General features: G+C 41.6%; 1 protein-coding gene across 1 annotated transcript; it reads right to left on the bottom strand.

Moving 5' to 3' along the window:
* Positions 1-29,779: 29,779 nt before the first annotated feature.
* On the bottom strand, positions 29,780-59,219 carry LOC134378869 (zinc finger protein 345-like). Its single transcript, XM_063098209.1, has 4 exons — positions 59,162-59,219; positions 56,440-56,498; positions 34,535-34,661; positions 29,780-32,541 (listed from the first exon to the last, which is right to left on the bottom strand). Exons 1-4 carry the CDS (start codon positions 59,217-59,219, stop codon positions 30,275-30,277), a joined length of 2,511 nt encoding a protein of 836 aa, XP_062954279.1. The 3' UTR covers positions 29,780-30,274.
* Between the last annotated feature and the right edge of the window lie 12,870 nt (positions 59,220-72,089).

Below are 72,089 nucleotides of genomic sequence, written 5' to 3'. Positions count from 1 at the left end.
TGGTGGGGAGGCCAAAACAAGGGATGATTTCTGAGGTGAGAGCATGTGTTAGTGCTGTAGCATCCTCTGAAGTACAGGAAAAAGCCCCAATCCAACCTGAAAAGGTATCTACTAAGGTTAGAAGACAGCGCATCCCTATGCGGGGAGAGTAATATAAAGGCTGAAGAAGGTGTAGTAGGAGTTCATAGCCTATATGAACTGAATTATGGAAATCTAAAAGGACTTGCTCAGCTTGTGCAGTAGGGAGGACATATCGACTGGAGAGAGTATACCACTGTCCTTTCTCTTTGCCTCCAACCATTGAAGGTGTTGTATTTCTTGGGGTGTGTATTGGGATAAGGGCTTAGGGGCCATGAGAAGGACCTGAGCAGGAGAGGAAGAGTGGGGGCCTGGGGATTGAGCAGCCTGCTTTCTGGTTAGATCGGCCAGTTTGTTTCCCTGGGCTATGGGGTCATTGGAGTTGTGCAGCCTCAATAGCTTGTGTTAGATTTACTACGGCATAACCTGCCTAGGAGGTGGGCGTGGAGGTGGTGCTCCCATCTATGAACCGTGTAATGGGATGTGGGGAGATGTGTGGAAAGGGATTGAGAAAGAGGTCAAAAGCCTCCATGCAATTGTGTTCTAAGGGTCATGAGTGTTTTGGGATGACAGTAGCTGGATTTTAAGGGAGGGCGAGGTTTAAAGGAGGACTGGGAGTTTTCAATCAAAGTAAGGTGAATCAGCTGTAGGCGGGAAAGGGAGAGAATTGACTTGGCCTCATGGCTGAGAAAGTCTTGACTGTTGTTTAAAAGTTAGTTTAGAGCTTTTTTATGTTAAAAGGGTGGCTGCCACCAAGGCCCGTAAACAGGGGCCCATTCTCAAGATGTGGTGTCTAGTTATTTACAGAGGTATGCAACCGGGGAGAAAATATCTCCTGCCTTTTGTCCCAAAACCCCGACTGCCAATCTTTGGGTTTTGGTGACGTATAGGATAAAACATTGAGATAGGTTTGAAAGAAATACAGCTGAGACTGTGAGGAGAGCGGCTTTTAATTGCTAGAAGGGAGAATGAATGAGCTTTGTGGGATCTAAAGGAACAGCAGGATCCCCTTTGGCTGCCCCATAAAGTGGTTTTGCTAGCATGCCAAAGTTAGGAATCCATAGGCGAAGATTCCCTAGAAGCCCCAGGAAAGAAAGGATTTCACCCTTTGTGGTAGGAGTAGGGAGTTCAGAAATTAGACTCTTGAACTGAAGGAGAAGAAATTTGGGCCTTGCTGGGGGACACTCAATATCCCCTGGAGGCCAGGAAATTAAGGAGAGCAACAGTGTGGGCCTGGAATCCTCATAGGAGGGGCTACAAAGAAAAAGGTCATCCATATATTGTATTAAAGTGCTGGAGGTTGGGGGGGTAGAGTTCAGATAAGTCTTGAGCTAAGGCCTGGCTGGAAAAGTGGGCACTATCCCGAAACCCCTGAGGTAGTACTGCCCAAGTGGGTTGCGGGGAATGATGCGTGTCAGGATCAGTCCTGTACTAAATGGTATGAGCCATTAGGCTTTTTACTGGAAGGATGTGTGTATTAAAAGGCAAGTGGGTAGGCTGTGAGAGATGAGAAGAAAGGAGTTTGTGTACAATGGGTTTTAAGCCTATTAGGTGTTTGTTAGTGATGGGGTATTGTGGGACATTAGGGAACAAAGAGGGGTTCTGCAATTTAACAAGGACAGGGGAATGGTGCATAGCAATGGAGGGAGAAGTGTCCCATACTAGGGATTAACTTTGTCCGAGGGGAAGGGGAAGGTGGAAGTCTCAGGGGCCAGGTCTGGGTACAGCCTGTAACAGGAGTATTATAGCTGGAGTTAAAGTGTTTAGGGTAAGAGTAGCTTTGAATTTGAAAAGAGTGTCCCATCCCAGTAAGGGGGCTGGGCATTGAGGCATTATTAAGAATTTGTTTGTGAATTTGGCATGATATAGGGTGTAGGAAAGGGGTTGAGTGATCCATGGCTGGTACTCTGATCCTGTGACCCCTACTATTGTGATAGAAGATGGGGTTGTTGGTCCTGCATATTCAGGAAGGGTGGAGTAAATGGCCCCTGTATTGATGACAAAAGAGATCAGCTTATCTGCTACAAGGTTAGTTACCATGGGCTCATGTATGGTGATCTCTGTGGGGGCCTCAAGCCCTGGGCATCATCAGTCCTCCTCGGCAAAGCTGAGAAGTTCTGGTAGGGATGGCCATGAAGCCAAATGCTATAGGTTTGGGACCGGGCCACTCCCTCTCTTGTGAGTGGACCAGTCAATCCCCAAGTGACCTGGCCATTTGTAGTGAGAAGAGGTTACAACAGGCCCATGCCAAGTGGCCCAGTTGACTGCATTTGAAGCAGTTCCTGGGTGGCTTGCCCCTTGAGGCTGCCAGCTTTGGAGTATGTGAGCCATGGATGGCATTAGCCAGGAGCTGGTATTTGGCCTGATCTCTTTTCTAGTTTTTTGAATATCAGGGGCTGATTTGGTAATGAAATAAGAGTGTAAGAAGGCCATGCCTGCAGGGCAGTTTGGGTCTATAGGTGTGTATTCATGAAAAGCCTCAGAGAGGCGGCTTAGGAACTCGCTGGCATTTTCAGTGGATCTCTGTGTGATTTCTCTAAGCTTGTCATAATTGACTGACTTGTAAGTAGCCTTTTGGAGGCCATGAAGTAGGTGTGTGATCATGTTATCCTGGAGATCCTGATCCCTGTGGCTGATCTGGTAGTTCCAATTTGGGTCTGTGCAAGGAACAGCAATGGCTCCCACAGGCCACCTATTATTTTGAGCATGAACCTGAGCCACCATCCAGACCTGCTCCCTGTACATGGACTCAGACAATTCCTTCCATCCCTGCCACTTCATGGAAGGGTTATAAAAAGCCAGAGCTGAGGCGGGGTTGTTACCTGATGAAGGGGGAGAAGGAAAGGGGTTGAGTGGCTGAGGACAAACATCTGGAGGCCAGGTGTGGAGAAGAGAGAGAAATATGGAGGGCTGATGGATCAGAAAATTGATCTGAGTCTGGAAGGAGAGGTCGAGCATGAGCTAGGAGATTTTGACACATAGGACAGTTTTGACAGAGTGAAGAATGCATTCAGAGATAGGAAAAGGCCTTAACAAGGAATCTCTACAGCTTTTGCCATTTTGGTGAGTGTCTAAATTGAGTGCCATCTTGTGGCTACTGGGATTTTAGTGTCTCCCTGGAGGCCAAGAAATTGGCCAGGAGATGGCCCAGAGGCATGGAGCACAGAGTACAGTAGAAAATGAGACGTTTAGGTTCAATGTCTCCCTGGAGGCCAAGAAATTGGTGAGGAGATGGCCCTATAGAGGTTTGGACCGTGAGGATCCCATGTAGAGGGTGAGAAAGGGCAGTCAGTCCTGGTAGAAGAAGAGTGCCACCAAAGGGCATCCCCTTTGGTGCCCACCTTCTTTTTGAGAGAAAAAAAAGCCACCAATCAGCTAGAGGAGTGTCCTCCAATAGCTGGGGGGCACGAGAAGAGTTCCCTTGGCCAGGCACCTGGGCTTCATAGAGACCTGAGTCATTGAGTAGTTGGGGGAACCATTGAAGTAGGCAGGACAGACCCATAGAGGTAGGCTGGACAGACCCACTGACTCACCCTGAATTGAGGCTGGTGTTGGATTCATTGGTCTGAAACAGCAAAAGTAGAGTCCCGGAGGCATCCGGTTTTGGCAGGTCCAGGAAGGGTGGCCAAGGGCCAATCACCCAAAGAGAAAGGGGATCATCCACAACGTCGACCAAAACCCTTTTAGGGTTTTGGTAACATAATGAAAGAAAGTGAGCCGAGATGCTGGGAACCGTTCAAGCTTTATTAAAGAAGGAAATCTGCCAGGCTGTGCTCAAAATGGAGGACAGCCCAGGGCTGCCCTGAAAATGGGGGACAGCACCAGGCATGGGGGTGGTAGAGCTTATATAGTGCACCAAGGGCTGGCTGATATAATCAAGGAGAGTCATTATGCTAATGGGATTGGAGTGGAAAACTGCATCCTTGTGAAGTAAAAGGGGTTTCTGTTTAAGTCAGGAGGCTTCTCATAAAGGGAAGGAGGAGGGGAGGGGTGGAGGTGGGAGGTACCATTTTGTACTTGGGCTTGTCTAAAGTGGCACTGGTTATGTTGCAGATCTATTAGTAATTTTTTTTTTTCTTTTCTTATGCTTACTTTAGATTGTTTTCTCTACTATTTTTAGTGTCTTGTTGTGGAAACTTAGGTTATTGATTTGAGACCATTGTCCCTTTTTAATATACATTGTTCCTTTCTCTTATACTTGACTCAAGGAGGTCAAGATCAAGATGGTGGCTCAAGTGAGGGTGTGGTGGGGGTGGGGTCTGCAGACAGCATGAGCATGGGAGGTGTGCTGTGAGTTCGACTTCCAGCTCTGCCATGAAGGAGCTTGTTACTAACCCATATAATGTTCAGTTTACTCATCTGTACCATGAATATATTAATAGTAGTGAAATGCCCCCAAACTCCAAGAGAAATAATTGTGAGGTGTGTACAGACCGTTACTGTGAGGCAATTGTATTTGTGGGATTTCCTGGTGTCTTCCTCAATAAGTGAAGTTTCTGGTCCCCTCCTGCCTTGTGTAGTCTCCTAGCAACCCTGGTTTGAATTTCCAGAAGTTTAGATAAGACCTAGTTTTCAGGTACAGTGTGTTCTGTCAGGGAGATTGGGATACTGGATGATGGTCCTATTTTGGCAGATGGGACGCAAAGTACTTCTCATGCAGTGTGAGAAAGGAGGCTCCACAGGAGGAATTGTACCTGAGGGGACACCCCTTTGACCTGAACCCTCACATTAGCCCTTCAGAGTAGAAACAGAAGAGTCACAGAAAGAAGGTGTTATATTTGGATGTCCCAGGCAATTATTGAGCCTAAGTCCCAGAGTGAACAAGATTTGAGTGATACTACTTTCTTCAGAAGCTATCAATGACTGGGTGATATTGATAAGTTTGAACCAGCTTTCAGCAGAGAGATGTGAGTTGGGTGAGGGATAGGCAAGAGCCTAGGACATCATTACTTATTGGAGGGGTCTCCAGGGTGTTTTGGAGCAGAGCGATAACCTGCTGTAATTGAGAGGATATGTCTACATTGCTCCCTAACATTCTCCCATTATTTCATTCTACCCTCATTATTTCCAGAATTAGAGCTCTCTCAAACCTAGTCTGTCACCTCATTTTGTTTCCAGACATATGCTGATACTTCCTCTATTCCGATAATTCTTCTTGGTAGTTCAGGGAGGGTTGACAGAGCCTTTCTGCCATGTTAAAAAAAAATTGGATGTGAGGAGAAGAGTAAGTTGCCCAGGGTCATATAATTTCTTGTTATCGGGCATTCTGAGTTTTTGACTACTGTTATCTGCTTTTTCACAATTAAGTGAAAACTCATATTGATTTTTGAGATCAATTTTATAAGCTGTATTCAATTTAGAACATACGTTTTAGAAAACTTTGCCTTGAACATGCCTATCTTTTTTTGCCTAATAATTTCTGTGGATTTAGTGAGTCCATGGGGCATTATAACTTTTTTTCAATTTATGTCAGTTATCTATTCTTAAAAATTATAAATTCTCCAGGAAGTTAGTAGAAGCCTAATTCCACTACTTAAGAAGGGAGAATTAGATTGAATCACACAGTTACTTCTAATTAGTTTCTTAAATATAAAGAAAACCATGCCCACATATAAGTAAAAGACTAATGATGTACAAATTCAAACAGTCTTATGATCTCAAGAGAGATTTTTTTATGGTTCCCATGGCATCTCCTATTACCAGCAACCTGGCTGACATCCATCTGGTTGACATTTATTGTGCTTATAACAGCTGATATGTGTGATTGTGAAGTTCTGTTGATTGTATTTGGCATGTAATCATATTTCTTTCCTTCTCAGCAATGTGCTAAAAACATACTAAGTCCTGGGGGATTGGAGGTGTTAGAATTTGATGTATAGCAAATAAACAAAAACTTACTGGCTTAAGAAACAGTCATGCATAATTCTATGAGTCAGTATTTCAGGCAGGGCTCAGCTGGGCAGTACCTATGCTAGTGGCAACTGGAATCACAGATGAGGCTATAGGGGTCTGGTGCCTTGACTGAGGCTGGTTCCTTGAAGAGGACACCACCCACCAGTGTAGCAGTTCATGCTGGCTCTTGGCTGTGCCCCACTTATCCAACAGGCAAGCCCTGGGCTTCTTCACAACAGGACAGTATTTAAGAAGGCAAACTCCTTTGGGCAAATATTATTCAAAATGATGTTTGTATCCCACTTACTGATGTCCTATTGGCCAAAATAATGAAATGGCAAAGCCCAGTGTCATTGTGGGAGGGAACTATGTGAAGGCATAAATGCAGGGAGGCCTGTCACTGGCAATCAGTTGTGGAAAAGTATACTACGATAAATACACACAATGGACATTTCCCCTATACCATGATACCATGATGGGCCAAAAATGTTAAGTTACAAGATGCATACTTTTCATGAAGTTTAAGTCTATAAAGGCAGGAGGTGCTCCAGTGGAAACACTATTATGGACTTCCATGTGGTGTGTCTTTATTAATAGAAAAGTAGTTAATAGCTCTCAAGTATTTTTCTGTAACATCAATTTTAATAAGGGCATAATGTTTCTCTTTTTGGTGTACTGTAATTTATTTAAACAACCATCCTTTAAAGTTTAAATTATTTTTTCTGTAACATTAATTGTTACTAAATTGCCAGTAAATAAATGTTTTCATTAACCTAAGGGTAAATTGTGGGTTTTATCTCTACCAATGAAGAGGAAAAAAGGAACAGCACGTTCAGTGTGGGTGCTCCTTCAGGGATTTCTTTCCTGCCCACTCTCATGTCAGGGGCTGTTGCCCCACAGAGGCTTGTATTGTTTTATTTTGTTTCCTAGCTATTTTGTAGAGAGCTTTGTCCAGTAGAATCTAGGGCTAAGCCCTAGATTCATTCCTCTCATGACTGCTTCCATTCACCTTCTCTTCCAACTATGATTCCAGACTCCTCTACCTGTTTCCAAGAGCAAAGAAAATAAATCCATCTCTGGCAATTTGTTTACTTAGGTATTCGTCTGCTTCTTTTACATAATATTTTAGGAGCTTTATGAGTGTTCAGTAATTAAATTGAAAAAGTAAAAATAAATAAATTTTAATATTAGTGAAATATACATAAACAAGAGAAAGTTGGCATGTTGATATAGGTGGGTTACAGGACTTTAGAGCCATCTAAGTTGAGTACAAATTGGTCTCTGGTCTTTCTGATACCATGGCAAAGACACATTGTTACATGATTCCAATTGACTCTACGATGACAACATGCTAAATTCTCATGAGATGTAAAGTCTGATGCAGTCTTTATTGATCACATGCATGGTGTAGAGAACATTGTTTCACTACCAACCTGGAAATAAACATTCCTTGTTCAGCAGTGGTAACAGTTATCCAGTGCAAATTCACATATCAGATAATAAGGTTCTTCTGGAATTGCTTAAGTGCTGTGGTCACAGGCAGCATTTGAAAGTCCCCACTTGATGCATGGGAAAGCCTGGAATATACAGAGGATAGAACCCACTGCAGGCCCTTAATAACTACATATTTCATTCAGCTGGTCGGGATCTGTGGGTTGTACCACCAACAGTCCAAAGTTATATTTTATGGTAAACATTTTTGTTGGTCATTTGCATTTTAATCCACTCGATGTAGCTTTAGTTCAGCTCTTCAAAAGTTTACCAGTAACTTAAATTATCATCCAATTCAAAGACCTTATTTTGTCTTTGCCTTACTCGAATCTTCTGCGGTATTTGAAACTGCTATTCATGATTTTTCCATGGAAATTGTTCTCTCTTAGTTTATACTGGCTTTGCTGATGGTTTCTTTGCTTTATCTTCTTAATCCTTCCACTTTCTTTTTGTCCTTAATGCATCTCATCCACGTGTTCCATCCTGCTCCCATTCATCTCACTCTGCAGTTCTCCTTGACTGATTCAGCTTTCTGAGGTTTGACACTCCTAAATGTGTCTGTCCAGTTTGAAGCTCCTTCCCAGCCTTTAGACTGTACGTTGAAGTCACTGTTTAATGCTTCTTTGTAGGTATCCAAAAAGCACCTTGAGCTCAACAAATTGAAAACAAAAACTGCATTCTTTATTATTCTCTTGGAATGGAGATACTTCAAAAATTTCATGGAAAGATTACTATTACCTTTTATTTCTATTTTTATTTTTCATTTTTTTTTTTTTTTTGGCAGCTGCCAGTACAGGGATCTGCACTCTTGACCTATGCATTATAACACCACACTGTAACCAACTGGGCTATCTGGCCAGCCCTACTCCTTATTTCTATGAACATTTTGAACTACACTCATACATGATATTTTTATGAAGTAATCTTGACCCAAACCACCAAAAAGGGATTTTTCCCAAACTCCTCCCTCTCTCTCAGTGCCATCACAACTTGTCCCAGGTCCTGCTACTTTTGTTTTTGTGTTTTTAAATTTTTATTGCAATGCCTACATGCAGTGCCTGTAAAGGGGGAGAAACTGTTGTTGCTCAAAAATAGTAACTTTCTGATTTACCTTGGAAATGTCACTTTTGGCAAGAGCTGAAGAATATGTTCAGTGATGAAGATCCACCTTTCTTGTACTTCGTGCTACTAGTCAGCAGGTGTGGAAACACACTTAGGAGTCAGTAGGATACATGTGAGCAAGGGTCAAGAGAAAGTCACACAAAGAATAACAGGGAGCACAGCATTTCATAATTTGTATCTTTTTCTTATATATTTTATGTCCATGATTCTATCTTAAAAACACTTTTTATTATGATATACATTACATAAAGTTTGGCACTTTAATCTTTTTTAAAGTTACAGATCAGTAGAATTAAATATATTCAAATTAATTTGCAACCATAACGAGCGTACATCTGCAAAATGTTTTCATGTTCCCCAAATACAATTTCTGCTTGCAAAACACTCAATCCCTATCTTCCTCTACCACAGGCCTGGGCAAGCACTATTCTACTGCCTATGTCTATGAATTTTTCTTCTTTAGAAACCTCATGTAAGTGCAATCATACCAAATTTGTTTCCTCATGACTGGCTTATTTCATGTAGCTTAATGTCTTCAAGCTTCATCTGTGTAGTAGTACTTTCCAGTTTTTTTCTTCCCTTTTTAAAGCTCAATAGCATTATTATACACATACACCACCTGTTGTCTATCCATTCATACACCAGTGGATGTTGGGTTGCTTCCTCCTTTTGGCCATTGTGGATAATGCTGCTGTGAACATGCAGGCGATAATGTCTGGTCTAGTCTCAGCTTTCACTTCTTTTTGGGATATACCTAGGAGTGGAACTGATGGGCCACATGATAATTCTATGTTCAGAAATCTCCATAACGTCTTCCACATTTTACATTTCCATCAATGTTGCCATTTCTACACATCCTTCCCAACACCTGCTTTTTTATTTTTGTGCAGGCCATTGTAATGGATGTAAAGCAATAGTTTATTGTGGTTTTGATATGCATTTTTCTAATGACTAAGTTGTGTTGATCATCTTCTCATGTGTGTATCAGCAATTTATATGTCTTCTTATGTGTATTTTTAAATTTTCTTGTTTTGTTTTTTAGTTGTAGAATTTTAAAATATATATTCTGAATATCAATATCTTATGACATATGTTTTGCAAATATTTCCCCCATTATATGGGTTGTGATTTAACTCCATTAATTGTGTCATTTGATGCAGAAAAGGTTTTAATTTTATATAGTTTGACTTATTTTTGTTGTTCTTGTTTCTTGTGTAATATTGATTAAATTATTGCCAACTCCAAAGTTACGCAGTTTCTCTCCTATGCTTTTTCTTAAGTGAACCTCTAAATTTACAATTATAATTTGATATAACATAAAATATGATTGTTATTCATTCATTTAGACATTAATATTCAATCTATATTTTGACAATCCATGTTTCCAATTAAGGTAATATGTTTGGTCTCTAGTGAGATTAGTGCTTCTAATATGCCAGATTCTGTTTGCTAAGCAAGTTGCTAAGACCAACCCACATTTAAGGGAAATTAGTTTTTACCCCATTGGCAGGAGTGGGAAAGAATTTGTGGCTGCCTTTATTCTATCACAAATGTCATTGTTACAATACATTTTGATCAACATATATTCTCATTTCCTTTTACATTTCTTGTTTTATTCACAACTTTTTAACAACTGTATTTAATTTTTGAATATTTGAGGCTTGTTTGGATTTCTTTTCTTTTTGATTTCTAATTTTATTTCATTTCAGAAAACATGTGTTGTGAGATTTCTGTCTTGAGACTTGTTTATGTTCTGTCTGGTTGAGTGTTTACATAGTGATTTATAAATGTGAGCCAGGTCAAGACAGTGTCATTATGTCTATATTCTTACTGATGTTTCATCTTGTGGTCCCATCTATTAATAAGAAAGGAGTATTAATTGTCCAACCGTAGTTGTAGATTTTTGGGGTTTCTTGATCAGTTCTGTGGCTTTAAAAAAAAAGTCTTTTGAGGCTTTGTTTTTAGGCACATACATATTTGTACTCATTATAATATCCTAGTGTAAGATCCATTTATTATTATGAAAGGTCTCTATCTGGTGTAATACATTTGAAGTTTATTCTGTCTTTATAGTAAGGTCTCAACTTCAGCTTCTTGTTCAAGGAGTTTGTATAGTATACTTTTTGTTTTCTGTCCTTTTACTTTCAGTCAGTGTCTTAGTATTTAAAGTGTGTCTCTATGGTTAGCGTATTGTTGAATCTGTTTTTGTCTGTTTTTCTGTTTAATCAAATCTCACAATCTCTGCCTTTATTTAAATATTTACTCAATTTACAGTAAACTATTTATATCATATAATTTAGAACACCAAGAAATGCCCATAAGCAGAAACTTTAGTGAATTCTACCAAACATTTGGAGATTCACTTTCAATTCTTCCTAAACAGTAAAGACACTTCCCAACTCATTTTATGAGGCCAGGATTATCACAATAAGAAAAACCATGCAAAAGATAGCAAAAGAATAGAAAAATTGTGATCAATATGTTTTATGAATGTAGATGCAAAAATCTTCAACAAGGTACAAACAAGCAGAATCCAGCAACATATAAGAATAACTGTACTCTATGACTAAGTTGGATTTATGCCAGAAACACAAGTTTGATTAATAGCCAAAAATTATTCAATATTATATACCATATGTAGTGGACTGAATTATGTCCCCCCAAAACTCAATGAAGTTTGAATTGTATCCCCCAAGTTTTATGTATTAAAACTTAGCCCCCACTGTGACATTTAAGAGGGTGGGAAATCCTATTGTGGTAATTGAAGGTGGGGCCTTGAAGAGGTGATTGGATTGTAGGATTGTGCAGTAATGAATGGGTTAAAATGGTGGTCAGGGTATGGTTCTGAGGCCTTTAAAAGAAGAGGAAAGTCTGTCTGTCTGTCTCTCTCTCTCTGCTCCCACCATCTTGCAATGTGAGACCCCTGGGTCACTGTCACCACCACCAGATGGACCTTGGATTTCCCAGCCTCAGAAACCATAAGCAATAAATTTTCATTTTCTTTATAAATCACCCAGTCTCAGGTATTCTGTTGTAGCAATACAAAATGGACTAATACACCATATTGATACAATAATTTTTTAAAAACGTAACCATCTAAATAGATGCAGGAAAAAAATTTGTGAGAACTTAACTTTCTTTTGTGATGAAGAAATTGAATAATGTAGGATAAAGCGAACCATTCTCAAGCTGATAAAAGGCATATAAAATCTTCACAGCTAACGTTAGCCTTAATGGTAAAAGTCTGCATCCTTATTTTCTAAATTTAGGAAAAAGATAAGTGTATCCATTTACGCCACATCTATTTATTACTGTACTGAAGGTGCTAGCCAGAACCAGTTAACTGTTGCTGAAAAAAAGAAAAAAAACTGCAGAACTATATAAAAGACATCTTGTTTGGGAAGAAAGTGATTTAATTATTTTTATTCACAAATGACATGATGTTGTGTTTAGAAAAGCCAAAGAATTCACTGAAAACTCTTAGAATAAGTGAGTTTAGAAAAATAACAGGATACAAGAACAATATGCAAAAATTAATTGTATTTCTTTACACAAAAAGTGAACAATAGGAAAATAAAACTAATGACAATTCTAGTTACAATAGTATCAAAATTAAAATACTTAGGAATAACTTGAAGAAAAATGTGTAAATGTGAGCACTTCAATACATGACTAGTGTGCAAACACCTAGATATCATCATGTCTGAGCCTCCCGTCCTTGGCTCTGAGGACATTACCTTCACAAAAGGAGGAAAAGGATTGCATTTTTGGCTGTTACATTATTAGACATTGGCTCAGGGAAAGGTGCTCATCTCAATAGGAAAAAATATATACACAGAAACTGTATGTTTTTTCTTTGGTCTCACAGCACAATCATCAACACAGAAGAACAATATCTGTGACCAAATGTGTGGGGGTTTCTCCCCACTAGCAAGCAAGCCAGCAATTCTGCAGCAGACACCAGCTGAGTGTCCTCTACTTCAATTCCAACAGAATCTATCTGGAGATGCATTAGATCCAACAGGATGAGGGCTCAATCCCCAAGACATCCCCTCATTTCAGGTGCCATCTGCAAGTCCAGGCCTCTGAAACTTCTGACCAAACAGGTAAAAATTAGGGTTTCACAACACCCTCCTTGGGCTCAATTAGTTTGCTTGAATGTCTTCAAGAACTCAGGGAAACATATACTTACACTAACTGGTTTATTATAAATTATATCACAAAGGACAGAGACAGAGATGCATAGGAGGAAGTATGGGTGATGGGGCATGGAGTTTCCATGACTTCCCCAGGTGGCCACCATCCAGGAACCTCCATGTTTTTAACTATCTGGAATCTCTTCTAACCCTGTGCTCTTGGGTTGTTATAGAAGTTTCATTATGTAGGCATGATTGAAGCATGGACAACCATGTAGAAATGTGATTGGACCAAAAGGGTGTGATCTAACACTAACAGACTGGGTGGGGAAACCCAATAAGATGTTTGTTCAGGTTCTTCCTGACCTCTCTGTACAGCATTCCTTCCTCTCTGGCGTGGGGCAGAACCCCTCCTGAAATGGGGGTCTTATCACCTACAATCAGCTAAGGTGGGTCAGGGGGCTTCCTGTCCCCGGTAGAAAAGGATCAGGTGAAAAAAAGGCAGGAAAATGTAAGAGCAGCATGAGCCAGGAACTGCAGATGAAAAATGAAATATAAATATCATAATTTCTTACCATCCAAGTGTGTATTACTGTCTCCATTTTTATGGACAGAAGACTGAGGCTCACAAAGAGGAAAAGATAATCCATAGCTTAGAGGATAGACTTATCAGTCATTGATTCACTCTCACTTAATACCTGCCAATCATCATGTATTTAATAAAGCCCAGATATCACATTAATAGATCTTTAAGTTAGAGCCCAGGATCCAGGGGTCTGAGGAAGCGAGGCTTTAGATGATAAAGTCTGAGTCAAAATAGCTCTGTGGAGATCAAGGTTGAGTTCCCTAGATTTGTAGGATAAACACTGAGGGGCAATTGTAGGATCAGACAGAACACAGGAATGAAAACACAGCAGAACATCTATCTACATTAGAAAAATAGAAAACTAGGGATTGGTGTTAAGCAAGAGTCAGCCCTCTCACACCCCCTACTCACTCACTCTGAAACATCACACCTTTTTTAATTTTAATCTTCATTTTACACACATCTAGATCAACCTGGATAACTCAAACAGGATCTGTTTGAGGAGGAAGAGCAGTAGCAGCAGGAGCTCTGAGAAACCCTTATGTGAGAGTCTTTGCCTAGTTTCTGGCATAACCAGGGAAGGAAACACAAAGCTCAGGTTTACCCCACCCCCCACAAAAATAATAATAATTAAATAAGTAAAGATTTAATAGATGGATAAATGGACAGGTGGGTGGACTTGGAAGTCTGGGCAAATAATTTTTAGAAAGTGGAGTGTAAACTAGAACAAGAAGTATGCAGTGCACTTTCCCTGTGGCCCTGGCATTTTATTCTAATATGTAGTATCCACTAGAGCAGAGTTTTCAACTGAGTAATGTTATCCATTGAAGACACACAATTTAGTTTCGTGGGTGAGGTGAGAACATTTTTATAGTAGATTAGAAGACAGTTATATTAATTAGTTGATTGTTAACAAAGGAAGAGAAAAAAAGAGACTTTATTTTTATTTTTTTGCTTTAGAATAGATTGTAAAAACAATACATGTGGGTTCTCCAACCACAATACCTTTAACCAAACATTTAAGAAAATTAAGCTAATGTTTAATGTCATTAACTGCTTTACCCACACTCAAATTTCCCCCATTCAACCCACAATGTGTCAGGTTGTCAAACCAGGATAAAGAAGCAGAATTTCACATGCTGTCATGTGAGTAGAGACCAGTATTGACCAGCAGGTCCTGTCTACAGGCAGCAGGATTCACTGCCTGGGAAATGAACAAAACTTCCTCCTTTGTTTTGTAAGGGACTGGAGCTGAGGCCTGTGGAAATGTGTTCTCTTCCTTCAGTGACATCACCAGCAGAAGACCATGAGAAAAGATTTTTCATATTTCTTCTGTGCATGTGCTGCTTCATCCATTCTCACCATCTTCTGCTGGGACATTTCAGACCCTGCAGCTCTCTGACACTGCTCTGTAGGCTGTGGAGTTGGGTTCTGTGTCTCTGAAGGTAAATGTGAGAATGAAAGAGGAGCCCACGTGGACCTCAGGGGAAGCATGGGATCTGTGTCCCACCACTTGGTGAAGTAGAAACCTTGGTGGATCTTGTTTGGGCCAGACCTGATGTGCTGTTGTGAGCTGAGGGTCCAGGCCAGGACAGCTGGCCAACACTAGCATTGTGGTCTGCAGATCTGGGTCTGTGAAAGGGGTCACTCGAGCTGTGCTTTCAGTGATTGCTTTATCAGAAGAAGGTGCACTGCCACAACACCATGTGGTTTTGTCTAGTTGTACAAAAGCTGGTTCCTGAAGCTGAGCAAATAAATGGGGGAAAGTTTTTTCAGAGAGCGTGCATGTGGGAGGCCTGTAGTGTGAGTTCACGTAACAGCTCTGACACTGAAGCGTGCGGGCAATGTTACTAGCCTAAATAACATTCAGTTTACCATCTGTAAGTTGTTGAGCATATTAGCAGTACTAGAGAAATGCCCCTGGATACCCAGAGAAGTAATTGTGAAGTGTGTTTACACCAAGAGTTACTATGTTACTATGTGCAGTTGTATTTGTGGGGTTTCTTGGTGTCCATTCAGCAAGTGAAATTTCTGTTCCCCTCTGGTACTGTGCAGCCTGCCTAGATTTCCTGGTTTGAGTTTACAGAAGATTGCACAGGACCTAGTTTCCCAGGACAGTGACTTCTAGGAGAGAAATTTGGATAATAGATGATGGTCTGGTTTTCTTTGGAGTAAAGGAGGTTTACAAAGTTTTAAGGAAGGCACCTTATGAATACACATTTCACATGAAAGAACACTCCTAAGGCCTGAACACTCTCACTAACACTTCAGAGCAGAGGCAAAAGAGCCCCAGAAAGTGCAAGACCCTAGCTTTCCATGTCCCAAGCAATTATTGATCCTACTGCCTACAGTGAACAAGAGTTGAGTGATACTACATTTTCTGGAAATTATCAGTGACTTGGTGATATTGGAAGGTTTGAAACAATTTCCCGAAGTGAGAGATGAGTCTGACGGATAATGATAGACAAGGCCCAGAAAATGCTACTTATTGGTGAGGTCTTGAAGATGTGGATTGGGGTACATTGATACCCTGTCACATCTGAGACAATCTCTCTACAGTGCTCTCTGAACACACTTCTATTTTTATTTATGTTTAATTTTCACACATCTAGTTTTAAAATTTCCCCTCAATGATTGTTTTTAGAGCTTGAGATATCTTAAACCTAGTCTATCACCCAATTTGACATCTAGAGATATGCTGGTGATCCATCCAACCTGAGGTCTTTCTGCTTTTGATTAGTGTTAAGTTTTGCTACAGTTAACTCAAAACAAATGTTTATTTTTGCAATCATTTCTGTGACACTGAAGTCAACTTACATACATTGCCTTAAAATGCCTTATTTTAAACATCCATATCTATTTTTAATCCCAGCACTTTCTGGAGATTATGTGAATATAAATGGTTGATAACAAGTGTTTTTCCCTAATGTCAGTTATCTGTTCCAAAAAATCATAAATTGTGCATGAAAATAATAATAATCCTATTTTACATTATTTGAAATGGGAAAATCAGACCGCATCACATTTCTGCTCAAAACCCACAAAAAGTAAATAAAACACAGTACATTGCTCGCATTTAAGTATTGGAATTATGATGTAAAAAACTTAAGACATGTTCTTTTAATATTCAGGAAATTGCTTTTGTTTTATGCACATAGCTTCAACCACATTGAAGTTTTTTCAGTTGACTTTTTTGTGGTTTTCAAAACTTCTACATGTGGTTATAAATTTCTACTTAGTGTATTTGGCATGTAATTGAAAAGGGTCTCTTGCACTCTTCAAATGGGTAAAAATGTTGACTTTCATATTCTTAGATATATCAGCCTTTCCTGTGTAAGAAATCAACAAAAATGTATTGGCTTAAAAGGAATCATTTAATTTAATCTTCTTTCTATGGATCAGAATTTTGGCAGAGTTCCATTGGGAAATTCCTCTGCTGGTGTTGTCTGTATTGCAGATGAGGTTGTAGGCACCTTGTGCCTTGTTGAGGCTGGTTGGTTCAAGATGGCTTTGCTACATGTCCTGTGTGTGCTGACTCTGGGCTCTTCCTCTCTTCTCCAACAGAATAGCCCCAGGCTTCATTCAAATATGAATGCTTATAAGACTGCAGGCCCTAGTAGCAGGTACTTCATTTTTTTCCCCTTAATTTTATTTTGTCGATATACAATGTGGTTGAATATTGTGGCCCATTACCAAAGTCCCCCCTCCCCCCTCTCCCCCCTCCCACCCAACAATGTCCTTTCTTTTTGCTTGTCGTATCAACTTCAAGGAATTGTAGTTGTTGTGTCTTCTTCCCCCCCCCCCCGGTTTGTGTGTGTGTGTGTGTGTGTGTGTGTGTGTGAATTTATTTATTTATTTTTAGCTCCCACCAATAAGTGAGAACATGTGGTATTTCTATTTCTGTGCCTGATTCATTTCACTTAATATAATTCTCTCAAATTCCATCCATGTTGTTGCAAATGGCAGTATTTCATTCGTTTTTATAGCTGAGTAGTATTCCATTGTGTAGATATACCACATTTTCCGTATGCACTCATCTGATGATGGAAATTTGGGCTGGTTCCAACTCTTGGCTATTGTAAAGAGTGCTGCAATGAACATTGGGGAACAGGTATACCTTCGACTTGATGATTTCCACTCCTCTGGGTACATTCCCAGCAGTGGGATAGCTGGGTCATGTGGCAGATCTATCTGCAATTGTTTGAGGAGTCTCCGTACCATTTTCCATAGAGGCTGCACCATTTTGCAGTCCCACCAACAATGTATGAGAGTTCCTTTTTCTCCGCAACCTCGCCAGCATTTATCGTTCATAGTCTTTTGGATTTTAGCCATCTTAACTGGGGTGAGATGGTATCTCAGTGTGGTTTTGATTTGCATTTCCTGGATGCTGAGTGATGTTGAGCATTTTTTCATATGTCTGTTGGCCATTTGTATATCTTCCTTAGAGAAATGCCTACTTAGCTCTTTTGCCCATTTTTTAATTGGGTTGCTTGTTTTTTTCTTGTAAAGTTGTTTGAGTTCCTTGTATATTCTGGATATTAATCCTTTGTCAGATGTATATTTTGCAAATATTTTCTCCCACACTCTTGGTTGTCTTTTAACTCTGTTAATTGTTTCTTTGGCTGTGCAGAAGCTCTTTAGTTTGATATAATCCCATTTGTTTATTTTTCCTTCGGTTGGCCATGCTTTTGGGGTCATATTCATGAAGTCTGTGTCCAGTCTTATTTCCTGTAGTGTCTCTCCTATGTTTTCTTTAAGAAGTTTTATTGTTTCAGGGTGTTTGTTTAATTCTTTAATCCATTTTGAGTTGACTTTAGTGTATGGTGAGAGGTATGAGTCAAGTTTCATTCTCCTGCGTATTGATATCCAGTTCTCCCAGAACCATTTGCTAAAGAGGAAGTCTCTTCTCCAGTGTGTAGGCTTGGTGCCTTTGTCAAAGATCAGATGGCAGTAAGTGTGTGGGTTGATTTCTGGATTCTCTATTGTATTCCACTGATCGGTGTGTCTGTTTTTATGCCAGTACCATACTGTTTTGGTTATTATAGCTTTGTAGTATAGTTTAAAGTCAGGTAGTGTTATGCCTCCAGCTTTATTTTTTTTTTGCTCAGCGTTGCTTTGGCTATGCATGGTCTTTTGTTATTCCATATAAATGTCTGGATAGTTTTTCCATTTCTGAGAAAAATGGCATTGGAATTTTGATGGGGATTGAATTGAATTTGTATATCACTTTAGGTAGTATGGACATTTTCACTATGTTGATTCTTCCAATCCAAGAGCATGGCATATCTTTCTATCTTCTTGTATCCTCTCTAATTTCTCTCAGCACTGGTTTCTAGTTCTCATTATAGAGATTTTTCACATCCTTGGTTAACTCAATTCCTAAGTATTTTATTTTTTTGGTGGCTATTGTAAATGGGCAGGCTTTCTTGATGTCTCCTTCTGCATGTTCACTATTGGAGAATATAAATGCTACTGATTTTTGTGTGTTGATTTTGTATCCTACTACTGTGCTGAAATCATTAATCAACTCCAAGAGAATTTTTGTACAGGGTTTAGGCTGTTCAATATATAGGTTCATGTCATCTGCAAACAGGGACAGTTTGACTTCATCTTTTCCAATCTGGATGCCCTTTATTTCCTTCTCTTCTCTGATTGCTCTGGCTAGTACTTCCAACACTATGTTGAATAGGAGTGGTGAGAGTGGGCATCCTCGTCTAGTTCCTGTTCTTAAAGGAAAAGCTTTCAGCTTTTCCCCATTCAGGACGATATTGGCAGTGGGTTTATCATATATGGCTTTAATTATGTTGAGATACTTTCCATCTATACCTAACTTATAGAGGGTCTTTGTCATGAATGAATGCTGAATTTTATCAAATGCTTTTTCAGCATCTATAGAGATGATCATATGGTCCTTGTGTTTGATTTTATTAATGTGGTGTATCACATTTATTGATTTTTGTATGTTGAACCAACCTTGCATCCCTGGGATGAATCCCACTTGATCGTGGTGAATAATTTTACTTATGTGTTGCTGTATTCTGTTTGCTAGGATTTTTGCATCTATATTCATCAAGGATATTGGCCTGTAGTTTTCTTTATTGGTTATATCCTTACCTGGTTTTGGTATCAGGATGATGTTTGCTTCATAGAATGAGTTTGGGAGATTTGCGTGTGTTTCAATCTTTTGGAATAGTTTGTAAAGAATTGGTGTCAATTCCTCTTTGAATGTTTGATAAAATTCTGCTGTGAATCCATCTGGTCCTGGGCTTTTCTTTGTTGGGAGCCTTCTGATAACAACTTCAATCTCCTTTATTGTTATTGGTCTGTTCAGATTTTCTACATCTTCATGGCTCAGTTTTGGGAGCTTGTGTGTGTCCAGAAATTTATCCATTTTCTCCAGATTTTCAAACTTGTTGGCGTATAGTTGTTTATAGTAGTCTAGAATGATTCCTTGTATTTCAGATGAATCAGTTGTAATATCGCCTTTTTCATTTCTAATTTTTGTTATTTGAATCTTCTCTCTTCTTTTTTTTTTGTTAGCCACGCTAATGGTTTGTCAATATTATTTATCTTTTCAAAAAACCAACTTTTTGATTCATTGATCTTTTGTATTGTTTTTTGGGTTTCAATTTCATTCAGTTCTGCTCTGATCTTAATGATTTCTTTCCGTCTGCTAACTTTAGGTTTGAATTATTCATGTTTTTCTAGATCTTTAAGGTGAAGTGTTAGGTTGTTCACATGCCATCCTTCCATTCTTCTGAGGTGAGCATTTAGTGCAATAAATTTCCCCCTTAATACTGCTTTTGCAGTATCCCACAGGTTTTGGTATGATGTATCATTATTTTCATTAGTTTCAATAAAGTTTTTGATTTCCTGCTTGATTTCTTCTTGGACCCATATGTCATTAAGTAGAATGCTGTTTAATTTCCATGTGTTTGTATAGTTTCCAGAATTTCATTTGTTATTGATTTCTAGTTTTAATCCACTGTGGTCTGAGAAAATACATGAGATAATTCCAATTTTTTTGAATTTGTTGAGACTTGATTTGTGACCTAATATGTGATCTATCCTGGAGAATGATCCATGTGCTGATGAGAAGAATGAATATTGTGAGGTTGTTGGGTGGAATGTTCTGTAGATATCTGCCAAGTCCAATTGGTCTAGAGTATTGTTTAGATCTTGTGTTTCTCTGCTGAGTCTTTGCCTAGATGATCTATCCAATATTGACTGTGGGGTGTTCAGGTCCCCTGCTATTATAGTATTAGTGTCTATTTCCTTCTTTAGGTCTAATAGAGTTTGTTTTATAAATCTGGCTGCTCCAACATTGGGTGTGTACAGATTTATGATTGTTATGTCTTCTTGATGCATCAGTCCTTTTATCATTATGTAGTGTCCCTCATTGTCTCTTTTTATGGTTTTTAGTTTAAAGTCTATTTTGTCAGATATAAGAATAGCTACTCCAGCTCGTTTTTCTTTTCTTTTTGCATGGTATATCTTTTTCCATCCTTTCATTCTTTGTCTATGTGAGTCTTTATGGGTGAGGTGGGTCTCTTGAAGGCAGCATATAGTTAGGTCCTCCTTTTTAATCCAGTCAGCCAGTCTGTATCTTTTGATTGGGGAATTTAAGCCTTTTACATTGAGTTGTTATTGAAAAGTGTTGATCTATTCCTTGCATTTTATTGATTGTTGTTTGGTTGTCTTAGGTGTCTTTTGTTCCTTGCTTTCTGATTTACTGTTTGTTTTCTGTGTTTGTTGGTTCCTTAGGTTGTAGATAGCATTTTTGTTTGTTTGTTTTCTCTTCATGAATGCCATTTTTATTATACTAGTGTATTTAGATTTCTCTTGGGTTTTTATGGCAGTGGTAGTTATTTTTCAGGAACCAAACCCAGTACTCCCTTGAGGATTTCTTGTAAGAGTGGTCATGAACTCCTGCAGTTTTTGTTTGTCTGAGAAATATACTATTTGCCCTTCATTTCAGAAGCATAGCCTTGCAGGGCAGAATATTCTTGGCTGACCGTCTCTGTCTTTTAATATTTTGAATATATCATCCCATTCCTTTCTGGCTTTTAGGGTATGTGATGAAAAGTCTGATGTTAGCCTGATTGGGGTTCCCTTATAGGTGATTTGACGCTTATCTCTTGCAGCTTTTAAGATTCTCTCTTTGTCTCTGAGTTTTGCCAATTTCACTATCACATGTCTTGGAGAAGACCTTTTTGGGTTGAATACGTTTGGAGATCATTGAGCTTCCTGGATCTGAAGATCTGTGATTTTTCCTATACCTGGGAAGTTTTGTGCCACTATTTTGTTGAATATGTTTTCAATGCAATCTCCGTTTTCCTCCCCTTCTGGAATACCCATGACTCAGATATTTGAGTGCTTAAGGTTGTCTGATATCTCTCTCAGATTTTCTTCAATGTCTTTGATTCTTTTTTCTTTTTTTAAATCTGCTTGTATTATTTCAAACAGCCCATCTTCAAGTTCAGAGGTTCTCTCTTCAACTTCGACAAGCCTGTTGGTTAAACTCTCCGTTGTATTTTTTATTTCGCTGAATAACTTCTTCAGTTTGGCAAGTTCTGCTACATTTTTTTTCAGGACATTGATTTCCTTGTACATTTCCTCTTTCAGGTCCTGTATACTTTTCCTCATTTCATCATGATGTCTAGCTGAGTTTTCTTGCATCTCATTCAGTTTCCTTAGAATTATCACTCGAAATTCCTTGTCAGTCATTTCAAGGGCTTCTTGTTCTATAGGATGTAGAGCTTGAGATTTATTATCTTTTGGTGCTGTACTTTCTTGATTTTTCGTATTTCTGGTATCTTTTCTTTGATGTTTATTCATTGTGGCAGGGTGTTTCACAGTCCACAGATCAGATGAAATGAGCAGAGTATCTTCTGTTCCACTGAGCAGTCTGAACACAGCAGGCATACCGGCTCTCTTAGGGCGAGTTGGTCGGAGCAGTTGGCTGGTAAATGTCCTTCAGTCAGGCCAGGTCCTGAGGAGGAGTTGGGTGGGAGGGTATGCAAATGCAGTCCCTGGGGTCCTGGAGCTTTGGCTTGAGGAGATATTATTGGGGCGCCTGGGTCTGGAGGGACCTAATGTTCGGGTTAGGAGGGGCCGCCGCTGCCACCGCCGCTGCTGCCGCCACTGGGTGAGGAGGCGGTACCTCTTCTGCTGCTGCCGCCACCGCTGCCGCTGCCCGGTCCAGTTCCAGGCGCTCTCCTGCAGCGCTGCCCTTGCGTACCTCGTGCCACCCTGGTTCCTAGGGAGTAGGTACTTCTTAAACGTATGTTTGCATCACATTTACTGATGTCATCTTGCCCAAAGCAAGTCCAATGGCAAAGCCCATGTAGTCAGAGGCGACTACATGAGAGTGTGGATACCTCAAGGTTTGTCATTTGGAACCATTACTGGAACAGTATACCAAAAGAAATGTAATTATCTATTTTTTTGTGTAGACTTGTGTGAAAAATGTTGAATTGCAACATGCATATGTTCCAGAATATTTACATATATAAAAGCTAGAAGTGGTATAGTGGAAACACTCATTTGGCGTCCTGCATTGTATCACAGTATTAATAGGAAAATAGATCATATAGCCCAAATTTTCTAATTGGTTGCCTTTGATCTTCCCCTTCCCCAACTTCTCTAGCTAGAAATTTTAGAACTATGATGAATAAAAGTGGGGAGGGTAAACATCTTGATTTTGTTTCCGATCTTCCAGGAAAAGTTCTTAACTTTTCATCATTGGGGATGGTGTTAGCTATGTGGTTGTCATATGTGGCATGTAACGTGTTAAGGTACTTTCCTTCCATTAACCTAGAAAAAATACAGTAGAGAATAATAATCTCCAAATATGTTGAGTTTATTCATACATATAAAATTGGATTAAAATCTGGAATGCACACCATGACAAGCCACAAAGGCATTCTGTGAGGGAAGGGTGAGAGAATGTTTTATTGGCATTAAGGGAAAAGTTCACGTAAGCTGCTTGGAAACAGAGTTTGTTGGTTTTGGAATCTCAGAGTCAGACTTGTCAATTCATTGGTTGAGATGCTGTTACTGGGCAGTTTCTTTTTGGAGCATCTAGTCTGAATAACCGCAATGGTAATGTTTAATGAACAACTTTGTTACAGAAATGTGTGTATGTACAAAGCTGGGGATGCATGAAAGATGTGAAGGGATTTCTAAGAGGTTTTTAGAAGGTCCTTGGAAAAATTCTTACCTCAGACAAGCAAGCATGAGCCCCCCTCTTTTGTGCCTTTTCTGGCTCTATTTTTTATGTCTTACAGAAATTAGTTTCACCAACTTTTACATTTTCTCTTTTCATCAAGAGCTTTATTTGAAATCATCACTGATAAATAAGTCTAATGTTAGATTTTATGGGTCTCTTGATGGTGGGATGAATGTGTTCCAGTCAGTAGATCTGGTCTCAAATTGGGGGGTAATGGACTGCTGAAAGTCAGTGTCAGGAGCCTTTTAATTACATTTGAGAAATGAAGATGCCTGAAACAGCACTTTTTGGGCCTGGGTTGTCTGCATTTTAAGTTTGATTTATCTGTTTTTTAGTTATTGGTTATCATCTCAGAGCACTGGGCAAACATTATTTTGTAAGGATTGGCATTTCTATACAGATTTAATAGAAAATGAGTACACAGTTTAAAAAAGAAATGCAAATTAAAAATACCAGAAACATGAACATTCCTGGTTGTGTAAGGGTTTTAAGCCATTAACTTAGACTAAAAGGCATTCGATTAAATAAATCAAATGACAGTGGAGAACTAGGTGTTTCTTGCAGTAGCCTTATGGCTTGTGACCTTATTTTATGCAACTGAATCTCAATTGCCCCAGAGGAGTTTACTCAGGCACAGCATGCAGTGTTATCAATAACACAGACAACATCTTCCTGAGTGAATAATCAAGAACAATTCTACTATCTAAGACTACCCTGGATAGAGATGTTAATGTGCTGTTGCTCAGCAACAGTCTTTACAGTGGATTCTGCAAAAATTCATAAGGTAGCAGCTAGATTATCATTCCTTCATTGGCGACTATACTATATGTGGTTCAAGAGATCTGCCAAAGGAAGTAAATCTAGAATCCCATAATTCACCAGGCAAAACACACTTGACCCTTTGATGTAGTGAGTGGGGACTAGTCCAGTGAATATTCCAGTGATCAGCTTTAGACTTAATATGTATTGATAACAGAACAGTCAAACATCTCAATCCACATTGGCCTCCTACTGTCCAGCTGAGTAAACATTTACAGGCCAAAACTGAGGTATCCCACCCACAGGAGGAAATGTGCCTGATATGAGTGCAGACAATTCTTCCATGTGTGAATTTAATATGAAATTAAACCAGGAGTTAGTTATATTACAACCTATTGCTAATGATGACTCCTTTTGAGATTGGTTTCAATAACAGACAAAATAAATATTAAAACAAAAATGTTACTGGGGATAAAGAGGGACATTTTATAATGACAAAAGTGTCAGTCATGAGAACATGACAATTATAGATACACATGCATCAAACACAGAAGCACAACATTAAATGAAAATAATTAGAAAAGAAGTTAAGAGAGAATTAGACTATTCTATACAAATATTGGGAGACGGCCAGGGCAACATTCACTAATGGCTAGAACTAGGCAAAGTGCTGACAATGGTATAGGAGTCCTAGACAACATTATAATGCAGCTTGACTTTACAGATATGTATATGTACAACACACCACCCAACAACAGAACACACATTCTGTTCAAGGCCACATGGAAGGATCCCAGAAAACACCATTTGCTAGGCCATAAAATAACCTAAATAAATGTGAGGATTGAAATCACAAAAAGAATGTTCTCTGACTACAATAGATTTAAATTGAAAATGATAAGCTGAATGATATTTCAGTAGTTCACAATTATGTGGAAATTAAACCACAAACTCCAAACAGCCAGTAAGTCATAAAGTCACACAAAAAAATTAGAAACATTTTGAGACTGAAAGCAAAAACATGATATACACGTGTCTGATCTGTGCATTCTCATGGAAGTATTTCTACTCAACCCACTGACCGGCTGTGTGTTAGCTTCAAACATTAGAAAAAATTACACTCACTTAAGAGAGAGTTCTGTAATAATGGCCATGCAAGTTTAACTACAATAGGAGAGTATAGATAACGTAAGAAGCACAGCACTTTAGGCAATAAATTTAACAAAATATAAAGAAGTGACATTTAATGTCAAAAGTTCTGAGGTAAACGTTCCAGTCAAGATGGCAGAATAGATGGTCCCCAGCATCACTTTGTCTGATAAATCAACCAACGTATAACCATTAAAAAGCAATGACAGCCAAGCTGTCACTGCTAGAACTCAAGAGGAGGAGAGACCTATGGAGTTCATGAAGGCAGAAGCCATGATGAGAAAAAGAAAGGATCACTCCCACCATTTTGAGCCCCAGCCACTTTAAGGCTAGAGCTTGTGAACACATGGAGCAAGAGATGTCAAACACCACAGCTGTGCCCTTTGCATGAAGTTGTTTGAAAGTGGCAGGGGAGAAGAGGGACTTAGTGGCTTTCAGGGTTTCCATGACCCATGTAGGAGTGAGGAGCCACAGGCAACAGAAAAAAGTAACCACTGAGAGGCTGGTAAGGCAAGACAAGGGATCGATGCATGGCCTGTCCTATCTGAAGTGTTTGAAGTGTGGGTGGTTGGGGAGATGGCCCACCAGGGGAACATTGGTGCACAGCATAGACAGCTCATCTGCTCTCCAATCAGCATAGGATCACTCAGTGTAGACTGGTCAGGAATACAGAATTGCTGGGGTTGAAGTTTGTTGAAAAGACTCAGGCCCAGACCAGAATTTCCACATGACCCAGGTGTACCAGACTTCACAAGACCAGGAAGTACATACAAGGTCAACCATTAAAACATGATCTGCACAGAAAGCCTTCCCCAGGGAATCAGCAGCAAAGCAGCAATTTAGCTAAATCACAGAGCTCAAGTGCTGGTCCCCACAGGAAGTTCCTCCATTTTAGAAGCAAAGGACAACAAATTAATTCCAGTACAGAGTTTAAGTGGGGGGGGAAAGCAAATAACCCAAAACAGAAGTGAAAGAAAAAACAAAATACCCACAGATCAAAGTCTGATCCTAACTAGTAAAGGTCTAATACCACCAAAGAACACCTATAAAATCTAGGACTAGAAGCACCTGGGCTCCCAAGCCAGGGAGGTGGGAAGGCCAAGGGCCTCAGTCATGCCCACCCAACAACCACAACCAGCCCAGTGATGACCACTGAGCCTCCACAGGAAGCACCCTGGGCTCCTGAGCCAGGGCATTGAGGGGCCATGGGTCTCAGCCACACATCCCCAACATCTGCATCCAACCAAGCCACCACAGGAAGTGCCCTGGGCTCCTGAGATGGAGCTGTGGGGGACCAAGGGTCTCAGTCACCCCCCCCAACATCCATAATGAACCCAGTGATGACCACCAAGTTGCTGCAGGAAGCACCCTGGCTCCTGAGCCAGCCAGGGCTATGGGGGAGCCAAGAGCTTCAGCCATGCTTCCCCCAAATCCACAACCAGCTCAGTGATGACCACTGAGCAAGTGATGGTAGTGCCCTGGGATCCCAAGCTGGGATGGTGGAGGGCTGAGGGCCTTGGCCACACCCACTAACACCTGCAACTAGCCCAGTGATTACCACTGTGCCACCACAGTAAGTGCCCCGGTCTCCTAAGCTAGGGCACTGGGGAGCCAAGGGCCTCAGCCATGTCCCCTGGACATCGAAACCAGCCCAGTGACAAGTGAGATGCTGTAGGAAGCACTCCAAGCTCCTGAGCTGGGGCATTTGGGGGCTATGGGCTTGAGCCACACCCTCTGACATCTGCATCCGGCCCAGTGACAAACCAGCCACTGCTATAAGTAGCCTGGCCTCCCGTGAAGGAATGAGGGAGGTCCCGGGCTTCGATTATGTTCCACCTCATTCCCCCTCTTCCCACCCTATTTCCCCTCCCCCTTCTCACCAACTGCTCCACAACATCTTAGAATGAGGCATGGAGCCAGGGGAAGCTGAACACAGCCACAATTAGGCAAGCAGCTGCCACTGCATGGGCCCTACCAGGGTCCAGAGGCATGGATCTAGGGAAAGCTGAACCAAGTCGAACTAGGAAAGCCACTATCACCACCCTGGGCTACACTGGGGTACTAAGGCATGGAGTCAGGGGAAGCTGAACCCAGCCACAACCAGGTACAGAGCATACCCAAAACACCATTTCCATGCAGGTAGCCCACATAGCCAACACAACTGCCATGGCTACTGCAAAAGTATCTAGGCTCTATAGCAGCAGTCACAGCCACTGCACAGATGGTACACCAGATTCTCAAGTGCATTGACACAAGGAGAGGCACCAGTGGAAACACACGAACAAAAAAACACACTCTCTCCATAAAGCACACTCCAGAGTAAAAGCAGCATCTGATTTATGATAATAGGTGTTTTAGTGTTTTGTGTTGCTATAACAGAATTACCTGAGACTGGGTCATTTATAAAGAAGAGAGGTTTATTTGACTTATGATTCTGGAACAGCTGCATCTGGCATAGGCCTCAGGCTGCTTCTACTCATGGCAGAAAGTGGCAGGCAGCCAGCGGGTACAAGCAGATCAAATGGTAAGAGGAAGCAAGAGAGAGGAAGCAAGAGGGAGAGAGAAGGTGCCAGGGTCTTTTTAAGCAATGAGCTCTCACGGGCACTAATAGAGTGAGAACTCATTAATACCCCCTTCTCCAGGGAGAGCATTAATCCATTCATAAGGGATCCACCCCCAAGACTCAATCAGTTTCCAACACTACCACATTGGAGATCAAATTTCCACATGAGTTTTGGAGGGGACAACACACCCAAACTCCATCAATAGGGAAAGTCTTGATCACATCTGTCTCAGTACTGGATAGATCATCTAGGCAACAAACCAACAGACAATTGGTTAATCTATCAGATGGAGAGAACAAATCTATGGTGATTAGAAGGGAGAAGGGAAGGGGAAGGGTAGAGATTGGATAAGGGGCATAAAGAATAAGTATGATTTGTAACAATGAACAGGCTAATAAAAAAATTCTGATGTAAGTCACACTATTATCCTATGTGTAAGTATCTCCTATCTGTAGCTGTGCTGGCTTCTATCAAGATAAATTTTTAACAAATAATATTTATATGCATAAGTGTAGTATACTTGGGGCTGTTTTGGGCACTGTAGGCTGTGCAGCAGCATCTCTGACTTCTTTCCACTAGACCTTTTATTTAACTTCCAGTTATGACAACAAAAATGTCTTCAGACATAGCCAAATGTCCCCTGGCAGGCAATATCACCACTCATGTTTAACTGTTTTTAGTCAAAACTTTTAAAATACTTTTGATCCTATATTTATCAATTCTACTTGAAAATTTGCATTCACATTACATAAGTTGATCATTTTCATTTCAAATTATCTGATATATAAAAATGAAAGCTATGTTGAAAAGCTTTGACACATGAAAGACATTGATGAAGATAAACATTGTCACTGTTCAATGAGAAGTCCCTGCCTGGTAAGGTGTTCCATATTTATTGCACTGTTTCTCCCCATAATTGAATTTTCCCTTAAGTAGTCTTGGGTGTAAAAGGTGACAATATAGGTTTCTCTTCTGTGTGAATATTCTCATACTCAGGAACTGGTAACTTCTCTCAGAAAGTTCATAAAGTCAGTTAGCACAGTGGGCTACTTGGAACACAAAGAGATCACAAATGGAATGGGAAACCATAGTAAGCATTTCTTACATAAAGTATAAATAGAGGATTTGGGGATAGAGTTGGAAAGAACTATATTTTCTTCAATTCAGTCTGCCTTAAATTATGGTGAATTTCTCCCACCTACAGCCCCTGACTCTACCCTATGAGTCATCTGCCCTTGAGCCCCAGAGAATGAGAAGTCAGGGACAAATGCATGAACATTTTTTTTTTATTGCCTGGCCTGGAAGTAATGTTTATCACCTGTATCCATATTCCCCTGAAAAGAGCTAAATGACATGGTTCCATATACAATAATTAAAGGCTGAGATTACAGGCATGTGTACAAAAGAAAAAAGGTGTTTTTAGAAAATACTTACCCAGTCTAAACCATACAGAAGTTCCTCCCTATGTAAATTATCTCATGCCTGCTGCAGTGTGAGTTCTTTTTACTATACCTTTTTTTTTTTTTTTCCCCTCAAGTGGCTGGTCATGGTGTTACCACCACCATGCTCTGCACAACAATACACTAACTATAATCAGCACTGTAACTGTTGAAAAAAGATTTTTTCACAATTACTGACCCCCTTCTATATCTGAGGGTTGCACACCTGCTGATTCAACCACTTATAAAAATCAAAAGAAAAAATAAAACTATAATACAAGTAAAAAAACAACACAGTATAACAACTATTTACAAGGAATTCCTTCTATATTCAGTAATATAAACATTTGACTCAAGATGTAAAGGACACAGAAAAAACTTCATAGGTAATATCAAAACAGTACACCATTTATAGAAGGGGTGTCATTATTTGTAAGTGTTTTCATCAACAGGGGCTCCTGGAACCAACCTCCAATACCAAAGGACAGCTGTGCATTTATAGGCTTCTTCTTGGTGTGAGTTCTCTGATGAAACATAACGTGTGATTTACGGCAAAACCTTCTCCCACAGTTATTACATTAATTGGTATTTTCCAATGTGTGAATTCGTTCATGTCTGTTATGGTGCATTCCAGTAAACTGTTTTCCCACATTCCTTACATTCACATGGTTTCTCACCTATATGAATTCTTTGATGGCTGCTGATGTGAGACTTTTAATTAAAAGCTTTTCCACATGCTTGCATTCATATGGTTTCTCACCTGTGTGAGTTCTCTTATGCCTTCTGAGGTCTACCTTTTGGTTAAAAGCTTTTCTAAATTCTTTACATTAATATGGTTTCTCACCTGTGTGAGCTCTCTGATGAATGTTGAAGTATAACTTTTTCCTAAAAGCTTTTCCACATTCTTTACATTCATACAGTTTCTCACCTGTGTGAGTTATCTCATGCTTGTTGAGGTCTCCTGTGTGGTTAAAAGCTTTTCCACATTCTTTGCATTCATATGGGTTCTCACCTGTGTGACTTCTCTCATGCCTGCTGAATTCTGCCTTTTCGCTAAAAGCTTTTCCACATTCTTTACATTCATAGGGTTTCTCACCTGTGTGAATTTTCTGATGCCTGCTGAGGTTTGACTTTCGGTTAAAAGTTTTTCCACATTCTCTACATTCATATAGTTTCTCACCTGTGTGACTTCTCTGATGAATGCTGAGGTCTACCTTGTAGTTAAAAACTTTTCCACATTCTTTACACCTATATAGTTTCTCACCTGTGTGAGTTTTCTGATGACTGCTGAGGTGTGACTTTCGGTTAAAAGCTTGTCCACATTCTTTGCATTCATATGGTTTCTCACCTGTGTGATTTCTCTGATGAATGTTGAGGTCTGACTTTCGGTTAAAAGTTTTTCCACATTCTCTACATTCATATGGTTTCTCACCTGTGTGATTTCTCTGATGAATGCTGAGATATGACTTTACCCTAAAAGCTTTTCCACATTCTTTACATTCATATGGTTTCTCACCTGTATGTGTTCTCTCATGCTTGTTGAGGTCCCCCTTGTAGTTATAAGCTTTTCCACATTCTTTACATTCATATGGTTTCACACCTGTATGTGTTCTCTCATGCCTCCTGAGGTCTCCCTTGTAGTTAAAAGCTTTTCCACAGCCTTTACATTCATATGGTTTCTCACCTGTGTGAATTCTCTGATGAATGCTGATGTATGACTTCTGGCTAAAAGCTTTTCCACAGTCTTTACATTCATATGGTTTCTCACCTGTGTGACTTCTCTGATGAATGCTGAAGTATGACTTGTAGCTAAAAGCTTTTCCACATTCTTTGCATTCATATGGTTTCTCACCTGTATGTGTTCTCTCATGCCTGCCGAGGTCTCTCTTGTAGTTAAAAGCTTTTCCACATTCTTTACATTCATATAGTTTCTCACCTGTATGTGTTCTCTCATGCCTGCTGAAGTCTTCTGTGTGGTTAAAAGCTTTTCTACATTCTTTGCATTCATATGGTTTCTCACCCATGTGAGTTCTCTGATGAATGCTGAAATTTGACTTTTGGCTCAAAGCTTTTCCACAGTCTTTACATTCATATGGTTTCTCATCTGTGTGAGTCCTCTGATGAATGCTGAATTTTGACTTTTGGGTAAAAGTTTTTCCACACTGTCTACATTCATCTGGTTTCTCACATGTGTGAATTCTCTGGTATACAGTGAGGGCAGACTCATGGTAGAAAAATTTTGTACATTCATTACATCCATCTGGTATTTCATCCCTGTGAATTCTCTCAGAATGGCTGAGGAGTGAATTCTCACAGCTTTTTCCACATTTAATACTTCCATAGTACATTTCTCCTGTGTGAGTTCTCTGATGCATTGTAAGGTCTGACTTCTGACAAAAAATTTTCTCACATTCATTACAACCATAAAGCTTCTGTGTAGGTGTTTTCAGGTGTGAGGTAAGGTATAATTTCTTAAAAGATTTCTCACATTCAGTATATTTATAGTGTTTCTCTCCTGTGTGCATAATCTGATGTGTAGGGAGCTCAGACATTTTATAGAACATTTTCCCACATATACCACATTGAAAAGTTTTCCTTGCTACCTGATTTATTTTTTGGGCAATGACAGCTGACTTACCACAGCCTTTCCCATATTCATTATACTTATAGGTGGTCTCATCCATATGTATCTCTTTATGTGTAAACATCATTGGCTCTGTGTTTGAGGATTTCCCTTTTCCACTGTATTCTAAAGGCTGTTTCCTAGTTTGAATATTGGGATGCTGACTAAGATGCTCATGATGTCTGGGCAATTTTTCAGCTACATGATGATCATCAGGTTTCTCTACAGCAGGCATCTCATCAGGCTCTCTAGGAAGAAGTGCATTCTGACATGTGTAAAACTCCTCATGTCCCTTTCCTGAATAGTTTCCATTATTTATAATCAGATTTAAAACTTGACATGAATTCAAATAAAATGATTTTCCTAACACAACTCTCTCCTCAGCTGATGTGTTGCTGTTGGTGATTACAATTTGCTGCAAGCATCTACCATGATGGTTCCTCTCCACAAGGTCATCATCTATCTGGACATCTGAAATGAGAAAAAAAATAATTAATAATGAACTACACATAAGCACATCTCTGACTGCTCAAGTAAAGGTACAGAAGTGCCACCCAATCCTAGTAACAAAAGATTTTATTTAAAAATCAATAATGGAGGTTGGTTTCATGAGTTTATGAAGTTTTTTCTTACTGACAATGTAATACTATACTAATATATTTTCTAATGTTATATCATGTTTTTCTTTCCTTCTTTGTTCATTTTTAAATTTTAATTTATGAGTATTTGTTAAGAATTTTAATTTTCTGCCTACTTGTAGTTTTCAACTAAGCACCTTTCATTTCTTTACACCATTTTCTGTTTCATCTTTACAACAATGGGTGTCTCCTGCTGCTATTTTCTCACTATTTCACTTTGAAGATGCCTAGGTTTTCCTTCATCAGCTACTTTCAGATACAGAAGTAAGCCAATTTTTTATCACATATGAAGGAACATGGCTGAAGATAAGTATTCTGTATTTATGTTTATATGCTTTACACTCCTCCTTTAGAAAATGGGTATAGGAATGTGGAAGTTTTTCAAAGAACAAGATATACCTTTCTCTAAGGTAAAGATAGCTTCCTCCAAGTTTTTCATTTAACCTGACTTCCTGTTTCTCATAAACCATTACAAATAAAGGAAATGTCAGTTCTCCACTCTAGACACCCACTTCTGTTCTAAAATATTTGTTTCTGCATCCAAGGCTGTTCCCACCATCTTTGAAATATGTTCTTTTGACTCCTTCTCAAATCAACTTGTATTTTATTTCCAATTTCTAGCACATGGACCACCACTTGATAATTCATTTCTTGTGAAAGCTTTTGTTTTGTGCAGTGAAGTTTTAGTGGTCTTCTATTCTCATAAAGAGTCTCCAGCACATTTCTCATTTTGTTTTTTTTGTTCTGAATGATTTCCACAAATAGAAACAGAAAAGTGCTAAATTTGAACTCCACTCCCAATCAACAATCTTGTTCCCTCAACATGGAAGCCTTAGTTCACATGGCCTTGGCACCCAGATCTCTTAGTTTCCTTCAAAGTCAAGGACCACCACTTTCCATTCTCCCATGCAGGGTTCTCCTCAGCTTCATAATTTTTGATGTGGTGGTACAAGGCTCACTGCTGTACCTCTTTTCCTATTTTCCAAACTGCTATGTGATACCCTGCACTACTTTGGGATTCTGTGAAGAGTCCCCACCAGAACAACAGTCCTCACCAGGTGCAACCCCTTAAACTTGGAATGCTGAGCCTGCAGAACAGACTTGTAAGAAAGATTTTTTTTCTTTATAAATTACCCAGTTGCAGGTTTTCTGTCAGAAACAACAGAAAACAAGCACAGAAAGTACGAAAAAATGTACATGAGAATTGAAGATACAAGCACAACTGAAAATGTTAAGAAAACAAATGGGAAAAATAAATGTCAAAGAAGAGAAATGTAGGAATTAGATTTTGGGTACATACAAAACAGATTCAGCCAAATAAAATATTGGGATGTACATGGGACACCCCACCTTGGAGATTATGTAATATAGGATTGCAGATGAGCCATCCTCAAGTCTGGGACTTGCAGGGGAAGTTGCTAGAAACAGCTGAACACTGCCAACATCTAATGAGCTTTACTTTTCTTGGGTTCTGCACTGTACGTGCTGACAAATCTTGCAGGATATGGTTGGGGCATTCTTCTATTGTCCATGCCTCTGCTCCTTCTTCTAACTTGACAATCACCTCAGCTTTGTTAATGCAGTGTTCTGTTAATGGGAAGTAATGTAGGACTTTGTAAAACTGCTAAGTCTGATCCTTGGAAGAATGGCAAGAGCTCAGCTTCAGACATTGTGCAAATAAAGAGGCCAATTTGAACCTCATGAGAAAGAGAGCATATTTCCAAGAAATGTAATCTTACCAAAAAAGCATGAAACCTTATAAATGGTTCCTATGTTTATGAAAAAAGAAACTTTTTCTCCTGAAAGTTACTGGGGAGTTTACTCACTCAGTGACACCAGGTTGCTGTAGGTCTCCAGCATCACATCCCTATACAAAGTCCTCTGAGCATCATTCAGGTCCTGCCACTCCTCCCAGGTGAAGTCCACAGCCACATCCTCAAATGATACCAACTCCTGTAATGACACACTATTCTCAACTCAAGTCAACATTCCTGGGTCACAAAACAAATCTGGGAATCCACACCTCTGTGTGTGCATGTGTCATATGTGTCTTATATAAGATGTCACTTTTTTGTACTCCATAGAATGGGAGGAAGAAAAATCAAAGGACACATACCCTGGTACTATATTAAGTTATTAATTACTAAAAATAATATTACAAAACTTAGTTTATACCTTAAGAAATATCCTTGTTGCTAGTAATAAAAGAGTGAATAAAATTTTTTCCTCAGGTGAGTATAAACAGGCATGAAGACATAAGTACAAATACATACCTGAAATACCATGTTAGATGAACAAATTTAAACACAAGTTCAATATAGATGGGCATAAAAAGAAATAGAAAATAGTTTTATTTTGTATTCAGTTTGCACTTCACTGAAATGCCAAAGATGTTAAACTCTTCCATGTGAACTCCATGGTCTCATGAATATGAAGCAACAGCAAAAGTCTAGTCACAAGAACACAAAGAACACACCCCACATTAATAGAACTACACACAGCACCATGTCTGTCATCTCTCCCAGGGTTATGGAGATGAAAAGGATTACTCAAAGCCCATTTCTCTAGATCAATGAGAGGCCCAAAGGGATTAATCCCAGGAGGAATTCCCTCAAGAGAGAAGGATTCCAGGAATAATCCCAAATCAGGTTTTCTCTATTTTTATTGTCCAAGCAAGAAAGTTACAGAAAAGAACACAGGTGGTTAATCAGTCATAGTGCAAGCAATTTACTATCTAAGGAGTCAAAAAAACTAAGCTATGTGAAGTACAAAAAGAAACAATGAGATAATCGTCATGGCAACACTTAGTTCCCTAAGAAACTTAAACAGCCAAAGGCAAGTTGTAGAACATCCCACAACCATCAACCTTGAAGCTTTTAGTGCACACACTTTCCCATCATTAGGTTTAGCTGCACCAAGGACAATGGCCTATATAGAGAGCAATCACTTTTGCTGTTACAATTTTCTTATCTACAACAGAGATTCTAGTCCTGAGAAAGTCTGTTGATTCCCAAGCTTAGCACTTCTATGTGTAATTCTAAAAGGTTAGACTATTCCTTAAACTACAGGGCTTTGGCCCTGCTAAAACTCAGGGCTGTGGCCCTACTAATACTACCTATGCTAAGGGCTCTGGCCCAACTAAAACTAAGGACTGTGGTTCTATAAAGCCAAAGGTTAAGTAAGGCCCTGTGAAATACATGTGCTTTATTAATGTGAGTATCCTCCACACATCTGAGTGAATGATCTTGGGTAGCATAACAGAAAAACAATATTGAAGCAAGTGATTATAGAATGATTCTTCACTTAAAATGGGACCTATTTCAAACAGTAAAACATTTTATGTAGTTATCGTGTTTTAACTACTTATGAATTAAAAGTACATAAAAAAGGCATTCCAAAATTTCCTTCCTATGTGCCAAAGGATTGCTTGTGTCCACACCAGGGTTTAAATTGCAACTTTCTAAACCACAGGGAGTAAAAAGTGTGGTCCTTTAAGTACATAACTTTATTTGTATTTTAATAGTCATCCACTACAAAGAGAATGGAAAAGGCTTTTAGGAAAAGTCAGAGGGAAAAAGAAAACAGGGTGACAGAAGACCAACTACATTACAACATATAGAAATAAGCACACACAACAGACTTAACACTATGAAAAAGAAATGGAATGAAAAAGAAGAAATACAATGTGTGCAGAAATTAAAAAGAGTTTTACTCTCAGGCTACCTACATAAGCACAGTGCGAGGAAAATAGAGTAGTCAGTCCCTCACGCCTCAGGTCTGGCTGGGTGTGGTGCAGCACATTCTTTGTATACAAGTTGTGTGGGAGTAGAGCTAGTGCACATGTGCACCCATGTATTTTTAGCTTGTTGCTATTCTTCTGTGCTCTTAAGAGTGTGTGAAGCAGAGGCTCTGAATGGCTGGTCGGCAGAGCTTCCATCTAGAAATAAAGCCTATTATTTTTTCATCCAAGGCTCCAGGACCTTTTCCTGTTACCTAGCTCACAGATCTGCACGTGAAGGTTTTGCAAATGGGCCCAAGGGGTCTGTGAGACCTAGCCATAGCTCTACAATTGGTGTAGTCTGGCAGGATTCTGAGAGGGTATGGGAACCAAAAGCCCTTGGGAGAAGAAGGAAATGTGGCTACTTTTGAATATGTTGTGCCCTATGGCCTCTCTCCTGTTGACCAGGATCTGGTTGCTGTTCACTATATTGCAAGTCAGCATAGACCAGGGACTACAGTGGAGAACCCCAAGAGGGGGAGGAAATGTGGCTATCCTTGAGCATGTGGTACCCAGTGGCCACTTTTCTGCTGACCGGAGCCTAGCTACTGCTCACTATGTTGCACACTGATGGAGATTTGAAGCAGAAAGCAGAGCTGTTGGAAGTGCAGATAAATGTCCCAGAGGATGATGTGCAGTGGCTGGCCACTCCTGCTTCTCACACCAGAAAGGATGACAAACCCAGTGGTTAGTTGGGGGAGACTGTGTCTCCAGGCATGACCTATTGTGCATCAGAAAGTCAAACACAAGCAGGCTATGGGACCGGATGAACAACCAGTGGGCAATTAACAGGTGACCCAACTCACTACCTATGTCCAGTATACCCAGGTTGAATTAGTTGACTTGGGGAGACAGCTCTGGCAGAAACGGGAAGCCCCTGGCTGCTTGATGGCTATGGTTATGGAACCTAAGGGTGGATAGTGTGATGTGCTCTGGTAAGGAGATGGAAAAATTGGCCTCCATTACCATACACCTGTCCCTGAGGCAGCGGCTACAGAATAGCCACAGATATGCACAAAGGCCAGGTAATCACTCAATGGAATGGGTGAATGCAGCTGCCCGAACCATGTGGGCAAATGCTGGAAAACTGCCCAAGATTGTTAGTAAATGGCAAACATATGCTGAGTTAGTACAAATAATTTGGGAGCTGGGGATGTGGCAGTCCATGTTTGATCTGAACACCTGTAGCCCAGATGATGAAAATTTTACAGGCAGCATGAGAGAAATAGTGCTGCAAAATGCCCCATCAATGTCCTTTGGGTCGCTGACGGCCATACTGGCCCCCTACATTGGTTGTCCTATACATGCAGTAATGACCAGCTTGGGTGAAGTAGAGGATAGGAGACAAGCAAAAGGGGTCCAAAAGGTGGCTAAGACCAAACCCCCAAGAAATGCTCAGGATTTTATCCCAAAGGAACCAAGCAAGACTAGCTATAAGCAGATGTGGCTTGACATGCTTGCAGCAGGAGTTGAGAGCAAGAAAACTGACCAGCAGCTAAATGCGGTACTGTTTGCCTTGTGGCAGCAACTGCACCCTGAACAGCATTTCACCAAATATCCAGAAACAGGGAGCAAGGTATGCTTAGTGGATTTAAAGAATTTTTGATTGCTCCCGAGGAGGTGGATGAAATGCTCCATTTTGATTAGGGAGCAGGCCAAGGTACTCATCTTTTGGGGCCAGGCGAGGACCAGAGGCCTCAGGTTGAATTGGCAATACACTGGTTGAGGACAAATGTGCAGTATGTTTTGGCATTGGTGGATACAGGTGCAGAATGTAGCCTGATATATGGCAATCCAGATAAGTTTCCCAAGGCCACAGGTCATGTAGATAGCTATGGAAGACATACTACTGAAGTTAAAGCTGTGTCACTGCCATTGGGCATAGGACGATTACCCCCTCGTGTGTATAATGTATATATCCCCAGCAGCTGAAATACATCTTGGGTATGGATGTACTTTATGGTTTGCACCTGCAAACAACAGTTGGAGAGTTTCAGCTGTGAATATGGACAGTAAAGCCTGTGTTACAAGGATATGCTAAACATGACCCACAGGTGTTACCCAAGCCAACATGTGTAGTTAATGTAAAGCAGTATCACCTACTGGGAGGACATGCAGAGAAAGGTGCCATTATATTGGAGTTAGAGAAAGATGGCATGATTTATCCAGCTCATAGCACATTTTATGCTCCGAGACTGCATTAAAACCTGTGAAAAAACCTGATGGTACCTGGAGAATGACTGTAGACTACTGAGAACTAAGCAAAGTAGCACCTCCTTTGCATGCAGCTATGTCTTCAGCTCACAACTTGATGGATCTGCTGACTAACTCAGCTGGGAACTTATTATGTATTGGACCTTGCAAATGCTTTTTTTTCTATTCCAATCTCAGCTGATAGCCAAAATCAGTTCGCCTTCATCTGGGAAGGAAGGCAGTGGACCTTTCAAGTACTGCCCCAAGGTTATCTGCATAGCCCAACCATCTGTCATGGTTTAGTGGCTGGGGACCTGGCCAAGTGGGCTAGGCCCAGCATGATCACAATGTTTCCCTAAATTTATGACGTTACTAACCTCTGATTCTCTTACAGATTTAACCCAGGCAGCTCCAATGCTACTAAGTCATTTGGAATAATGTGGGTGGGCCATGAACACAGCCAAAGTACAAGGACCTGGGCTGTTAGTCAAATTCTTGGGAGTGGTCTGGTCAGGTAAGACAAGAGTCATCCCAGAAGCTATTATAGATAAGATACAGGCATACCCATGACCCACAACTGGAGCTCAGTTACAGACATATTTGGGACTTCTGGGGTATTAGAGAACTTTTGTACCCCACATGGCCCAAATGACAAACCCACTGTATGCATTAATGAAGAAAGGAGCCCTCTGGGATTGGACTGAGGAAGTAGAACAGGCTTACCAAGCTACAAAAAGGTCAATACAGCAAGTACAGGCTTTACAAGTGGCTGATCCCATTAAGGCTTTTGAATTAGATGTACATATAACCCAAGAAGTGTTAGAATGGGGTTTGTGGCTAAGATAAGACCGATTATGAACACCTGTGGGATTCTGGTCTCAGCTCAATAAGGGCGCTGAAGTGCATTACTCCCTAAAAGAAAAATAGCGGCTGTGTATTCTGCCTTGATAGCCACACTGAAGCTATCACAGGAACTGCCAAAGTCCTAGTGAGGATGAGATATCCCATAATAGGTTGGCTGCGCACATAGGCAACCAACCCTAAAATGGGCATAGCTCAGACTCCCACTCTGTCTAAATGAAGAGCATATATAGAACAAGAAGCACTGTGTCAATGAGTCCTCTGTCCAAAGATTTGCAAACTGTGCTTGGCCCAGTAGAGGTTGTGGAAGAAACTTTCACACAATCCTTACCCATGGAGGTGGAGGCTACACCTTTCCATGAAGGACAAGGACCTATCAAAGAGCAAGCTTGGCATACAGATGGTTCTAGCATGGGGCCCTCAGCATCATGGACTGCTGCTGCTGTCCAGCCCTACCAGATACCATGTGGTATGAAAACAACAAAGAGCAAAGCAGTCAATGGGCTGAATTGATAGCAGTATGGATGGTGATAAAAAATGATCCTGGGCCATTAACCATCTGTACTGACAGCTGGGTTGTGTTCAAAGGTTTAACACTTTGAATCTCTACTTGGAATATTAATGGTGGATGGTAGGCCACTGATCCCCATGGGGACAAGCAATGTGGCAAGAATTATGGGAACTGAGACATGAGAAAGAAGTCTTTTCCATATCACAGGACACTTCCCACTATCCAGTCCAGGAAATGATGAAGCCGATGCCTTGACTAAGGTAAGATGGCTGGAGAGTCCAAGCTACTGACGTAGCCCGGCGGTTACATCAACGAATGCACCATGCTGGCAGCAAAACCATGTGGATGGCAGCTCAAAGATGGGCCCTGCCTATAAAATGTGAAGATGTAGTGAATGCCTGTCATGTTTGTCCAGTATATGCTGAAGAGAGTCCACACCTCCAGTGGGTGCCCCATACAGATGGTAAATAACTCGAGGAATGGTGCCCTTGACTACATGGCAAGTGGACTTTGTTGGACCACTGCCAAGGTCAGAGAATTTCAGATACATCTTTACAGCTGTTGATATGGCTACTGGTCTTCTGTTTGTATGGCTTTCTAAGGCCCCAGTTCAGGTAAGCACTGTGAAGGCACTGAATAGCCTTATGGCCATGTACGGCCAGCCTGTAGTTATAGAAAGTGATAATGGAACCCACTTTACTGGACATGGGGTTCTGAGGTGGGCCTCCCAGTTGTCTATTCAGTGGAAGTTACATGTGCCATATCATCCCCAGGCAGCAAAAATGATTGAATGGTAAAATGGTCTTTTAGAGACTAAGGCTATCTGCCCAACCCCATCCCTGAAAGGGTGGACACTGTGGTTATGGCCAACAGGATTCTAAATGAGAGACCCCACAAGGGCAGGCCCTCTGCAGTGAAGCTCGGCTGCATAGGACTGCAGCAGCTATACAACTGCAAGTCACTACTAAAGATAAGCCTTTGAAGCCAGGATATGGCAAGAATGGAAATATCCTTTTACCAGCCCCAACCTGTTTGCAACAGGGACAGATGGTACAATGGTAATGGCCTTGTAGAACAGAAGCCCCCCCATATACACTGGGTAGGCCTAATAGGGCCTTGGGGGAAAGGATTAGAAGAAAACTTGCAAGTTTCACCTTGGGTGACAAATACCTGGCCTCCTCGAGTAAAGGTAACATGGCTTGGAAGAGATAAGTGCTCTATTTCAAAGGGCACATTTGTATCATTCTGGCCAAGTATGAATTCCCCTATTCTGTTACGTGTAGAACCTATAGATCCAACAGTGTTAGCAGATAAACTATGGTATCATGAACCAAGTAAGATACCTATTTCTGCAACCATCCTTTCTCAGGATGGCAAACTGGCATGTATCTTACCAGAGGGGTGAGAACTTGCCCTATGGGTACCAATAACCCTCCTGTCTTTTTGCCCATAGTGTTCTTTCTAGCTGCAGGCACCACACCAGAGTCACATGATCAATGTGTTGGCCTACTGAATATGCATTGAACTTCCCATGAGTATCACTACAGGATTCTCATGGAAAATCACACCAAGGATGACTACTAACCAGACATGTGCAACTAATAGTTGAAAGGATAGAACTACAGGATAAGCCTTAAGGATAAGCCTTAAGGCATATTGAACAGAAAGTAGGTTATATGGATGGATGTAAGGGTCATTTATCCTCGCTAAGGGAACACTGTGGAAGATTCTCAATGTGTAGATTGTATGGCAAGGAACCCTGAAGGGGTGGATTGTGAGGAAAACAGAGTAGTTTAGTCAGGCCCCCTTGCCTCAGGTCCAACTGGGTGTGGTGCAGCACATTCTTTGTAAACAAGTTGTGTGGGAGTAGAGTTAGTGTGCACATGCAACCGTGTTTTAGTTTGTTGCTATTCTTGTGTGCTCTTCAGTGTGTGTGTAAGAGAGGCTCTGAATGTCTGGTCGGCGGAGCTCACATCTAGAAAAAAGCCTATTATTTCTTCATCCACAGCTCCAAGGACCTTTTCCTGCTACCTAGCTTGCAGACCTGTGTGTGAAGGGTTTGTGAATGGGCTTAAGGGTTCTGTGAGACCTAGCTATAGCTCTACACACAGCTACTTAGGTCCTGGAACTGAAAGCAATGTTTGAAAAATGGGAGAAAAATATAAAGAGCAAAAGTGAAACAGACTTGAATACATAATACTTGAAATTTCTGTAGAAATATTCAAGTGGCAATTGGATATATGATTCTAGCAATCAAGAGAGAAAGTTAAGCTGACAATAAAGATTTGAAAAGTATCAATATTTCCATGTTATCTGAAGACATCAAAGTGAATGAACCTAAGAGATTAAAAGTAAAAAAAAGAACAAGTGCAGATTCTGCAGAAACACTATCTTTAAACAGAAGATAGAGGGGAAGTAAGAGTAGCATTACATCATAATATAGGGGTTAGTTCTCCCAGAGGACAATTCTTAATGTGCATGTGCCTTACAACAGATCATCAAACTATGTGACAACAAACTTAATAGAACTTCAAGGAGAAATAGAAGAATCCACCATCAAAACTGGAGATTTCAACACTTCTATCAAAAATTAACCAATACAGCAGACAGAAAACCATAAAAGACATAGTTAAACTCAATAACATGATCTAGATATAACGGATATCTACAGACTACTTCCTCCAACAACAAAAGAATAGACTTCCTTCTCATATAAAAAAATCACTAAGACCATATTCAGAGTCATATAACACACTTTAGGAAAATTAAAATAATAGAAATCATAAAATATGTGCTCTCAGGCCACAAAAGAAAATTGAACTAGAAATCGGTAACAGAGTAATGACTACAAGATCCCCAAATAGAGTGGTATTAAACAACACACTCTAATATATGGGCTAAAAAACAACAATAACAACAACAACACACACACACAAAAAAAAAACCCAAAAGAAAAACCAAGAAAAATTTAAAATGTTTTTAATAAATAAAAGTGAAAATGAGGCTGACCAGTTAGCTCACTTGGTTAGAACAAAGCCTTGTAATGCCAAGGTTAAGGATTTTGATCCCCATACTGGACAACCACCAGAAGAAAAAAATAAAATAAAAAGAAAGAAAATGACACCAAAATTTGTAGAATACAGAAATAACAGTGTTCTCAAAAATTCTCATGGCACTGAATGCATACTTTAAAAAAAAAAAAAAATCTAAAATCAATTATCTGTGTTTCCATCTTTGGAATCTAGGGGTTAAAAAGAGCTAATTAAATTGAAAGGAAGAAGAAAATAAATACAAATAGAACAGAAATAAAACTGAAAAGGAAAATCTGGAGAAAAAATAAACATCTAAAAAGCCAATTCTTTGAAAAGATCAATAAAATTGATAAGACTGTAGTCAGGCTAACTAAAAAGATAATGAACACAAGACAGAAATTACTAATATCAGAAATGAATGACACAACATCAATACAGATAATGTGGACATTAAACAAATAATAAATACTATGAACAACTCTGCATACATTTGACATTCTACACAGACCAATTCCTTAAAAGACACAGTTTACCAAAACTCACATGGCACAAAAATACACAATGTGAATAGGCCTGTATTCTATTATGAAAATTGAGTAAACAAATGTTCAAAACAGAAAGCACCTGGCCCAAATGTGTTCACACAAGAACTGAAGCCAACATTTAAGGAAGAATATATACCACCTTCCTACTATCTATTGCAGAGAATAGAAGATAAAGTACTCCCCAGCTCATTGTATGAGGACAGCACTACCTCAGCACCAAAACCAGACAAAGATATTATGAGAATAGAAAACCACAAGCTGTTATCTCTCATGAGCATACATGCAAATAAGCTCAATAAAATATTAGCAAACATAATCCAACAATGTCTAAAGAGAATTACACACCGTGACCAACTGGTATTTATCCCAGGTAAGCAAGGGTGGTTCAACATATGAACATCAATTAATGTAATCAATAACATGCAAACACTAACAAGAAAAAACAAAAAATCACATGATCACAACAATAGATGCAGAAAAAGCATTTGAAAAAAATACAGCATCCATTCATCATAAAAATCCTCAGTAAACTAGGAGTAGAGGAGAACATCACAACTTGATAAAGATTATCTACAGGAAACGGCAGCTAACATCATCCTTAATGGTGAGAAACTCAAAGCTTTCCCAGATAATCAGGAACAAAGCAAGAATGTGTCCTCTCATCACTCCTTCAACGTCACACTAAAAGTACTGGGTAGTGCAATAACACGAGGAAATAAAAGATTTACAGGTTGGGAAATAAATAAATAAAATTGTTGTTAGTTGCAGATGATATGATTATCTGTGTAAAATATTTTAGCAAGTAAATAGAAAACCTCCTGGAATTAATTACTGGTTACAGCAAAATTGCAGGATAAAACATTAATATAGAAAAATCAAGCACTTTTCTATACTCCAGCAATGACCAAGTAAAATTTAAAACAAAAAACACAAAACTATTTACATTAGCAACTCAAAAAGGAGAAAAGAGAGTTGAAAATCATCTACCTCATAAGAAATTAACATCAAGAATACATTTTTAAAAATACCTACAACTAAACAACAAAACAAATAATCTGATTAAAAAATAAGCAAAGGGCTTCAACAGACATTTCTACAAAGATGAAATACCAATGTATAATAAGCTCATGTAAAAATGCTTACCATCATTAATCATTAGAGAAATGCAAAACCACAATGAAATATCATTTCACACCCAACAGAAAATAACAAGTATTGGCAAAATTGGAAACTTTGTACACTTTATGTGAGTATATAAAGTGATGCAGCCCCTATTTAAACAAATTGTACAGTGACTTCTCAAAAAATGAAAAATAGAATTACCATAGGATTCATAAATCCAAGTTTTGTGTATATATCCAAAATAATTAATAGCAGAATCTCAAAAATATATTTCCACACCTGTGTTCACAGCAGCATTACTCACAGACTTAATAGGGAAAAGCAACCCAAATGTTCAGCCATGAATGAATGGATAAATAAAATGTGGTATATACATACAAAGAAATAATATCCAACCTTAAGAAGAAAGATAATCTCGACATATGCTATAACATGGAACCTTGAGGACATTATGCAAAGTGAAATAAAACACTCACAAAATGACAAGTATTGTAAAGTCCTACTGATAAGAGTCAAATTTTTAGAAACACAGAATAGAATGGTGGTTGCCAGAGGCTGGGAGAAGGGGGAAATTTGGAGTTGTCAGTTAATGGATAAAGAGTTTCAATTTTCCAAGATAAAACACTTGTGGGCATCTCCTGCACAACAGTGTCAATATACTTAAAAGTACGTACAGGTTAAGAAATGATTCAAATGGTAAACTTTACATTATATGCTTTTTACCAAAATTAAAAATAAGTTATTTTAAAAGCCAACAGATGAACCAAAATAAAATATTTTTAAAAAATTAAATAATTGATAAAAAGGTAGAAAATAAAAAGCAGAGGATTAAAAGGCAGATGAACCAAATAAAAATAGAAAATAGCAAAACAGCACACTTAAACTTTATCAATAATTAGTTTAAATGGAATTACATTAAATATTATACTTAAGGCAAAGACTGTCAGATTTGATAGGAAAGTAAGACTCAACAATATGTTGTCCAGAGAACTACACTTGAAATACAAAGAAACAGACTAAAAGTAAAATAATGAAAACATATCTACCATAGCAAAACAAATTATGAAAAGCTTAAGTGGAAATATTGAAACCAGCAAAAGAATCTTCAAGACAAATTACATTACTAGAAATAAATGGAACACTGAAGGATGTGGGCCGCACTACCACCTCCCATAACATGGAAAATGGAAAGGGTATCTCACCATCTCAGGGTCTGCCAAAGGAGACCTTTGGGCACAATGGGAAAAGTGCTACCTGGCCTCCTCTCTCTGTCAGTGAGAAAATAAAAGAAAGATGTTCAATTTTCAAACAGAATTTAGAGAAAATATGAAGGAGCCAGGACTTGCTGAGTTTGAAATAAAACTATTTCTCCATCCATTTTTCCAAGAAAAATATTTTCAAACTGTTTTATGGCAAGGATCAAATCCATTGTTTTCTAAAAAAGATAAAAGACCAAAAATATTTCTAGCTTTCTAAGTACCTTAAGATCTGACACATCGATAGTGCCTAGTAAACAATAAAACTTCTAAGGAAATAGCCACCTTGGAGAGAAGGGGAGGTCAGAGAACAAAGGGCCTGACTCAGAACGTGTGGGGGTAGCATTGGTCTAATGGATTTTAGCACAATGGAAACCCATGTTTTTATGGCAGTGATCACGCCAGATAATTTCCTGTATCAAAAGGCCAGAGTCAGAAAAAAGTAAAAAAGGTCGTTGGATCCCCCAACATATAATAACCAAAAATAGGTAAAGAAAGTCTGCAAACCAAGACATTCAAGGAAAAGAGATACTGACAGAGAATGGCGAGAGTCCAGAGGACACAGTGAAGAGGCACGAGGCATCTTTTCCAGGGACCAGGAGTGGGCTCTAATGAAATCAGGCAGTGCCTGATGGGAATAAGTAACTACTCAGAACAGTGCCTGCAGGGTGCTGCCCCTTCTCACCAACCCTGTCTGAAGAAAAGTGCACACATGGTCATGCCTGTCTGTTCACTGTAAACTGGATGTGTGTTAAAAGGATGACAGGACACTGGAGCTTATCTAGTTTGGCTTTTTGCCAACTGCACAATGGTAGAATATTTCTAGGGCTCTTGAGAGGGGCAAGGTATATTTTGCATGTGGTAGAAATTTGTGGTCAGAGAGCAGAGTGTGGTCTATTAAACAGTGCTGCAGCAAAGTCTTGCTATTCTTTATTGAGAGGTGGAATCTAATTGCCTTCCCCTTGAATCAAGGCTGGTCTTAGTGATGTGCTTGACTAAGAGAATATGTTGGAAGAGATGCTTTGGTATCTGAGTGGAGATAACAAGAATCCTTGCAGCTTCTGCCAGGGCCTCTTGGACACCAGCTCTGGCAGAAGCCAGACAAGCCAGACAAACCTGACTACCCTCAGAATGCCACTCTGTGAGGAAGTCCAACATGGCCACCAAAAGAGGGCTGGATGTCTACTTAGTGTCCCCAGCCAGCTCAGAGAAGAGATATTGTGTAGCAGTGAACACACACCACTCTGTCCAGTTTACTGACCCAAAACATTGTGACATGTAATAAGAAGATGTTCTTATTTTAAGCCATGAAGTTTTGTGATACTTTGTTGCACAGCAGATCACTGGAACACCAAAAAGTTATTAGAGACCTTAGGTAGTACTTTGATTTGAAACATGAAGAGTGTAGGTTCACACTGAATATTAGATACAAAACAAAGAATGAAAGCATTTCACATCTTATGTTAGGTCTCAAACTACAATTGTGAATGTAAATGTTCAGTTAACCGGTTTGCCAATTTTTTTTCTTAACTAGCTATTAGCTACAGTTCTACTTTTATAACATACTGGTGACTAAGGCACATATCCATCTTTCTCACTCACTTTTAAGTAATTACCTGAAATAGGAGAAGAATAAAACACAATCTGTAAGAAAATTTAAAAACATTATGGATCTTATTGAACTACAAACAGATAACTGTATATTAACAAAAACTACAAATAGAATCACTGATGTAAATTTATAGAAGCAAAAGGTAGACATTAGGAAAATTTGTACTTTCTGTTTTTATTATTTCATGTCTTTTTATTGACCATTGTTCAAACATGTCCCAGTAACTCCTGAAGGCTTTCTCCCCAAGGACTCCTAAGGATGTCACCACAGGTGCCAGCTAGAAGGATGGGTAACCAGGGATTGAACCTCATAGCCCAGCAAACATTACCTTCAGGTTTTTACAAGAATGATATTTCCAGAGGAACGAAGTGACTGTCATATGAGTACAAACATCTCCCCCTATAATGGCAGTGTATATAGAAATTAGAAAAAAATGAAAAGACCAAATAAACAAAAGTAGCAGGAAGTAACACAAGATAAAATTAGACCCAAGAAAGAGGGAGGAGTCATTTTGCTGGCTTGTGTCAGTGGTTGGGTGGTAGTGAAAACACATATAACAGAAGAAGGGGAAGTGGTTTTAATTTCATATTTGATGAACTTGAGGTGACATTTTATTTTTTTCCCCTGGCAGCTGGCTGGTGCAGAGATCTGAACCCTTGACCTTGGTGTTAAAACACCATGATCTAAACATCTGAGCTAACAAGCCAGCCCCTTGAGGTGCATTTTGAATAGCTACAAACAAGCATTCAACAGAGTTCAACCTATGATCAAAAGACTAGAGAAGAAATACAACCTGGAGAGAAAGAAGAATGCAAAATACAGAGGACTGAATCAGTGAAAAAGAATTTCACATGAGAAGAACAGGGCCCAGGATAAAGCACTTTCATAAGCTATGTTATAAAGAAGAAAGTAGAAGAATTCAAGAGAAAAGAGCAAAAACCATCAATGAAGTCATGAGAGAAACTAATAAACTAACACAGAAGAATTTCCAAGAGAATATCATGAACAGTAGTTCAAACTGTAGCAGAAGGACTTCCGGTCAAGATGGCGGAATAGACAGTCCCTAGCATCACTCTCTCCCACAAATCAACTGATTTAAACTACAAAAACATAACAACAGATGCATATGGAACGTGGAGACGTCCAGCGGGGGAGGAAGAAGCTCCGCGGAGACCACATGCCCTGCGGGGCTGCCGTCGCACGATCTGGCAGATAGGCTTCACTGTCGCCACCCGGCTCCATTCCCAGCCCAGCCCAGTGCGCTCAGAACGGAGAGATGTCCAGCAAGGGAGGTGGAGGCTCGGCAGAAAACACACACACCCTGTGGGGCCACCACTGCGAGATCCAGCAGGTAGGCTTCACCTCCACCACCTGGCTCCATTCCCAGCCCAGCTCAGTGCGCACAGAGCGGGGAGACGTCCGGCTAGGGAGGCAGAGACTTGACAGAAAACACACACCCTGCGGGGCCGCCACTGCGAGATCCAGCAGGTAGGCTTCACCGCTGCCACCTGGCTCCATTCCCAGCCCAGCCCAGTGTGCACAGAGCAGGGAGACGTCCGGCTAGGGAGGAGGAGACTCGGAAGAAAACACACATCCTGCGGGGCCACTACTGCAAGATCTAGCAGGTAGGCTTCACCACCGCCACCCGGCTCCATTCCCAGCCCAGCCCAGTGCGCACAGAGCAGGGAGACGTCTGGCTAGGGAGGCGGAGACTTGGCAGAAAACACACATCCTGCGGGGCCGCCACTGTAAGATCCTGCAGGTAGGCTTCACCGCCACCACCCAGCTCCATTCCCAGCCCAGCCTAGGGCGCACAAAGTGGGGAGACGTCAGGCTAGGGAGGCAGAGATGCGGCAGAAACCACACACCCTGTGGGGCCGCAACTGCGTGATCCAACAGGTAGGCTTCACCGCAGGCACCCGGCTCCATCCCCAGCCCCGCCTAGTGCGCTCAGAGAAGGGAGACGTCCAGCAGGGGAGGCGGGAACTCCACAGGAACCACACTGCTGCTGCGCGAACTAGCAGCCCAGCCCAATGTGTACGGAACACAGAGACATCCAGCAAAGGAGACAGAAGCTCCGTAGAGTCCACACACCCTGTTGGCGGGCTGTCGCCGCGCGACCTAGCAGCAGGTAGGCTTCACTGCCACCACCCGGCTCCATCCCAACCCTGGCCTAGCGCGCAAAGAGCAGGGAGACATCCTGTAGGGGAAGGGGAAGCTCTGCAGAGACCACACGCTCTGCGGTGCCTCGGTGGATCCCAGCACCCCGGGCCAGAGTGCACGGAACAGGGAGAAGTCCAGCACAGGAAGAGGAAGCTCAGCAGAGACCACACACCCTGCAGTACCGCCCCGTGATCCAGCAGCCCAGCAGAGTCCAAGCTGACCAGAGAGGTGGCTCCCCGGAGAGGCCCAAGACCCGAGGCAACCACACACACAAGGCACTAGAGGCCAACTGAGCAGTCACGGAGGTAGCCATACCAAATTGGCAACCACAGCAACACCTTAGTTAGTCAATAGTGTCAAAGCGGTGGGCTGCGAAACCCCCCGCCACAATGAATAAACATTAAAAAAAAGATACCAGAAATACGAAAAATCAAGAAAGTACACCACCAAAAGTTAATAAAGCTAAAACTCTACATCCTATAGAAGAAGAAGCCCTTGAAATGACTGACAAGGAATTTTGAGTGATAATTCTAAGAAAACTGAATGAGATACAAGAAAACTGTTAGACATCATGATAAAACGAGGAAAAGTATACAGGACCTGAAAGAGGAAATGTACAAGGAAATCAATGTCCTGAAAAAAAATGTAGCAGAACTTGCCGAACTGAAGAAGTTATTCAGCGAAATAAAAAACACAATGGAGAGTTTAACCAACAGGCTTGTTGAAGTTGAAGAGAGAACCTCTGAACTTGAAGATGGGCTGTTTGAAATAATACAAGCAGATTTAAAAAAAGAAAAAAGAATCAAAGACATTGAAGAAAATCTGAGAGAGATATCAGACAACCTTAAGCACTCAAATATCCGAGTCATGGGTATTCCAGAAGGGGAGGTAAAAGGAGATTGCATTGAAAACATATTCAATAAAATAGTGCCAGAAAACTTCATAGGTATAGGAAAAATCACAGATCTTCAGATCCAGGAAGCTCAATGATCTCCAAACGTATTCAACCCAAAAAGGTCTTCTCCAAGACATGTTATACTCAAATTGGCAAAACTCAAAGACAAAGAGAGAATCTTAAAAGCTGCAAGAGAGAAGCGTCAAATCACCTATAAGGGAGCCCCAATCAGGCTACAATCAGACTTTTCATCACAAACCCTAAAAGCTAGAAAGGAATGGGATGATATATTCAAAATACTAAAAGACAGATTGCCAGGCAAGAATACTCTACCCTGCAAGGCTATCCTTCTGAAATGAAGGGCAAATAGTATATTTCTCAGACAAACAAAAACTGTGGGAGTTCACCACCACACGGCCACCCTTAAAAGAAATCCTCAAGGGAACACTGGGTTTGGTTCCTGAAAAATAACTACCACTGCCATAAAAACCGAAGAAAAATCTAAACCCACTAGTGTAATAAAAATGGCATTCATGAAAAGAAAACAAACAAACAAAAATGCTATCTACAACCTAAGGAACCAACAAACACAGAAAACAAACAGTAAATCAGAAAGCAAGGAACAAAAGACACCTAAGACAACCAAACAACAATCAATAAAATGCAAGGAATAGATCAACACTTTTCAATAACAACTCTTAATGTAAAAGGCTTAAATTCCCCAATCAAAAGACACACATTGGCTGACTGGATTAAAAAGGAGGACCTAACTATATGCTGCCTTCAAGAGACCCACCTTACCCATAAAGACTCACATAGACTAAGAGTGAAAGGATAGAAAAAGATTTACCATGCAAACAGAAAAGAAAAACGAGCTGGAGTAGCTATTCTTATATCTGACAAAATAGACTTTAAACTAAAAACCATAAAAAGAGACAATGAGGGACACAATGATAAAAGGACTGATCCATCAAGAAGACATAACAATCATAAATCTGTACGCACCCAATGTTGGAGCAGCCAGATTTATAAAACAAACTCTATTAGACCTAAAGAAGGAAATAGACACTAATACCATAATAGCAGGGGACCTGAACACCCCACTGTCAATATTAGACAGATCATCTAGGCAAAGAATCAGCAGAGAAACACAAGATCTAAACAAGACTCTAGACCAATTGGACTTGGCAGATATCTACAGAACATTCCATCCAACAACCTCAGAATATTCATTCTTCTCATCAGCACATGGATCATTCTCCAGGATAGATCACATATTAGGTCACAAATCAAGTCTCAACAAATTCAAAAAAATTGGAATAATCCCATGTATCTTCTCAGACCACAATGGATTAAAACTAGAAATCAATAACAAATGAAATTCTGGAAACTATACAAACACATGGAAATTAAACAGCATTCTACTTAATGACATATGGGTCCAAGAAGAAATCAAGCAGGAAATCAAAAAATTTATTGAAACTAATGAAAATAATGATACATCATACCAAAACCTGTGGGATACTGCAAAATTAGTACTAAGTGGGACATTTATCTCATTACAGACTCACTTCAGAAGAATGGAAAGATGGCAAGTGAACAACCTAACACTTCACCTTAAAGATCTAGAAAAAGAAGAACAATCCAAACCGAAATGTAGCAGACGGAAAGAAATCATTAAGATCAGAGCAGAACTTAATGAAATTGAAACCCAAAAAACAATACAAAAGATCAATGAATCAAAAAGTTGGTTTTTTGAAAAGATAAATAAAACTGACAAACCATTAGCATGGCTAACGAAAAAAAAAAGAGAGAGAAGATTCAAATAACAAAAATTAGAAATGAAAAAGGTGATATTACAATTGAACCATCTGAAATACAAGGAATCATTCGAGACTACTATAAACAACTGTACACCAACAAATTTGAAAATCTGCAGGAAATGGATAAATTTCTGGACACACACAAGCTCCCAAAACTGAACCATGAAGACGTAGAAAATTTGAACAGACCAATAACAATAAAGGAGATTAACGCTGTTATCAGAAGGCTCCCAACAAAGAAAAGCCCAGGACCAGATGGATTCACAGCAGAATTTTATCAAACATTCAAAGAGGAATTGACACCAATTCTTTACAAACTATTCCAAAAGATTGAAACACACGCAAATCTCCCAAACTCATTCTATGAAGCAAACATCATCCTGATACCAAAACCAGGTAAGGATATAACCAATAAAGAAAACTACAGGCCAATATCCTTGATGAATATAGATGCAAAAATCCTCAATAAAATACTAGCAAACAGAATACAGCAACACATAAGTAAAATTATTCACCATGATCAAGTGGGATTCATCCCAGGGATGCAAGGTTGGTTCAACATACAAAAATCAATAAATGTGATACACCACATTAATAAAATCAAACACAAGGACCATATGATCATCTCTATAGATGCTGAAAAAGCATTTGATAAAATTCAGCATTCATTCATGACAAAGACCCTCTATAAGTTAGGTATAGATGGAAAGTATCTCAACATAATTAAAGCCATATATGATAAACCCACTGCCAATATCGTCCTGAATGGGGAAAAGCTGAAAGCTTTTCCTTTAAGAACAGGAACTAGACGAGGATGCCCACTCTCACCACTCCTATTCAACATAGTGTTGGAAGTACTAGCCAGAGCAATCAGAGAAGAGAAGGAAATAAAGGGCATCCAGATTGGAAAAGATGAAGTCAAACTGTCCCTGTTTGCAGATGACATGATCCTATATATCGAACAGCCTAAACCCTGTACAAAAATTCTCTTGGAGTTGATTAATGATTTCAGCACAGTAGTAGGATACAAAATCAACACACAAAAATCAGTAGCATTTCTTTTCTCCAATAGTGAACATGCAGAAGGAGACATCAAGAAAGCCTGCCCATTTACAATAGCCACCAAAAAAATAAAATACTTAGGAATTGAGTTAACCAAGGATGTGAAAAATCTCTATAATGAGAACTAGAAACCAGTGCTGAGAGAAATTAGAGAGGATACAAGAAGATAGAAAGATATGCCATGCTCTTGGATTGGAAGAATCAATATAGTGAAAATGTCCATACTACCTAAAGTGATATACAAATTCAATTCAATCCCCATCAAAATTCCAATGCCATTTTTCTCAGAAATGGAAAAACTATCCAGACATTTATATGGAATAATAAAAGACCACGCGTAGCCAAAGCAATGCTGAGCAAAAAAAATAAAGCTGGAGGCATAACACTACCTGACTTTAAGCTATACTACAAAGCTATAATAACCAAAACAGTATGGTACTGGCATAAAAACAGACACATCGATCAATGGAATAGAATAGAGAATCCAGAAATCAACCCACACACTTACTGCCATCTGATCTTTGACAAGGGCACCAAGCCTATTCACTGGGGAAGGGACTGCCTCTTCAGCAAATGGTGCTGGGATAACTGGAATATCCATATGCAGGAGAATGAAAGTAGACCCATACTTCTCACCATATACTAAAATCAACTCAAAATGGATTAAGGATTTAAATATACATCCTGAAACAATAAAACTTCTTAAAGAAAACAAAGGAGAAACACTTCAGTAAATAGGAGTGGACACAGACTTCATGAGTACGACCCCAAAAGCATGGCCAACCAAAGGAAAAATAAACAAATGGGATTATATCAAACTAAAAAGCTTCTGCACAGCAAAAGAAACAATTAACAGAGTTAAAAGACAAACAACAGAGTGGGAGAAAATATTTGCAAAATATACATCTGACAAAGGATTAATATCCAGAATATATAAGGAACTTAAACAACTTTACAAGAAAAAAACAAGCAACCCAATTAAAAAATGGGCAAAAGAGCTAAGTAGGCATTTCTCTAAGGAAGATATACAAATGGCCAACAGACATATGAAAAAATGCTCAACATCACTCAGCATCCAGGAAATGCAAATCAAAACTACACTGAGATACCATCTAACCCCAGTTAAGATGGCTAAAATCCAAAAGACCCTGAACGATAAATGCTGGCGAGGTTGCGGAGAAAAAGGAACTCTCATACATTGTTGGTGGGACTGCAAAATGGTGCAGCCTCTATGGAAAATGGTATGGACGTTCCTCAAACAATTGCAGATAGATCTGCCATATGACCCTACTATCCCACTGTTGGGAATATACCCAGAGGAATGGAAATCATCAAGTCGAAGGTATACCTGTTTCCCAATGTTCATCGCAGCACTCTTTACAATAGCCAAGAGTTGGAACCAGCCCAAATATCCATCATCAGATGAGTGGATACGGAAAATGTGGTACATCTACACAATGGAATACTACTCAGCTATAAAAACGAATGAAATACTGCCATTTGCAACAACATGGATGGACCTCGAGAGAATTATATTAAGTGAAACAAGTCAGGCACAGAAAGAGAAATACCACATGTTCTCACTGATTGGTGGGAGCTAAAAATTAATATATAAATTCACACACACACACACACACACACAAAACCGGGGGGGGGGGGAGAAGATATAACAACCACAATTACTTGAAGTTGATACGACAAGCAAACAGAAAGGACATTGTAGGGGGAGGGGAGGGAGAAGGGAGGGAGGTTTTGGTGATGGGGAGCAATAATCAGCCACAATGTATATCGAGAAAATAAAATTTTTAAAAAAAATATGAAAAAAATAAATAAATAAAAATAAAAATAAATTTTAACTGGCACACACACACACACACACACACACACACACACAAAAAAACGAATGAAATACTGCCATTTGCAACAACATGGATGGACCTTGAGAGAATTATATTAAGTGAAATGAATCAGGCACAGAAAGAGAAATACCACATGTTCTCACTTATTGGTGGGAGCTAAAAATAAATAAATAATTCACACACACACACACACACACACACACACACACACACACACACACACACACACACACACACAAAGAAAAAAAGAAAGGAAAAAAAACGGGAGGGTGGGAGAAGATATAACAACTACAATTCCTTGAAGTTGATACGACAAGGAAACAGAAAGGACATTGTTGGGTGGGAGGGAGGAGAGGAAGGAGGGAGGGAGGTTTCAGTGATGGGCCACAATAATCAACCACATTGTATATCGACAAAATAAAAATTTAAAAAATAAAATATAAATTTTTTTTAAATGTGGCAGAAGACTCAAGTTAGAAAAAGGCTAGAGAATAGTCATTGGATTTGACTATAATTTAGGTTACAATTCTGTTTTATCTATGTATCTTCATACAGTCTTCTAGAGCCATCTGCAACTAGATTTTAGAAACTGTATAAAAAGCTTACTAAGTAACTTGTGCCTTAGAACTAAGTAACTATTTCCACTGCAGAAAGTGAGAAATGTTTATTTCCAGGTAAGTAGTGAAAAACTTTCTAACACTGATGGTGTTGCAGAATTTGGTGCCACCAAGTCTTCATATTCCAAGAGAATTTGGCAGATTCTCTTCTTAGGTTCCATTCCAATCACATAAACAAGGTGTCTGCCTTTTTTCCATGACATCACAAAGACCAGAGAAAAACTTTTATTCAACTGAGGTCTTACAAACTGCTATATCTACATGCCAACTTTATCGTATGAACGTACATTTCTTTCAAGTTGAGTTTTACTCATGTGTACTTTTCAATTTTAATTTATTCATGCCACAAAGCTCACATAATATAATAAAAAAGAGTGAGTAAGAAATAACCAAAAAACTCACCGGAGATTTATTCATCTTTTGTTGCTCTTGTAAACCCATAGCGCACTCTGGCAGCATAGCTGGGAAAAAAGAGAATGGAGTGGATTAAGGAGAGTCCTGTTGTGGCTTGGCTCTACATTCTCCTTCCCAAAACACTCTACTTATTAGCTGAAAAAGACAAACAAAAAGCCTTCCTGTGAGAGAACAGTCCTTCATGCCTCAATAAGGGGCAACAAGGACCCCATTAAAGATGCAGCTACAAGTACATTAATAGCTACACATTGAACACACAATTTATTTTTGGATCAATGAAAACGTACATACCCCACTGACTTAGCACGAATCAATATTACCTAAATATATAACCTAATACCTTAAATCAAAGAAAAATACATTGTGACATCACTAGAACTAGTTTTGTAGAAATCATTTGGCTATATTAACTGTTACTCAATTAATCTATTAAGTTTACACATGACTCCTAAAAAGTGTTTCCATTACAACACATCTTCCTTTTATGTACCTAAATATGTGGATAGTGTGCATCTTGTAACACAGCACATGTTGCCCATGATTATATAGGTAAACAACATACACATAACATATATTTCTTCTGGTACACATCTCTCTGTACCCAAGCCCTCATATAGCATACTCTGACAATAAACTAGTCTTTGTCATGTGACCTGCTTTGGACACTGGCATGTTAGAAAATGTCATGCAAAATAGGTTTGAAAAGTACTGGCCATTGGTGCTTGCCTCTTAAACACAGTCATACTGTGAAGAAGGCTGGAGAGACACAGGGGCCCAGCCAAAGGTCAGCACAAACCACAGGACATGTGAGTGAAGCCATCTTTAACCAAACAGCCTCAGTCAAGATACCAGGTGACTAAATCCACATTTGTAATCAAGAGAACACTAGAAGGAGAACTTCCCAGCTAAATTCACCCCAAGATGTGGATCCATAGAACTTGAAAAAAAAAAAAAGATGGCTAGGTTTTTTAAGCCATTGGGGTTTGACTTGTTTCTTACATAGCAAATACTGAATGATACATCTAAGTCCCCAAAACTCAAAACATATTTAACAAAATTACGTGGGGGAGAAAGTATTAAATTACAAGTCAAATACATTCAATATACATTCACAACCACGGATAGAAGTTTTGGAAAATCACAGTGAATGTTAACCACATGTATTTCAGTGAAGTTTCTAGCCCTAATAGAGGCTATGGGAGTCATAAAAAACAATTATTTGCACATCAGTAAACTAAGTTGTAAGTTTTGTTTTGTATTGTTTTTTACATCACATACAAGTTGTTTACTTTAAAAACATACAACACAAAAAGGGTGTTCCTTATAAGTGAGTGAAGCACTGTACCAGGGTACTTTCAAAAGTTTGGGGAAAAGTAGAATGAAAAGAAAATAGAAATCCTTCCATGAACGTTTTGAAGCACACTAGCATTTTAATTACATTTAAGAAGCCGGTTTTCAGTAGAAGGGAAGTGCAGTCTAATTTTCCCAGTTTAAATAATGTAAAATTGCCTCCAATATATTCCTGCAAAAGTTCTGATTTTGAAAAAAAGATTACTGACCTTAAGTGGGAAATACATTATTTATCCTTTAAGGTGACATAATCCAAAGAAAGTACTGGAGTTAAAAAAGGATAAGGATGTTTAAGGCAATGTATGTTAAAGCAACGTTTGGTCTAAGTTGACTTCAGCATTACAAAAAGAATCTCAAAAATGAACAAACACTTGTTTTGACTTAAATGTGGCAAAATGGAAAATGCTAGCCAAAAAATCAGGATGTCTAATATCAAGAAATCATGTAACCCTGGGAAAGTCACATTTCCTCATATCCAATTATTTTCACTTTTCTTACAAGGTAGAAATACAGAGAAAACCATTTCTGAATGACCAGAAAAGAACTATGAAGATAGAAAACTATCAGCACATCTCTAGATGCCAAATTTGGCGATAGGCTGGGTTTGAGAGAGCTCAGACACTGGGAACAATGAGGGAAGATTGAAGGAATAGCAGTGTATTCAGAGAGCACTACAGACAGATCCTCTCAGCTGTGACAGGTTATTCCTGCACCCCACAGAACACCCTCAAACACTCTTCAATAAGTAGCACCTCCTAGGTCCTTGCCTCTTTCTTAGTCTAATTCACTTCTCCCTTCTGAAAGTTGGTCCAAACCTTCCGATATCATCCAGTCTCAGATAGCTATTGAATGAGGTATTATCAGCCAACTCTGGTGCCCTCTAAGCACAAGATACAATTATTTTTTAGGCTGTGCAAAGCTAGGTTCTTCACCTTTCTGGGACTCTTTTGCCTCTGCCCTGAAGCAGTACTGAGAGGGTTCTTGTTGCTTTGCCCCCCACGGATTTGTCACCCCTCTTCCCCTGGGTGACAGAGCCGCAAAGGATTACTCAAAGCCCATCTCTCCTGAGCAGTGAGAAGCCCTGAAGTGGTTAAATTTTCAAACGAAAGGAATGCCTCTCTCTTGAGGGTTCCGGGAAATTAACCACTTCGTGGCTTCTCACTGGAACGGGCTCCTGCACACCGGCAGCGCACGCCCGCGTCCTCTGACAGAGCCGTCTGGAAAGCGCAACCAGGGTGCCCCTTCCCCAGCCCGGCTCAGCCCAGGTCCGCGCTCGCGCCGCCCGCCAAGTGCCGGGACACCGTCCCGCTCCCCAGGGTCCCTGAGGCCTGCGGAGCTCCTCTTTCATCCTCGTACCCACCTTCAGGGACGCACAAACCGACCCCAGGATCTGAGGAGCAGAAGGGTGTCCGCGGCATCCGGAATTTCAAGACAAAAGATGGCGGAGAGGGAGGAGCCGCACATGCGCAGAAGGAACCCGGAAAAGCCCTTCCCGTAGTCCTGCGCTGTTGTCCTCACTGCAGGGCGAAACTACATTTCCCAGATGGCAGAGCGTTCGAGCCCCACAAGTACAGTGGGAACTTGAAATAGCTGTTTAGTACTCCTGTGCTGGTGACATCGCTGGAGGGCGAGACGACATTTCTAACAAGCCTCTGCCATCATCCTTTAGGGACCGAAGGAGAAGATTTTGTTTATTTTCTCAGGAGGGATTCTTGCTACCAGGAGAACAGGCCCTGATGGATCAAGACTGGTCTGTTTCCACGTTATTACGAGGTAGAATTCTGATTCTTTACTAAATCCTGGTTTGACAACCTGGGGCATTGTGAGAATAACGGTGAAATTCGAATGTGGGCTAATTACAGCATGATATTAATAAGTAATTTTATTTTTCTAGTTGTTGTATAGGTATTGCTATTATAGAACCCGTGTTTATTTTTGCAGATGCATTTTAGAGGATGAAAAAATCATGCATCTATTTTTCTTTAAGTGGTTAATCAGATGAGAAATTAATATGGTAGTCTCTTCCAAGCCATTAGAAAATGTTCTCATCCAATAAACTAAATTGTCTGTCTTCAATGGATCGTACTACACAGTTGGAAAAGGTTTGTCCCTCTCTCCCAGGTAAAGAGTTGGTTATTATTACAATCTATTGACATGACCCTATTAAATTCTAAATTTTAATCCTACAGCCAGTGTAGGACAATGAGCCATGTATTTGCCGCCTGAAACAGACTAATACTAACCAGACTCATAGTAAACCAGCTAACATGAGGCCTTGGTTTCTGTCCCATGTTGTGAACACCCCCTTTTCTCCTGGGCCTCCCTATATTCTTACTAGATACCACTTCCTTTGCAGCACGGGTACCTGATACAATGTGCTTCAGATTAACACCTCATGCACTTTAGGATTCATATTTTGAGTCTTGTCTGTATGCAGAAGTTTTAATTCTATAAATCGGCAAGGCTGGTAATTAAGATTCAGATGGGAGTACAAAAAGGAGGTCACATCGATCATTCTGACCCTAGAGAATCTGGTTCATGTCTCTCCTCTAGCTTCTGGCAGTGTACTGACAATCTTTGACACCCCTTGGCTAGTAGAATCATCACCATGATGTTTGCCTTCATCTTCCCATAATGTTCTCCCTGTGTGGTCTGTGCACAAATTCCCCCTTTTTATAAGGACATCAGTCATACTGGATTAACTAATCACAACTGCAATGGAAGTATTGCAAAATAACATCACATTCTGTGGTAGTGCGGTTTAGGACTTTAACATATAAATTTGGGGGAAGGGCGAACACAATTTAACTCATAATGGAAACTTATTACTAACTTTGGCAGAAGCTATGAATAATAGCACCTTCTCACTAAATGGAGTATAGCAAGTCTCCTGCTGGTACGAATAGAGACAGCCCATCACAGTACTTTAGATTTCATGTTGGCTACTTGTATGGGTTCGCTTGGGCTGCCATACAAAACACCACAGACTGGGCAGCTTAAACAACAGAAATGTATTTTCTCGCAGCTCTGGAGGCTGGATGTTGAAGATCAAGGTGCTGACAGGATTGGTTTTCTCTAAGGCTCTCTCCTTGGCTGGAAGTTGTTTGCCTTCTCTCTTCCTCTTCACATGGACATCCTCTGTGCACAATTACCCCCGGTGTGTCTACATATGTCCTAATCCCTTCTTGTTGTAACGACAACAGTCAGATTGTTTTAGGGCCAGACTCATTTTAACCTAACCACCTCTTTAAAGACCCTATCTCAAAATGCCGTCACCTTTTGAAGTTCCTGGGTTTAAGATTGCAAAATAATTATTTTGCAGGGAGAAGAGGACAGAAATTAGCCCATACAGTAGTCAGGATGGTGTGTGTTTCATTACTAATATTTAGATAGATTATAATTATGCCCGTCCACTCAGATATCTACAAGGCACCTCAGGCTGGGCAGGTCATATCCTGGACTCAGACACACACTTTTCTTGTGACCCCTCTCCTGGAGGTGGCAGTCCTTTCTCAAGCAGAAGTCCTGTAAACCCAGATCGCCACACTTCCCTACCTCCCACCTAGTGGTTGCTGCTGAGTTTCTCACTATACAAATGTCTCCTGGGGTTTTTTTTGTTTTGTTTTTTGGTTTTTTTAGTGTAAACTGTCTGTGTTCTGAGAAGTTTATGATATCCTGGTCTAACAAGATCTTGGATGGGGGTGGAGGGTTCCATCAGGCAGGACTGCCTCCTGGGAAGATTGGTGGCCCTACCCTTCGGAATCTACTCTCTCTGGCTTCCCTGAAACCAAGTGCCCTTGACTCAGAGTCATACCCTGTGTCTTGAAAAGGACCATCTTGGCTCACATAAATAGGGGCTTCCCCCTAAGCACCTCTCCTCGCATACTTATGCAACTCCACACTGGTCACTTCAACCTCCAGGCCCTTCTACACTGGAAGGTTCTGGTGCCCCAGAAGACTTCAGTCCAGGACATGCAGGACAATGGTGGCCAGTTGGGAAGTGGAGTTTCCACCTACAGCATGGATGTGCTCAGGCTGGACTTCACTGGATAGTGATTACATCAAGTATGGGTGCAGAGGTCCTGCTTGCCTCTCACCATGAATTAAACATGCCCTTGGGTCCAAGAACAGAGCCTGTCTAATTTGCTCTTTTTAGAATGGGAATATGTGCTCTGAGGATACCTGGACCTTCATGTGACTGAACTGGCCCTCAAGCTCTTTACCTGAATCTGACCTTGTTAGTATCCCCTTTTTCAGCCAGCAAGACCAGCGTCTAATCACTCAGTGGAGGCAGTTGTCCAGATTTTATCTCCAACATCTCCTTTATGCTCACTGCCCACACCTGTATAGTCACCAATTCGGCCCTGAAGAGCTTTCTTTCCATCCATAAATTTCTCATTTTGGCCGCTGTGATTGGAGGTTGGGATGATACCAACTTCCAATTGGCCTCGCATCTAATTCTTTTTTTTGTTTGTTTTCTTGTCAGCTGGCCAGTACAAGTATCAGACCCTGGACCTTGGTGTTATCAGCAAAATAGTGTAACCAACTAAGCTAACTAGCCAGCCCCTTATATTAATTCTTAACCCTAACCTCTAACACCTAATATTTAACCCCTAACCCTGTTCCTAAACACCATTATCCTCAACTTTATCCACTGAGCCTAAGCCATAAACCATAAACAAACCCTATTACCATAATCCTTAACTCCTAACATGTTATACATATTACCTATCCCTAAACCCTACCACTTAATTCCAATCCCAACTCTAACTCCTAAACCCAACTCTTTCACCTAAACTGCAACCTAACCCTAACCTTACCTTAACCCTAAATCTAAACCTTGAACTTTAATAATAAGCCTTAACCCTAACCTCTAAATCTAACCCCAACAGCAAGCCTATCCTTAACCACTAACATTAACCCTAGCACTTAACCCTACCCCAATTGTAACATTAATCTCTAACCCCAACCTACCTAACCTGTAACCTCAAATCCTAACCCAACTCCCTAATCCTATCTCCAACCCCTATCCCTAATTCAACCCAAACCCAAACCTCAACATCAACACCAACCCTAACCCTCACTCTACCTAGGTGGTGTTGGGCTCTGGGAGTGGCATCGGTTTCCTCTTTTCCCAAGGCTCACCCAAAGTTTTCCACACATGAGTCTCCTGCTGGCCCCCACCCTCCTCTTCTGAGTTCTTTCCCACCTACCTTTTGTCCTTCACCTTCACAGAACCCGTTCATGCTGCATTCTTTCTGCTCTTGCCGCAGAGCCTCCCTGGTCCCAACACGAGCACATGCTTGTTCACTCAGGGAGGTCTGTACTCCTCTGCCACCTCCTTGGGTTTACTTTTATTCCTGTTATTATCACCAACATGGTCATTGCCATTGTTAAAATCATCACTGTTGTAATTATTACCATTTTCATTTTTGTCATTGTTGAACAGTTATTGAAGACAGTCTTGTGGTCAAGTTATCCTGGGTTCTATAACTGAGTGGACACCCCATTTGGGTGAATCCCTCCCAAAAGTTTAATGAAAGTGAGCTGTGGCCTTGGTCCCTCAAGCTGATGTGACTTAGGATCTGGGAACAGACTCTCTAATTAAGGAGTTAGGATTTACAACTAGCAAATGAGTAAGGGAGTACAAAGAAGACAGCTGCGCAGGACGGAATGTAACCTAAGTGATGAGGAGGACCCATAAAACAGAGTTGCTAAGCTCCAGGGGCAGGAGACATTATCTTTATACACATCCTCAAGATGTCTTTATAGAACAAAATCCAGAACATTCCCAGCCCTCACAATTTGCTGAGGAGGTGAACTGTCAAGAACCCAGACTGATAGGAGCCTAGTAAGTGATAAAGGAAACTAAAAGTTGTGTCTTTGTTCACGGAGATCCTGTTTCTTTGTGCTCAGAGATACTGCCACTCGGAACAGTCAACTGGTGACTAATGCAGCCCCTTCCCCCAACCCCAACACTTTCTTTAAAACACCCTGCCTGTACACGTTCTTAGAGATCAGGATGTTTCTGAGCTTTAGCCACCTGGACTCCATTACTTGGCCTTGTAATTAAAGCTTAATTTCCCTCACTGCAACTCGTGCCAGTGTTCTGGCATTAGCTGAACATCACATGAAGTGACAAAAGTGTGGTTCTATTACTTTTCCAGCTCACAGCTGGCCACATCTCAGCCCTGTGACAAGTCAGCTCACATCAAGACCTCTTGGAGCCTCGGTACCTTCTATGACATGGGGTCAGTGACTCTGTTCCCATGGAGGAGGTTGGGCATCCAAGCTGCCCTGACCGTGTAACCCCACCTTGTCCCACCCCAGAGAGGGGAGCCTGCTGTGTGGAGATGGTCCAGGCAGACATGCTGGAGAAGCTGCTGGAGCATCAAGTACAGCCACCTGGGCAGTGACCTCTCCCATGCCCCCACCTTCCTGTGCTCCTGCTGAGCCCTCACTTCCACCCACCGGGTGCTGGACCTGCTGCTGGGAGGGTGAACACTGCTTCTCTATGGCACAGAAGTGACCCAGCTCCAACTAGCTGTGGCTTAAGAATGTCACTGCACCTGAGCTGTTTGCACCTCTGAAGAGTGGGTGCCAAAAGGACCAGACCAAGAGGGTCATTGCAGGGACCAGATGGAATGAGCCATGGAAAGTGCCTACCCAGCGTCTGCCCCTGCAGAAAGGACTGGTAGTTTGCTCATGTTAAGTATTTTCCTCTCCCCCATGAAGCAGCCCCTGCCTCAGCTCTCACTGGCCCCTGGGTTTGGTTAGCATGGGCTTTTCATTTGTAAGAAGTTTGGGTTTCCATCTAGAGGTCCCTGGGGGCAGGCAGAGGGGCCCATGTCCACCCAGGTATCTGGGGAGGTGCTGGTTGGAGTTCATTCATTCAACAAGCTTATATGAAGTGTCTGCCATGTACAATCAGTTTTGTAGGCACTTAGCATAACCCATCAAACAGAACAAACCAAATTCCTGTCCTCCTGGGCTTCCCCTGTAGTTGGGAGTCAGCCAGTCCCAGTAGGGGTCACAGCAGGTCTTGTCCAGACCACAGATGTGCCACCCTCCTGTAGATTTGGATGCAGCCTCCCCTGTTGTGACAGGGATGGCTGACCTCAGTGTTACTGAACTCAGGTCCATCTGCCCATTCCCTGGAGGAGAAAAAAACCCTCCGAAGTCAAATGGTTGGTGTTAGAAAAGCAGATGTATTTAGCTGAAGGAGATGGTAGGCTACCCTATCTGAAAGATTTAGATTTACTGAGGGGTTCCTAAACAATGGCTTGAGGGAATGGAACATGGGAGGTGAAAAGCAGGAGAGAAGGGTACCTGAGCTACGGGGGGTCCCAGTCTATGAGTCAGGAAGTCTCAACAAGGCTTCTTCTGGTTTCTGTTCTTACCTTCACTGTTATCTCGGGACCCTGCAAGATTCTGATTTGCTCCAGGGTAGATCTGTCTTTTCTGCAGTCTTTTGCATAGTTTCACTTCACAGAGCTCTGGTTGACTTGGCTGATGCCCAAGGTCAGCTTCCAGTCCTTTGGTCTTGATCATTTTTCAAAACTCTACAAGTGTCAATGAAAGAACTGTTAGCTTTGCAAAGTACTGATTAGCTTCTCAGCCTTGTTCTCTTCTTTGACAAACAAGATAAGAAAGTCAGGGGATGGGAAGAAAGTGGAGAGAGAAAGAAAAAAAAATGTCCTTTTAAAAAATCTTCTACCCCTGGCAGTCCGGGCAGTTTTAATTCCCAACATGGCTTCAGTTCTGCTCACTCCAACACCAGGACCAGTTGGAAATGTGAGTGGACTCTGGGTCATGATTGAAGGTCCTGACAGTACCTTGGCCCTACACACCTTGTCATTCCCACTGGAGGACCAAGGTCTGGGGCTCCCCCTACAGGAAGGAAGGAGTCATAGACCTAAGAATGGGGTCACAGATGCCCTGGGGAGGAGAGCCAGGCCCTGCCAGTATCAATCCCCAACCATGACGATGTGGGGCTCAGGACAGGGACTTGGTGAACCTCCTCCTCTCACATCAGCCGTGCACCTCAGTCCTTTGTGCCCAGCTTCATATGATGCTGGGGTGCTACAGCCACCAGTCCTGAGAATCTCCTCAGTGGGAAGATGAGAATCTACAGAACGGGGAGCACATTTGTGCATCACCTGCAGGTTAAGATGCCTCTGGGTCCCTGTGAAGGGTGGACAGGGATGGACTCTGCTTGTTTTCTTTCCCAGAGAGTGACAAGGCACCCACTGTGTGCAGCCAGTGAAGGAACAGGGCAGGCACCACCCCTCCTTGCCCAGGAGACAGACAGGAGCATGGCAGGCTACCCTGATGATGGGGAGAGGTGGCCACTGAGGGAATGCTCCCTTGACAGAGGTTATCTGCCAGCCCCCGGCCGGTGGCCAGCCCTGCCACTGCTAGGACAGCCCACAGGCTAGGGTGGGGGGCTGGACAGTGGTTGGGTGGGGCAGGCACAGCCCCCACAATGGTTGTCATGTGGGGCTGTGGGGAAGGAGAGCCCAGACCTTCGACTGGGCCACCCACCCACCACCCACAGCACCAACTCTCCATCCTGGGTGTTGGCTGGCCCAGGACCTGGAAGGTGTCTCTGTCCCCATCTCCCCTGCCTCCAGATGCAGGTGACCTACTCCAGCTCAAAATGCCCAACATAGGCCTGCAGAACTGTGCCCACCTCCTCCTTGCCTCGCTGCAGCCCCAGGGAATGTGGAGGCAGAGCCAGATGGGCAGGAGGGCTGGGGAGGGTGCGTGTGAGCATGTGATGAGGGGACGGGGCTGGGCCATACAGAGGAGCCTCCAGAAGCAGGCAGACTGGACCCTGTGAACTCAGATGTCCTGGCCTTCACCTGAGATAATGCTGGGAGGGTCTAAGAAAATAAGTCTTGACACCACCACCCAGCTTCTGGTCCCTGGCAGGGTGGCTACAGGGCACATGGACCAACATGCTCCCACCTGAGCACCCTCTCAGTGGATCCAGAGTCCCAATCCTTGCTGGGCCTTACCTGACCTGAGAACAGGGAATCAGGAATTGTCCATGGGTCTCCAGGTCACCATCAGATGCCAAGCAGAGGAGCTGTCCCTGGGGACGCTGAGGCCATGAGGCCCAGCAGGGGACGTGTCTCAGGTCACAGGGGTAAGGATCAGTTTTATTTCTGGGGGGCCCTGAAGCAGGGAGGCTGCCTTCTGGCTGCTCCTTTTAGAGTGCCCCATTCTCTGGCAGGTGCTAAAGGGACACGGTGCCACAGGAGCTCACAGCCAGCACTGCCCCAATCCCCACCATCTCTGTGGTCACCGACCAAGGCCTCCTGCACTGGGCCCAGTGCCCTGGGGTGCGGATGTGGGATATGCCATGGGCCCCAGCCCTCTGTCGCCTCCTGACAGTGCCAGCTCAGCAGGGAAGAGGGCGCTGAGCTGGGGTCCCGCAGTCCACAGCTAACCCCAAGCATTTGAGCCCATGGCAGGAACGTGGCAGGGAGTGACACAGAGGGGCCCGGACCTGAGCAATGCTGCGTGAAACCCCTTCCCACACCACGTCTCCCAGAGGGACAGTCAGGAGGGCAGCTCTGCTATCCTGTTAGGGACGGGCTGCTGCCAGCAGGGGCCCCAGTGACCTCAGGCTTGTCTTGGGTGGGGCGCCCGCCTCCCCAGGCTGTTCGTTGGCCACTGCCACCCACCGGGCACAGATACTGCGGCCTCCTGCGTGGCCTCTGGGTGGCTGTGTGGCCTGCACAGCACTGCGGGAGGAGGCAGAGGCAGTCAGGGGAGGTCACGTCACAGCACAGGCCACCGTGGCAGTGCCACCGGGCCTCCTCCTGCCCCAGAGGAATCAAGAAGCACTTCTTCCTCCTGCAGGTATGGACAGGAAAGCAGAAGGGGTGGAAGGTGGCAGCATGGAAGGACACCCAGCTGCCAGAGCTCCTGCTTCCTGCCTGGTGGGGCTGCTGCGGGCGTCGCTGCTTCTGAGATGCTGATGGAGCCCAGCAGCCCCCAGGCCTTTGAGTGGAGTGGACCCTCACTCACGCAGGACACCAGGACATGCACCCCAGTTCCGACACCATGGCCCAGGGCCTCTCTTCCTTGGCATGACAGCCTGGTGAGCAGCCACACCTCCCACCTCACCCCATCAGCAGGGCCCTGCGGGGACAGAGTGGTCATCGTCCATGTTCCGGGGGGTCCCAGATGGCATTCAGTCAGTCAAACAAGAAGTACATTGGCAGGTGAACACATCCTCTGCGGCAGAGTCCCTGTGTAGTGACACGAAGCTGTGTCAGGAGTGGCGGGAGCAACCTCCCTGCACCCCACCCTCACTGATGCTCCACTTGAGATGTTGACAGGCTCTGGAATGATGTCAATGGGGCCACCTTAGACCCCAGCCCTGGTGGAGCTGCCAGATGACACAGCCCCTTGAGGGACCCAAGCTGAGCCCCACCCAAATTGCTGACCACAGAATCACAAGCAAATGAGATGGCTTTGGTGTAGCTTGTGAGGGCAGAGATGACCCGTGTGGGTGGCAGCCCCTTCGTGCACCTTCCTGGGGTTTGGCCTCTGGCCAAGGTGGGAATGCTAAGGCATCATTGGCATCATCCTGGTCACTTAATTGTGGGCTTCCTTCCCTTTTTCACTGACACCAGTGAACTCAGCTCTGCCTAGTGGATGCCAGGCTGCAGGCCCCGCCATGAGGGCCACCCCTTCTCCTCCTTCCCCCCAGGTCCATCCCCGCGACCCCACTAATGAGCACTAAACACAGGAGCCCATTAAACCAGCCCCAGGGATGGCACAGCTCTGCCTTCCCTGGAGAAGTGGGGTAGGGAGGAGGCGCCCATCCAGGGGCATCTGAGGCAGGAGCGAGGTGGTGAGACGGCGGGCGAGGAGGAGCCGTCGGGGACGAGGGGCACACAAGGTAAAGAGCTGGGTGACCTCAGCCATCTGTGCCCTCACAGCAGCCAGCACCCTGCAGTCATCGTGAGCGCTGGCCTTCCCAAGGGACGACCCTGCAGCCGTGCTGAGGCAGGTTCTCTCAAGCTGATCACAATTCCTCATGGGAAAAGCAGCTTCCTCCGCGGGCAGCTGGGCCACCTCTGTCAGGAAGGCCTCTGGGCTCCTTCAGTCCTAGGGGAGGTGGTGCTGAGCCCACGCCACCCTCCACCTGCAGCGGTGCTGGATCTGTGGGGACAGCCCAGGGAGGAGCGGCCCTGGCTGTCCCTTTCCAGCAGCGACGGCATCTCTGTGGCCTTGTTCTCTGGGGCTCACTCCAAGCTGGCACCCAAACACTGGACGTTCCTGTGACCGGCTCCACGTGGCATCAGGCATCTGTGGTCCTCTCCCCGCCACCACGTCTCATGTCCCGCAGCCTCCCACGGTGCCTCAGGTGAGCATCTGCTGTGGCCTGTGCCCGGGCCTGTGCCCAGCTCTTCCTGCTGTGCCTTGGCACTGTCCTCCCACTGAGGCTGAGGCGGTGAACAGCCGTGCCCTCCCCAAACCCTGGGGGCTAGGGACGGGGTGGGATGAGGGTGGGCTAAGGAAGGGGCAGAAGGGGCAGAAGGACCAGAGCTGGGTCCTGGGCACGGTGGGGTGTGGAGGAGGTGTTGAAACTTAGAGGTGATGATGGGGGCATCAAGTATTGGTGGCTTCTGGAAAGGATAGTGGGAACTTAGTGGGATGGTGCAGTGACATTAGCCTGGATCCACAGGTCAGGGCTGGGGAAGGGGCGACTCAGGCTATGCTTCCAATAAATGCTTTGTCAGAAGAAGGTGCACTGCTAGGCCAGGTATGTGCTACAAAAGCTGGTTCCAGAATCTTCATGAACAGGTGGTCAAGACCAAGACAGCAAAGAGGACGGAGGAGTGCCGTGAGGTCACATTTCAGCTCTGCTATAAAGGAGCCTGTTAGTAATCTATGTGAGACTCGGTTAACCCATCCATAACATGAGCACATTAGGAATACTAGGAAATGTCCCAAATTCCCAGAGAAGTAACTGTGCTGTGCGTGCAGACTGAGAGTTGCCATGTGACAGCTGTATCCGTGGGGTGTCGGTTTCTCTCCAGCACTGAAGTTTCTGTTTTCCTCCTTTAATTTATAGCACAGCTTAGCACCCCTGATTTGACATTTCAAAAATGTAAGAAGGCTTTGTTTCCAGGGACAGTGTGTTCTATGAAAGAGACTGGGGTCCTGGATGATGGTCCCATTTGCTTTGGAACAGAGTAGTTCTTATGCAGTGTGAAGGGGTGCTCTGTGGATAGGAATCCCACCTGAGAGAACCTCTCTGAGCTGAGCTCTCTCACTAGCCCTTCAGAGCAGATGAAGAACTGCAGAAAGGTGAAGATCTTATCTTCACGTGGCCCAAGTAACAACTGAGCCTACTGCCTAGAGTGAGCAGGACTTGAGTGTGACTGCCTTCTCCAGAAGCTGCCAGAGATGGGGTGATAGTGGAACATTCGGACTAATTTTAGAAGGGAGATGTGAGTTGGTTGAGGGATAGACAAGGGCTTAGAAAATGTGACTCATGGGAGGGGTCTTCAGGGTGTGGTCTGGGATGGAGGAATAACATGTCACAGCTGAGAAGACATGACTACAGTGCTCCCTAGCACACTGCCATTACTTCACTCTACCCTCATTTTTTCCAGAATTGGAGCTCTCTCAAGCCTAGTCTGGCACCACATTTTGTATCTGGAGATGTGCTGATGCTTCCTCTGTCCTGATAGTTCTTCCTGGCTGTTCAGGAAGGGTTTGCCAGGCTCTTTCTGCTGTGTACGAAACATTAACAAATAAACAAGCAGTTGGGGGAGTGAATTGCCCAAGGTCACGTGATTTGTACCTGTCAGGCATCCTGACTTTTTGACTAGTGTTTTCTGCTTTTATACAATTAAGTCAAAACTCAGGTTTTTGAGATCAGTTTGAGAAACTGCAGTCAACTTAGAACAAACGTTGTTTTATAAAACTTTGCCTTGAACGTTACTATTTTTCCCCAGTGCTTTCTGTGGATTGTATGAGCTCATGGAGTTAATAATACACGTTTTTTCTCACTTAATGTCAGTAATCTGTTCTTGAAAACCATAAACACCACAGCAAATTACTAGAAGCTTATTTCCACTATTTAAAATGAGAAAGTTAGACTGAATCACATTGTTACTCCTACTTACTTTCTTAAAATATAAATAAAATAATACCATGCTCATGTATAAGTAAGAGACTTGTGATGTACACATTTAAAACATAGTCTCAATGATCTCAGGACAGTTTGTGTGACTCCCGTGACCCACCTTAGTGCCAGCACCGCACTGACGTCCATCTTGGTGACGTTTATCATGCTTATGAAAACCTCTATGTGTGACTGTGAAGCTCCACTGATTGTAATCGGCATGTAGTTAATTCTTTTTCCTACTCACCAACGTGTTAAAAACATACTGAATTCTGAGAAATTAGAGCTACCAGAATTTGATGTATATCAAATCAACCAAAACTTCCTGGTTTTAAAAACAACCGTTTTATTTGTTTATGATTCTGAGTCAGCCTTTTGGGTTGGGCTTCTTGGGCAGTACCTATGCTGGTGTCGCCTGGGAGCACAACTGAGGCTGTAGTCTTCTGGTGCCTTGACTGGGGCTGGTTCCTGGAAGAGGGCTTCACTCACAGGTCTGGTGGTTTGTGCTGACTCTTGGTTGGTCCCTGTGAATCTAACGGGCAAGTACCAAGCTTCTTCCCAAGAAGACAGTATTCCAAGAAGGGAAACTTTGGGCAAATACTTTTCAAAACTATGTTTGTGTTTCATTTACTGGTGTCCCATTAGCCAAAGTAAGTGCACCTGCAAAGCCCATGGTCATTTGGGGAGGGAAATTCATGAAGACATGGGCACAGAAAGGTGTTTCATTGGGAACCACTACTGGAAAAGTGTACTACAATAAATATATATTATGTACATTGTTTTCTATATATAATTGACCAAAAATGTTAGGTTTCAAGATGCATACTTTTCACAAAGTTTATATACGTAAAGGCAAGAGATGTTGTTTGCCTATTTCTTGCTTATAGGAAGTTGGGGATCCAAAGTCCTATTTCTCATTATTTTTCCTGACTCTTGCCTTTTGATACAAGAAATGATTTAGGGTAATCATTTCTTCACAAAGCTGCTTCCTGTGTACTGAAATCCATTAGATGAAACCTACCCCCACACAATCTGAGGCAAACCCTTTGTTCTCTGGCCTCCCCTTCTCTCCAAGGCTGTGATGAAGTAATGTCCTCAGAAGCCTGATCGTTTACCAGGCACTGTCTCTCAT

The sequence above is a fragment of the Cynocephalus volans genome, chromosome 1, assembly GCF_027409185.1.
Source record: "Cynocephalus volans isolate mCynVol1 chromosome 1, mCynVol1.pri, whole genome shotgun sequence".
Taxonomy (NCBI): Eukaryota; Metazoa; Chordata; class Mammalia; order Dermoptera; family Cynocephalidae; genus Cynocephalus; species Cynocephalus volans.
Note: the sequence above shows the minus strand (reverse complement) of the source record. Positions and strands in the feature narration are given on the sequence as shown.

Bases quoted from the DNA above. Each gene is read 5' to 3' on its own strand.
- LOC134378869 (XM_063098209.1), bottom strand. From the start codon at position 59,219: ATGCCGCGGACACCCTTCTGCTCCTCAGATCCTGGGGTCGGTTTGTGC. The intron at 56,499-59,161 runs GTGGGTACGAGG...CTTTTTTCCCAG, and splicing joins CGGTTTGTGCGTCCCTGAAG to CTATGCTGCCAGAGTGCGCT. The intron at 34,662-56,439 runs GTGAGTTTTTTG...GTGTCATTACAG, and splicing joins AAAAGATGAATAAATCTCCG to GAGTTGGTATCATTTGAGGA.